This window comes from Convolutriloba macropyga, chromosome 10 (genome assembly GCF_964194025.1).
Source record: "Convolutriloba macropyga chromosome 10, txConMacr16.3, whole genome shotgun sequence".
Lineage (NCBI taxonomy): Eukaryota > Metazoa > Xenacoelomorpha > Acoela > Convolutidae > Convolutriloba > Convolutriloba macropyga.
Window position 1 is genome coordinate 50,305,567 of NC_134477.1, and position 72,089 is coordinate 50,377,655.

The following is a 72,089-nucleotide window of genomic DNA, read 5'->3' on the forward strand; positions in this document are numbered from 1 at the left end:
CGGTTGAATTTATTTCTAAATTAAGTTACATTTTCATGAGAAAATCATTGATAGTTTGCTAAGGATTTTTTGAAGTACATTTCTGTCAGTGAGAGAACTACATTGCAAACGTGATTGATAAGTAGACGCAATAAAAGATTGTGTCTGAACATAACTAGAAAATATTGAAGTTTATATTCTCAGCCACTTTTGTTCAGAAATCATCAGTTTTCCTTTTGCTCAATGAACCGTGAACAATTATAATTTCCATTTTTCTTGATGATTAACAAAAACCATATTCTCCCTGCGTTTTTGAAGTCTGTTTTGTCGACATTGGCTCCTCGCATTTTTGAGAATGTCTTCTGACTCTCGCTGAAGACCTCGAAGACTCTGTTGGTCCAGTTTGTCGTCGCCCTTGAACTGATACTGCAGCTTTTTCTCGTTGTTGTTGATGCTCTTCATATCTTTGATGCAACTTCACTTGATAATTGTGCTCCTTAGAAAAGTCGCAGATGAATTAAGTGCTGAACCCTAGTTGAAACATAAGGTGAAGATTGCAAAAAATTGCAAACGGTTTACAAACTGTGTAAATTAAAGTATTTTATTTGCAAATATTTGCAAACAGGTTTGCAAGTTCTCACATCAGTTTGCGACCAAAATTTCAACTTTAACATTAATTTGCAGCTAATTTGCAGCTCTCACATTAATTTACAATTTTCTTTTTACAAATTTGACCTCGGATTTGGCCCAAAAAATCTTTTTAACAATGTTTATTTTTTAAAGTAAAATTACCCTAAATTTATTTAGTGCGTGTCTTGAAGTATTACCGGTTGCTGCAATGGGTTGTTTTAATGTTTTTTTGCGAATTTGCAAAAATTTGCTTTTTTGCCTTGGTTTCCGAATAATTGGCAATTTTGACCTCCAGCAGTGAAAATTTGCAAAAATTTGCAAGCCTGACATCACAAGTTTGATATTTGCAAGTTTGGCATTACGTTTGGACTAGGGAAGGGAAGAGGCTTTCAAGCCCCTCCTAATGGAAAAAAAATAACTGATTTTTTTTGCTCTGTGATTCGATTCGAACAATAATTGTTTGTTTGACTCATATTCTCTAGTCCTCGACACAGTAAATGCTCAGTTGGGTTTCTCCTTCCTGTTTTCGACGTTTCGCGATGGTCCGTCATTAATATCTGGGATGTTTTCCGTTTTTGCACCCTTACCAGCTTAGTGGGCAAATATTATTTAAACCCCCCCCCCGACGCACGTGCCATAACTTTACATAATGATTTACTAGGTAATGGCACGTGCTCTGTAATTGCGGGCGCATAACGTACTGTGGGGCACAAACGGAAAATATCCGCCAATCATTTCACATGATCAAGAAAAATATGCAGTAATCTCTTCAGGAGAATCAATTGCAAAAAAAATGTGTAGCCCTATAATAGTAGAATGTTTCAATACACACTGATGTCTAATAAAATAAAGATCATGAAGAAAGTCATGTTAGAATACAGACCTTAAACTATCTGAACCCAGTTCTGGGTTCTGAACAATTGGTTCATAATAAAACAGAGTGCCAAGCAGAGATTTCCTTTTGAGATCGCTACAATTCGTAAGGTCTGAAAAAATTATAACTTCAAGATGAAGGCACTAAAAAGGGCTCAATGCAAAGCTGTTCTAAAGATTTTGACAAGTGCTACATTGTGCGATAAAGCGAGTTCATCATTAGACTGTTAATCTATCATATAAACACCATTTTCTGAAAACGAACAACTAGAATCTGAGTTTCTTTTCTCCCGAGTTGAGGTGGTCGAAATTTGATTCGACAATATTTTGTCTGTGGGGTACCCCCTCCCAGACGATAAGATAAATACACGGTCTGGGCCTAACTTTTTGGTCGCACTATTTCAACTCATGATCTGGCATCAATGAATCATAGTCGCGAAAAGTCAGATGTGCACGCCTTAATTCGAATCATAATCGGACTCAATCGAATCATAGTGTTGTGTAAACTTTGAAAGGAGGCAAATACATAAGGACCAAACCTCTATCAACTTCAAATACCGGCTCTTTACCTAATATGGTCCCACCATAACAATATTTTCATTGTATGTGAGGGTAGGAAAGCTGCATTCCCTCAAAGCTGGAGGAGCTATAATGGAAAAGATCCAATATCTGAATATTGACTCAGATCAGAAGATAAAAAGAGAATCCAAGCCGGCAGTCGCATCTGATATTGCAGTTACAGAATACTTATCCTGCTCGACTCGTGTGTTTTGTTTCCAGAACCAATATTCTAAATTTTGGCGGGATGCAAGAAACGCATTAACGAGGAAATCATTTCCAGAAAAGATTTCTGATCGGCTTGAAGAAAAATCAAGACGTATCTGAAAAAAGAAATTTGCCAAAACTCTCTTCGCTTTTCCATTCAATCCGGGTGAAATTGTCTCGCATTAGTAAAAAAAATGCTAGTGGTGCTAAGCAGGTGGTTTTTTTTGTTGCTTGCAAGGCCTTGCGATGTGGCAGTAGTAATCTCAGCACGATTGAACGCTTCAAAAAACACTCAGGTATAGATGTCCACGCTTAAGTTGATTTATTAAATCTTTGAAAGGTGCACTCAACTGTTTCATTGAGTCCTTGATGGGGAAGTCTATTGTGGCTCATGTCCAGAAAAGTGAATTACTCTCATAAAGCATTCAATAGAAAGCAATTAAAAGATCGCAATATATTAGAAATGCACAACCGGGATGACCCTTCCTGGATATCAAATCTAAAACCATATATGGTTCCATCCAAACAAGCAAAATTCCATGCATGATTTTGCTATGGTTTCTAAGAAGCCATATATAATCTTTGTTATGACTTTCAAGATTTAACATAAAGTTGGTAGTTTAGACAGACCAGCACGTTCCCACCGATAGAATAACTTATGGTCTTGGTTATGGTATCCAGGAAGCCGTTATGATATTAGCTATGAAAACTAAGACGGCATATATGGTCTTGGATCTGGTTCCTAAGATTCTGCAAGAACGTTAAACACTGCAGTCAAATGAAGGCTTTTCAATCTATTAAAACAAAAGTTAAGTTGTATGATTCGGGTTATGGAATCTAAGAAATCGTTATGGTCTTTGATATGGTATCTAAGACGCCATATATGAACTTGAATACAGTTACTAAGACTAAAATTTGTATAGCAACCCAAAACAAGTCTTTTCAGAGTTCTTTCATGTTTTTGCAGGGTCTTGGATATGGCATCTAAGAAAACAGACACTCAAAATAAGACTTTAATATGTTGTCTAAGATCGGCGTATGGTGGTCAGTCCGGGCAATTAGTGGAGTTACAAAAAATACTTAATTATATCTTATTTCTATAATTATTTTTCTCAATACAAAATATTAGGCTGTAAAAACTATAGTAGACACATATTTAACAAGTAAGTTTGGGTAGTGTCTCTTTGTGAATAGATAAAATCAATCTGAGGAAAAACTAATACCCTCGATTTGGCTAACAGTACATAACCCGAAACCTTCTGCAAGATCTTTGTTCTGAGCAATTTAAAAAGAATGTGGTGCGACTAAAAGCACCAGCAAAATTTTTCAAATAAAAAGAAAACTAAAAATCTCTGACATCTGTTCAAACATAAACTAGGGTTGAATTGCATCAAGTAAACCGGCATGCTGAATGCCCCCATTTCAAAAGGAAAAAACAGCGATTTCAAAGGCAACATACCAACACTAATCATAAGAAAGGGTTAAATTAGGTAAAGGTAATCATAGCAATTTCAAAACCTGAAAAAAGGTGAAAAACAGGCACTATTTCAATATTGTGCAAAGCTGTATATAGACTATATAAGTCGGGGACTCTAACATTAATCAATAGGATCCAACTACAGCAATACTTTTAAAAAACGTAGAACGGTACTTGTACAAGAATCGCCACTGTTTTCACTAATTAAATATGCAAGAATAACAGGAAATAATTTTTAATTTGAAAAACAATTTTTGCCTGATTCGCAAAGTAAGGGTCATCGTCTAGTCCGTGTGGACATGAATTCTGAACTGGGTTACCATTTCGTGGATAATTTCATAGACAGCTTGATAAGGAGATTTTGAAAACATTTTTCTTTGCGCGCGAGAATCTCAACTAACACCCGAATGTTAAGTCAAAAATAAGAGTCCACAAAGAACTAAGAATTATGAAAAACAAAAAAAAGTTATAAGATTAGCCTTGTAGCCAATTTCTTATCAACATGTTTGTTTTCTCAGTGAAATTTTATCACTCATAACTCAATTTATATCCAGAACAGTCGTATTTGCCGGTTCGTTCAAGGTCATTAATGGTGGCATTAGCCCCCATTATTTTAAATTATACCACAATTTCTCGCTGACCTATATAGCTCTGTTTGCCCGGTTGGTCATCGCAGAGCCGATAAGAATACTGCAGAAGCGTATTATTTTTCCTATAGTCCCCCTTCTGCTCCCCAGCTGTGGTTCCATTGGAACAGTTTCCTCCTCTTCCAATGGTTAAGTTCCTCTATGTGGTCCTTTCCATTTTGCCTCATTTAAGGTAGCCTCGGATGGGTTTCCGGGTAAATTGAAAACAGATATCAAGAATCTCCGATTTTTTTTTAAATCTGTCCGTTCCATATGTGCTCTAACCCGATCTTGGACACAGTATTTACCAGGCAGATGTTTTCCATTTTTAGGGGTATTGTTATGTGCTATTGGTAACGTTTTAATTTACTGCTCCCCGGGTCGAATGTCATCCCTGAAATCCTCCCATTTTGTTGTAAGAGTGGGGGTTTTTTGTCTAGGGGGGTAAATTGATGTAAGAGTGTGGGGATAACTTGTTCAGAAGGGGTAAAATTATGTAAGAGTCGGGCTGCAAGGGGTGGACTTTTGAGAAATTACCCCTGACTAAAATTGTCATGTAGGAGTGGGCTGCAATGGGCTGCAGTGAGAGGACTTTTGAGGAATTACCCCCTGACTAAAATTGCCATGTAAGAGCGGGCTGCAATGGGCTGCAATGGGAGGACTTGTGAGGAATTAACTCCCCTCCCCCTGACTAAAATTGCCATGTAATAATGTAATAGTGGGCTGCAATGGGCTCAAATGGGAGGACTTTTGAGGAATTACCCACTCCCCCTGACTAAAATTGCCATATAAGAGTGGGCTGGGTATTTTGTTAATTTGTCAGAGGTGGTAAAATGAAGCAATAGTTGAGCTGCCAAGGGGGGCAAAATGGTGTAAGGGTGAGGGGGTAGTTTGTTCAGAGGGGGTAAAATGAGGTAAGAGTTGAGCTGCCAAGGGGGAAAATAGTGTAAGTGTGAGGGTGTAATTTTTTCAGATGGGTTAAAATGAGGTAAGAGTTGAGGTGCCAAGAGGGGGTAAAATGGCGCAAGAGTGATGGGGTTTTTTGTACAGAAGAGTAAAACGATGTAAGAGTTGGGATGCAAGGGGAAGACTTTTGAAGAATTACCCCCTTTCCGAAATTGCCATATAAGATTGGGCTGCAATGGGCGGACTTTTGAAAAATTACGCCCAGATTAAAATTGCCATGCAATAGTCGGGCTACAATGGTCTGTAATGGGGGGACTTTTGCGGATTTACCCCCCCCCTGACTAAAATTTCCATGTAAGGGTGCGCTGAAATGAGAGGACTTTTCAGGAATTACCCCCCCTGACTGAAATTGCGATGTAAGAGTGGGCTGCAATCGAAGGACTTTTCAAGAATTACCCCCCCCGACTTAAATTGCCAAGCAAGAGTGGGCTTGAATGGGCTGCAATGGGAGGGATTTTTAGGGATTACCCCCTCCCCCTGACTAAATTGCCAAGCAAGAGTGGGCTGCAATGGGAAGAGTTTTGAAAAATTACCCCCAGAATAAAATTGACATTTAATAGTGGGCTGCAATGGTCTGCAATGGGGGGACTTTTGAGGATTTAACCCTTCCCCCCTGACTAAAATTGCCAAGCAAGTGTGGGATGCAACGAGCTGCAATTGGAAGACTTTAAAGGAATTACTCCCCCCGACTAAAAATTCCATGTAGACGTGAGTTGCAATTTTCTGCAATGGGAGGAGTTTTCAGGAAATAACCCCCTGAAAAAAATTGACATTTAAGAGGGGGCTGCAATGGGCTGCAATTGGGGAACTTTTGAGGATTTACCCCCCTGACTGAAAATGTCATATAAGATTGGGCTGCAATGGGAGGACTTTTGAAAAATTACCCCCCAGGCTTAAGTTGCCATGGAATAGTGGGCTGCAATGGTCTTCAATGGGGGGACTTTTGAGGATTTACCCCTTCCCCCTGACAGAAATATCCATGTAAGGGTGGGCTGCAATGGGAGGACTTTTGAGGAATTACCCCACTGACTACAATTGTCATGTAAGAGTGGGCTGCAATGGGCTGAAATGGGAGGACTTTTGAGGAATTCCCCTAATCCCCCTGACTAAATTTGCCATTTAAGAGTGGGCTGGGTATTTTGTTAGTTTGTCAGAGGTGGTAAAACGACGCAATAGTTGAGCTGCCAAGGGGGGTAAAATGGTGTATGAGTGAGGGGGTAGTTTGTTCGAAGGGGGTAAAATGAGGTAAGAGTTGAGCTGCTAAGAGGGATAAACTGGTGTAAGAGTGAGGGGCTAATTTGTTCAGATGGGGTAAAATGAGGTAAAAGATGAGCTGTCAAGAAGGGGAGGAAATGGCGCAAGAGTGAGGAGTTTTTTGTACACAGGAGTAAAATGATGTAAGAGTTGGGCTGCAATGGGAAGACTTTTGAGGAGTTATCCCCCTGACTGAAAATACCATATAAGATTGGGCTGCATTGGAGGACTTTTGAAAAATTACCCCCAGACTAAGATTGCCATGGAATTGTGGGCTTCAATGGTCTGCAAAGGGGAGACTTTTGAGGTTTTACCCCCTACCCCCTGACTGAAATTGCCATGTAAGAATGATCTGCAGTGGAGTGCAACGGGAAGACTTTTCTGGAATTACGCCCCTCCCTCTGACTAAAATTGCCAAGCAAGAGTGGGCTGCCATGGGCTGCAATGGGAGGACATTTGAGGAATTACCAGCCTCCTCCTGACTAAAATTGCCAAGCAAGAGTGGGCTGCAATGGGAAGAGTTTTGAAAAATTACCCCCAGAATAAAATTGACATTTAATAGTGGGCTGCAATGGTCTGCAATGGGGGGACTTTTGAGGATTTAACCCTTCCCCCCTGACTAAAATTGCCAAGCAAGTGTGGGATGCAACGAGCTGCAATTGGAAGACTTTAAAGGAATTACTCCCCCCGACTAAAAATTCCATGTAGACGTGAGTTGCAATTTTCTGCAATGGGAGGAGTTTTCAGGAAATAACCCCCTGAAAAAAATTGACATTTAAGAGGGGGCTGCAATGGGCTGCAATTGGGGAACTTTTGAGGATTTACCCCCCTGACTGAAAATGTCATATAAGATTGGGCTGCAATGGGAGGACTTTTGAAAAATTACCCCCCAGGCTTAAGTTGCCATGGAATAGTGGGCTGCAATGGTCTTCAATGGGGGGACTTTTGAGGATTTACCCCTTCCCCCTGACAGAAATATCCATGTAACGGTGGGCTTCAATGGGAGGAATTTTGAGGAATTACCCCACTGACTACAATTGTCATGTAAGAGTGGGCTGCAATGGGCTGAAATGGGAGGACTTTTGAGGAATTCCCCTAATCCCCCTGACTAATTTTGCCATTTAAGAGTGGGCTGGGTATTTTGTTAGTTTGTCAGAGGTGGTAAAACGACGCAATAGTTGAGCTGCCAAGGGGGGTAAAATGGTGTATGAGTGAGGGGTAGTTTGTTCGAAGGGGGTAAAATGAGGTAAGAGTTGAGCTGCTAAGGGGGATAAACTGGTGTAAGAGTGAGGGCCTAATTTGTTCAGATGGGGTAAAATGAGGTAAAAGATGAGCTGTCAAGAAGGGGAGGAAATGGCGCAAGAGTGAGGAGTTTTTTGTACACAGGAGTAAAATGATGTAAGAGTTGGGCTGCAATGGGAAGACTTTTGAGGAGTTATCCCCCTGACTGAAAATACCATATAAGATTGGGCTGCATTGGAGGACTTTTGAAAAATTACCCCCAGACTAAGATTGCCATGGAATTGTGGGCTTCAATGGTCTGCAAAGGGGAGACTTTTGAGGTTTTACCCCCTACCCCCTGACTGAAATTGCCATGTAAGAATGATCTGCAGTGGAGTGCAATGGGAGGACTTTTCTGGAATTACGCCCCTCCCTCTGACTAAAATTGCCAAGCAAGAGTGGGCTGCCATGGGCTGCAATGGGAGGACATTTGAGGAATTACCAGCCTCCTCCTGACTAAAATTGCCAAGCAAGAGTGGGCTCCAATGGGAGGACTTTCGAAAAATTACCCCACTGACTACAATTGCCATGTAAGAGTGGGCTGCAATGGGCAGCAATGGGAGGACTTTTCAGGAATTACCCCCCCCCCTGACTGAAATTGCGATGTAAGAGTGGGCTGCAATCGAAGAACTTTTCAAGAATTAACACCCCCCCCCCCCCCGACTTAAATTGCCAAGCAAGAGTGGGCATGAATGGGCTGCAATGGGAGGGCTTTTGAGGGATTAACCCCCCCCCCCGATAAAGTTGCTATTTAAGAGTGGGCTGCAATGGTCTGCAATGGGAGGACTTTTGAGGAATCCCCCCCACCGACTAAAATTGCCAAGCCAAGTAAAGAGTGGGCTGCAATGAGCTGCAGTGGGAAGACTTTAAAGGAATTACTCCCTCTGACTAAAAATTCCATGTAGACGTGAGTTGCAATTTTCTGCAATGGGAGGAGTTTTCAGGAAATAACCCCCTGAAAAAAATTGACATGTAAGAGGGGGCTGCAATGGGCTGCAATGGGGGAACTTTTGAGGATTTACCCCACTGAAGGAAAATGTCATATAAGATTGGGCTGCAATGGGAGGACTTTTGAAAAATTACCCCAGGCTAAAATTGCCATGGAATAGAGGGCTGCAATGGTCTGCAATGGGGGGACTTTTGAGGATTTAACCCCTTCACCCTGACAGAAATATCCATGTAAGGGTGGGCTGCAATGGGCTGAAATGGGAGGACTTTTGAGGAATTCCCCTCCTCCCCCTGACTAAAATTGCCATTTAAGAGTGGGCTGGGTATTTTGTTAGTTTGTCAGAGGTGGTAAAACGAGGCAATAGTTGAGCTGCCAAGGGGGATAAACTGGTGTGAGAGTGAGGGGCTAATTTGTTCAGATGGGGTAAAATAAGGTAAAAGATGAGCTGTCAAGAAGGGGAGGAAATGGCGCAAGAGTGAGGAGTTTTTTGTACACAGGAGTAAAATGATGTTAGAGTTGTGCTGCAATGGGAAGACTTTTGAGGAGTTATCCCCCTGACTGAAAATACCATATAAGATTGGGCTGCATTGGGAGGACTTTTGAAAAATTACCCCCAGATGAAGATTGCCATGGAATTGTGGGCTTCAATGGTCTGCAAAGGGGAGACTTTTGAGGTTTTACCCCCTCCCCCCTGACTGAAATTGCCATGTAAGAAAGAGCTGCAGTGGAGTGCAATGGGAAGACTTTTCTGGAATTACGCCCTCCCTGACTAAAATTGCCAAGCAAGAGTGGGCTGCCATGGGCTGCAATGGGAGGACATTTGAGGAATTACCAGCCTCCTCCTGACTAAAATTGCCAAGCAAGAGTGGGCTGCAATGGGAGGATTTCGAAAAATTAGCCACTGACTACAATTGCCATGTAAGAGTGGGCTGCAATGGGCAGCAATGGGAGGACATTTGAGGAATTACCAGCCTCCTCCTGACTAAAATTGCCAAGCAAGAGTGGGCTGCAATGGGAGGACCTTCGAAAAATTACCCCACTGACTACAATTGACATGTAAGAGGGGGCTTCAATGGGCTGCAATGGGATGACTTTTGAGGATTCTCCCCAGGACTAAAGCTGCCACGTGACAGCGGGCTGCAATGGGCTGCAATGGGGGAACTTTTGAGGAATTAACCCCTGACTAGAATTGCCATGTAAGAGTGGGCTGCAATGGGCTTAAATGGGAGGACTTTTGAGGAACTACCCCCTCCCCCCTGACAAAAATTGCCATTTAAAGGTGGGCTGGGTATTTTGTTAGTTTGTCAGAGGTGGTAAAAAGAGGCAATAGTTGAGCTGCCAAGGGGTGTAAAATGGTGTATGAGTGAGGGGTAGTTTGTTTAAAGGGGGTAAAATGAGGTAAGAGTTGAGCTGCCACGGGGGATAAACTGGTGTGAGAGTGAGGGGGTGATTTGTTCAGATGGGGTAAAATGAGGTAAGAGATGAGCTGTCAAGAGGGGTTAAAATGGCGCAAGAGTGAGGGGTTTTTTGTACAGAGGAGTAAAATGATGTAAGAGTTGGGCTTCAATGTGAAGACTTTTGAGGAATTACCCACAGACTAAAATTGCCATGGAATAGTGGGCTGCAATGGTCTGCAATGGGGGGACTTTTGAGGATTTACTCCCTCTTCCCTGACTGAAAATGCCATATAAGATTGGGCTGTAATGGGAGGACTTTTGAAAATTTACCCCCCGACTAAAATTGCCATGGAATAGAGGGCTGCAATGGTCTGCAATGGGGGGACTTTTGAGGATTTACCCCCTCCCCCCTGACTGAAATTGCCATGTAAGAGTGGGCTGCCTTGGGCTGCAATGGGAGGACATTTGAGGAATTACCCCCTGACTGAAATTGCCATGTAAGAGTTGGCTGCAATGGGAGAATTTTTGGAAAATTACACACAGAATAAAATTGCCATGTAATAGTGGGCTGCAATGGTCTGCAATTGGGGGACTTTTGAGGAATTACGCCCCTCCCCCTGACTAAAATTGCCAAGCAAGAGTGGGCTGCAATGGGCTGCAATGGTAGGACCTTTGAGGGATTACCCCCTCCTCCTGACTAAAATTGCCAAGCAAGAGTGGGCTGCAATGGGAGGGCTTTCGAAAAATTACACCACTGATTACAATTGCCATGTAAGAGTGGGCTGCAATGGGCAGCAATGGGAGGACTTTTGAGGAATTACCCCCTGACTGAAAATGTCCTATAAGATTGGGCTGCGATGGGAGGACTTTTGAAAAATTACCCCCAGGCTAAAATTGCCATGGTATAGTTGGCTGCAATGGTCTGCCATGGGGGGACTTTTGAGTATTTACCCCCTCCCTCCTGACAGAAATAGCCAGAATTACGCCCCTCCCCCCTGATTGAAATTGCCAAGCAAGAGTGGGCTGCAATAGGAGGACTTTTAGGGGATTACCCCCTTCCTTCTGACTAAAATTTCCAAGCAAGAGTGGGCTGCAACGGGAGGACCTTCGAAAAATTACCCCACTGACTACAATTGACATGTAAGAGGGGGCTTCAATGGGCTGCAATGGGATGACTTTTGAGGATTCTCCCCAGGACTAAAGCTGCCACGTGACAGCGGGCTGCAATGGGCTGCAATGGGGGAACTTTTGAGGAATTAACCCCTGACTAGAATTGCCATGTAAGAGTGGGCTGCAATGGGCTGAAATGGGAGGACTTTTGAGGAACTACCCCCTCCCCCCTGACAAAAATTGCCATTTAAGGGTGGGCTGGGTATTTTGTTAGTTTGTCAGAGGTGGTAAAAAGAGGCAATAGTTGAGCTGCCAAGGGGTGTAAAATGGTGTATGAGTGAGGGGTAGTTTGTTTAAAGGGGGTAAAATGAGGTAAGAGTTGAGCTGCCAAGGGGGATAAACTGGTGTGAGAGTGAGGGGGTGATTTGTTCAGATGGGGTAAAATGAGGTAAGAGATGAGCTGTCAAGAGGGGTTAAAATGGCGCAAGAGTGAGGGGTTTTTTGTACAGAGGAGTAAAATGATGTAAGAGTTGGGCTTCAATGTGAAGACTTTTGAGGAATTACCCACAGACTAAAATTGCCATGGAATAGTGGGCTGCAATGGTCTGCAATGGGGGGACTTTTGAGGATTTACTCCCTCTTCCCTGACTGAAAATACCATATAAGATTGGGCTGTAATGGGAGGACTTTTGAAAATTTACCCCCCGACTAAAATTGCCATGGAATAGAGGGCAGCAATGGTCTGCAATGGGGGGACTTTTGAGGATTTACCCCCTCCCCCTGACTGAAATTGCCATGTAAGAGTGGGCTGCCTTGGGCTGCAATGGGAGGACATTTGAGGAATTACCCCCTGACTGAAATTGCCATGTAAGAGTTGGCTGCAATGGGAGAATTTTTGAAAAATTACACACAGAATAAAATTGCCATGTAATAGTGGGCTGCAATGGTCTGCAATTGGGGGACTTTTGAGGAATTACGCCCCTCCCCCTGACTAAAATTGCCAAGCAAGAGTGGGCTGCAATGGGCTGCAATGGTAGGACCTTTGAGGGATTACCCCCTCCTCCTGACTAAAATTGCCAAGCAAGAGTGGGCTGCAATGGGAGGGCTTTCGAAAAATTACACCACTGATTACAATTGCCATGTAAGAGTGGGCTGCAATGGGCAGCAATGGGAGGACTTTTGAGGAATTACCCCCTGACTGAAAATGTCCTATAAGATTGGGCTGCGATGGGAGGACTTTTGAAAAATTTTCCCCAGGCTAAAATTGCCATGGTATAGTTGGCTGCAATGATCTGCCATGGGGGGACTTTTGAGTATTTACCCCCTCCCTCCTGACAGAAATAGCCAGAATTACGCCCCTCCCCCCTGATTGAAATTGCCAAGCAAGAGTGGGCTGCAATAGGAGGACTTTTATGGGATTACCCCCTTCCTTCTGACTAAAATTTCCAAGCAAGAGTGGGCTGCAACGGGAGGTTTTTCGAAAAATTACCCCACTGACTACAATTGCCATGTAAGAGTGGGCTGCAATGGGCAGCAATGGGAGGAAATTTGCGGAATTACCCCCTGACTGAAATTGGCATGTAAGAGTGGGCTGCAGTGGGCTGCAATGGGAGGACTTTTGAAAAATTACCTCCCTAATAAAAGTGCCATGTAATAGTTGGCTGCAATGGTCTGCAATAGGGGGACTTTTGAGGATTTATCCCCCGCCCCGATAAAGATGCCATGTAACAGTGAGCTGCAATGGTCTGCAATGGGAGGACTTTTGAGGAATTACCCCCCCTGACTAAAACGGCCAAGCAAGAGTGGGCTGCAATGAGCTTCAATTGGAGGACTTTTGAGGAATTACCCCCCCCCCTGACTAAAACTTCCATGTAGACGTAGGACTTGAAATTTTCTCCAACGAAAATAACCCCCTGAAAAAAATTGACATGTATGAGGGGGCTGACTGAAAATACCATATAAGATTGGGCTGCATTGGGAGGACTTTTGAAAAATTACCCCCAGACTAAGATTGCCATGGAATAATGGGCTGCAATGGTCTGCAAAGGGGGGACTTTTGAGGATTTACCCCCTCCCCCTGAATGAAACTGCCATGTAAGAAAGAGCTGCAGTGGATTGCAATGGGAGGACTTTTCCGGAATTACGTCCCCAACTGACTAAAATTGTCAAGCAAGAATGGGCTGCCATGGGCTGCAATGGGAGGACATTTGAGGCATTACCAGCATCCTCTTGACTTAAATTGCCAATCAAAAGTGGGCTGCAATGGGGGACTTTCGAAAAATTAACCCACTGACTACAATTGTCATGTAAGAGTGGGCTGCAATGAGAGGACTTTTGAAAAATTACCCCCCGAATAAATCTGCCATGAAATAGTGGGCTGCAAGGGACTGCAATTGGGGGACTTTTGAGGATTTAACCCCCCCCCCATAAAGTTGCCATGTATGTGTGGGCTGCAATGTGAGGACTTTTGAGGAATTACGCCCCTTCCCCCTGAATAAAAATGCCAAGCAGGAGTGGGCTGCAATGGGCTGCAATGGGAGGACTTTTGAGGGATTACCCCTCTTCCTGACTAAAATTGCCAAGCAAGAGTGGGCTGCAATTGGAGGACTACTGAGGGAATACTCCCCTCCTCCTGACAAAATGGCCAAGCAAGAGTGGGCTGCAATGGGAGGACTTTCAAAAAATTACCCCACTGACTACAATTGCCATGTAAGAGTGGGCTTCAATGGGCAGCAATGGGAGGACATTTGCGGAATTACCCCCTGACTGAAATTGCCATGTAAGAGTGGGCTGCAAAGGGCTGCAATGGGAGGACTTTGAAAAATTAACCCCCAGAATACAATTGCATTGTAATAGTTGGCTGCAATGGTCTGCAATTGGGGTCTTTCGAGGAGTTAACCCACCTCCCCCGATAAAGTTGCCATGTAAGAGTGGGCAACAATGATCTGCAATGGGAGGACTTTTGAGGAATTACCCCCCGCCCTGACTAAAATTTCCATGTAGAAGTGAGCTGCAATTTTCTGCAATGGGAGGAGTTTTCAGGAAATAACCCCCTGACAAAAATTGACATGTAAGAGAGGGCTTCAATGGGCTGCAATGGGATGACCCCCCCCCCCCCCGCCCCCCCTCCCGACTAAAACTGCCACGTAACAGTTGGCTAGTGGGCTGCAATGGGAAGACTTTTCAGCAATTACCCCCCATGATTAGAATTGCCTGTAAGAGTATCACTTGATACAACAAATGACTGTAGAGCATACGTAACAACAATGAAAGCGATGAATTTTAACGAGGAAATTCCAGCATTACCGAATCATCAATTTCAGAACCACAACATACTGGTAGTTGATCTCACTTCAATTCAAGATGCTGGAGAAAATATTCACTATCGTGAACTCAGCGGTGAAAGTATTCGATTGGAAATGTTTTGCGATCGTCCGCTAAGAAACGTGACAAAAACAATTATTCTATGAGAAAGAATGTTTACTGTTAAAATTGATCAGTTTGGAACGGTTGCTAAAAACGTCTGAGATTTTTTTATTATTTTTGCGACTTTATGTACTTGCTTACTTGTTTTCATTGTTGGAACATTCGTAGGTTTAACCTCTTCATCTAGCTGTCGTTCTATACATATCAAAATAACTAACTAATGGATGTCATCTGGGCTAGATTAACTTAAAAAATATTTTTTCATATTCATTTTCTAATTTACCTTGGTTTTTTTATAATTATTGTTTTGTTTTATCCCAGCACCTAGGAAGAAACGGTCGACAAAATCACAAAATCTAATAGATTGTTGCTGCTCTCAACAAAACGAAAGTTTTTAACTTGATTGCTCTGTCAGGAATCCTTGTACAATAAGTGATTGCGAGATAAAGAAAAGAAAACTTATTTGGCATTGAAAGCATTCCGGAGCTCACAATCCGGTATATTGGATCCTTTCCAGCAGATTTTGTGCCAAATTCACCCAAAATCTGTTTTGCAATCATCAACATTTCCCCAAGCAGTGAGGTTGGCGAACAATGGATAATAATTGATCGCCTCAATAGGAACTATTACTACGCAGATTCTCTAGAACGATAAGTCACGCCATAAAAATTTTTGAAAAAAAAGTATCAGAAAAAGATACGCAGACCACTCCAGAAAATGCAAAACTTGTGTGGTTTCTACACTATTTATGCTGCATTTCATCTTTTTAAATTTTTACTCGAACAGTATTCATGATGCGCATGTACTAAATTTTAGAAGTAATTTTATGTAAATTTGATTACTGCGTTATACACTAAGCTGGTGGCTAATAAAGTCAATTTTAGTTTTTAACAATTGTAACTTTTACTCAGTTAGCTACGCAACGTTTTCATTTATATCGACTTTATTAACCCACTCGGCTAAATGTACCTCGGTTTTCATTTATTTGGATAATAAATTATACCTATTTAAGGCAAATGGTCGAGTGATTTTGTAGTTTGATGAGCATAATTAATACTGTGTCCATTATTTATAACTTTTCCAATTCAATTTCCCTGAAATCTGTCATTTTTAACCAATCAAAAAAGAGGAGTATTTAGAACACTTTAGAAAAAACAGCGTAAAATTGTATAAAAATCTCTAAATCGCTATAACTAATCTTAATACATGTCGGCGGCTATAACTAATCTTAATACATGTCGGCGGCTATAACTAATCCTATTAAATGTCGGCGGAAATAACTAATCTTAATACATTTCGGCGGCTATAACTAATGTTAATACATGTCGGCTGCTATAACTAATCCTAATACATGGCGGCTATAACTAATCTTAATAAATGTAGATTCTATTCCTAATCTTTATACATGGAGATTCTATTCCTAATCTTAAACATGGAGCCTAATCCTAATGCATGCAACCTAATCTTTATACATGTAGCCCATACCAAATCTTAGTAATTTGCGCCGGCTATACGTAATCTTAACACATTAAGGAAGACCCTAATCGGAAAAAGCCGCTATACCTAATCTTATTACATGGGGTCTTCCCCCCGGGGAGGATGCCGCACCCCATTATTACTAGTGTTTGTAGCATCAAAACAAAAACTTTGGCAAAAAACATCCTAAAGCCTACCCCAACAGAACGATGGTTTTCTTCAACATGTGAGGAAGATCTCAAAACATTTTTAAACGAATCGATCAAGGTCTTCGCCAGGACTGCAAGCAGAGTTATCTACAGCGACTGGATAAGTGAGGACCCATGCCCTACAGTAGTAGAGGATGGCCACAAAATCATTATTGGAAGGGATCTATTCAGTAGTCTTGGCTTGGTAGTGGTTCAACAACATGCAAAAAAGTGTAAATGTTTTAAAAATATTGATAACCCTACATGAAAAGTAAAACAGCCTATTGCGTTGAACTTTCCAGAACTTGTTTGAAGAATTGGCCCATCAAAGAAACATGATTAAATCGAAGTTCTATCAAAAGTTTACAACAAAGCATCAAAAACGTTGTCGCGTTCCCAATAATTTACAACTTATAGTTACTGCTGAATTAGACCGAATAAAAAAAGAAGGTCATATTGAAAAGCTGTCTAGATGTTCGGACAAAAAAAACTAATTTTGCCTATAGTAGTTACAGTAAAAAATGATCAATCTCTGAATTTAGCACTAGATTCTATAGTCCCCAAAAGAAACAATTCATAAAAAAATATGAAAAGCTTAACATAGAAATGTTAGTAGACTGCATTTCACAGCATTTAACAAAAACACAAAAACGGGCAACAAGCATATTTTTCAAACATAGATCTCAAAGATGCATACAGTCATTTACAATTTTTAAAAAATTCACCTCAAAACGCTGTAATTTCAATTTCATTTTTGGTGAATCTACAGGTACATATAGACTTAAGACTGGTTTATACGCCCTCAATCACATGCCAGCCAAATTTCAAAAAGCAATGGACTACAAACTTATAGGACATCAATACACATACTGTTTCTTAGACGACATTATAATAGTTAGTACCGGATCAGAATCCGACCACACTAATTACGTTATCAAATGTCACAAAAAATGAAGATAATTTGTGCATCTCCAAAACTGACATTGTGCAAAAACAGAAATTGAATGGCTTGGTTCTAAACTTACTCAAACAGGTATTTCGCTTCTTGAAATCAGAACTGCAGCCATTCTAGCAATACCACCACCAAATACACTTAAACGTTTAAGATCATTTCTTGGCTCAGTACACTATATTAGCAAATTCATAACACATCTAGCTCAACATTGTCTCCCTCTCAAACCATTATTTAAAAAGTCTGCCAATTACGTTTGGAGTGATTTACATACCAAACACTTCAATATAATTAAAGATAGCAAATAGTACTGAAAAGTGCTATATTAACCCCAAATTAGATATTAGAGTAAAATGCAACACTTCGCCTTCTGGGCATGGTAAAGCACTAGAAAAAACACCCCTGACAGATGCAGACCTATTGCATTTGCATCGCGTTTACTTAATCCAACAGAAGAGCGATAGAGCGTAAATGAATTGGAATTAATGGGATTTGTATGGTCAATAGACTTTTTCAAATATTACCTTTATGTTAATGATTTTACAGTAATTACAGACCGCAGAGCCCTACTATCAATATTTAAAGAACATCGTTCAGGCAAATCGTACAATAGTCGACTTTCCCGACCGATTGATTGGCTACTCCCCTACAATTTTGCCATAGAACACATGCCAGGAGCAAAAATGGGTCTTGTAGACTACATCTCCAGAAATCTATTTGCAACAGCCAAGAAAGTTTTATCATAAGATGAATCTTTTGTGGGGGCAACTTTTTCTAAAATCCATGAGTCCCTCAATAAACTTATTGATCATATACCATTAGCGTTACAGAAAATACATAGCATTCTAAAACAAAATTCACCCAATTCAAAACTGTTTTCCTCATTTGCTCCGCAAATGCCCATATCAAAAAGCAAAAAACTACATTTAAATAACAAGTTAATTGCATCGCTTTTGCCACATTGTAATACTTCACCGCCAATTGCTTCGCTCATTACACTTTCACATGAATCAAAAAATTCGAACTTTAAAAAAGTCAAGTGCGGCGCAAATGCCCTATTCACGTTCAGAACCACAATTTGCGCTAAATAACTTGCTACTAAATAACTAAAACTCCATTAAAAAATTCGCCGCAAAATTTGCACAAGTCAGACAGTAGGGAATGTGAAAAATCTGAACAAAAATGCCCAATAAGCCCCATATTTAATACCAAATCAACTAATCAACATATATTCTCTTGAATAAGCCCGAAACTCAAAATTTCCACATCTGAATAGCAAGCATCCAAAAAAATTTCTCTTTCTGTCCGAAACTTCATTATAAACAAGTTCACTGATATGAATTCAATTTTCTCAACTTCAAAAATGCCTTGAGGAAAAACTTCCAAAACAACACCAACAAAAACTCGAGTTACCTTCTCGGATAAATCGCCCACAAATCTAACATCAGGTAATAACAATTCAACCACAACAGAAACGTTTTCTTCTACAAGTGCACTGGATACAGCTGACGACATCAGGCTATCAGAGACGATCAACAAATTTTTCAGTGTAGAATTCTTGGCCATCCTAATGTGGAAGGAGGCCATCCTAAAAGAAGTAGGTGATTGTGTCCTAAGAAACTACGAGGAGAGGTTAAAGGACATCGGTCCCTGAATACACTCATACTGCAAAATTTGAGTGTCAGGCATGGGTGCCTGTGTCTAGATGAGAGGATAGCATTCCCAAAGCAATACAAGACGCCGCATTAGAAGACATTCACTCAACGCATCCAGGGAGCTTCGCGATGCTATCGCTCGCTCAGAATATATGGAGGCCATATGTTCATCGTGACATCCTATTAAAAACTAGTGAGTGCAAAGCTTGAACGGATATTAGTAAGAACTTAAAACCAGTGATTCCGCATAGCAACCGGTCACCATTGTCTAATTGTTTTGAACCGAAGGAAGAACTCCCACTAGATTTTAGCGGTCCAATTAGAACAAAAAGGGAATAGAAAAATATTTACTAACAAGAGTTGATAGATGTTCCAAAAAATATCCTACAAAAAACAGTAAATAATTCTTCCAGTCCAAATGTAATTATACTTTTAAATAAAAACACAGATATGATCACGGGGTACCCAGAACAATTAGATTAGATCAGGTTAGATGTTTAACAGATAAAAAAAATGAACTTTTTTCTGAAAAAAATATGAACCAATATATGCTCTTTTGCACTATCATGGAGCAATAGGCCTCGTCGAACGTCTTATTCAAACAATAAAAGGACTACTATCATGTATGAAGGAACGATTAAAAAAATTAATTTACAACATGCAATACATGCGATTGTTCATAGATTAAGAATAACCGAACAAAAAACAACTAATATTACACCATTTGACGCTCATTTTGGCAGAAAGTGTATTACACCAGCATCCAACATAGCAACTAAATCAAATACTAAAAATCTTAAATGTAACAGAAAATTTAATTATTATTTAGACGAAGAAACAATCCCAGGCCGATCGTTTTCAACAGACGAACAGTGGGCTGATAAGGGAATGTGTTGAGATGTAGAGAGCAAAAAGGTTGTTTATACCTCGATTGCTCAAACCCATGAACAACAACAAAAGATGCTAGATGAGGAAGCCAATGTGCTCTTTTACACTATCATAGAGCAATAGGCCTCGTCGAACGTCTTATTCAAACAATAAAAGGACAACTATCATGTATGTGCGAATGTGCTCAGAGGGCAAAGTGATTCCACCGACAAGTGTAATCAAACAATCAAACAAAGTAAAAGTGATGTTGCGCAACTAAGATATTGGGAAATTCGGAAATAAGAAAGAGTGAGACACTTTCCGGGCCTTAATGCGCAGATAGAAGGCCGCCTAAAACCAACGAGAAAATGCTCGAACAAAAAATCCAAAATCACAAAAAGGATCTACACTGAAAAACTTTTGGAAGCAAGAAAATAAAACGTTCAAAGAAACAATCTGATGATGTTAGTGTGGTCTCCTCGGGCCGGTCTTGCATTTCAACAGCGATTAAAGTGGCAAAAGGCCTAAAAATGCGTATTCCTGAGAGAAACACGAAGCATTCAAGAACAGACCCGACCACACACAAATACTACAATTTAGTCAAATTCAACCAATTGCAGTTCCACAGACCCAACGATCTTCATCAGGACCATCCGTGCCGCGATTAACCGAATTTCTTAGAAAAAAAAACGCACACGGCAAAACAGTAAAAAATCTGACTCGGAAACATCTTCAGTCGGAAAAAGTAAGAGACAATTGAAAAAGCAACGAAAAAAAAACTAATCAACAAACGCAGACAATAATCTAAGACATTCGATAAACACTCGGTTATTCAACCAAATAACCTATCTCTGACATGGCGTTCATCGGAAAACCATCCCCGGAAATCCAAACAAACGTTGGACAGTTGATCCAGATCCCAATATCCCAGCAGAAAGAAAAATGACCGTACTGAAAGCCGGACAACAACAAGATAATTCAGACTAAAACTGTATTAAAACTCAGCAAACTTCATGTAATTGTTTAATACCTTAATATTTTTTACTACTTAACCGGTGAAAAAGTAATAATTTTCTGATTTTTTTATTACAATTTTTTTCTCAACAAGGGGAAATGTCATAGGGCTGGATATTTATTCTAAAAATATCCATTGCCGTAGTTCGTTTAAACCTATTTTCTTTATCTTCAAGGGCAGTTAACTAGTTCAATTTCCTAATTGTTAGTTCATTCATTCATCATTTTTGCAATCTCCAGTTTGTTCATTTGCCAGACCGGAAACTGTCTATTCGGATTCAAACTGTCTAATAAAGACAGATATTTTCCTGTCAATTAACTGTAATGTTATTGTTTTTCATATTTAAAAGACATATTTTGATATCGTATAATTTTACACGGGTTGTTGCATCGTTGATTTCTTTCAAGGATGATAACAGATTTCAAATTTACGATTTTTGACTTCTCGGTGCAGTCCCATATCAAGCTGAATTCTTACACGATCTCTGTTTGAAGCTCAAGATTTCAAATAGGAACAACCTGCTGATAAAGTTTTTTTTTATTGTTGTCGCGATATTTTTCTACAAAAAAACTAAAATTAGTTTTATAGAAATAAAAATACTTATTTGTTCAAACAGCAAAAACGAGAAGAAAGTTGTTTTGTCGACTGGGCCTACCTCTCAAATTTTTGGAAGAGATAAAAAACTAATATAAAAATCACCTTTTGAATCTTATATTAATCACGAAATGACACCAAAATGTCGCATTGCGTATAGATACTACGGATAACATAACGACGAAGTAAAGAGAGACCTTAAGAGACTCCTCCATAAACCAAAGATCGTTTGGAGATCGATTGAGTCAGCAGACAAGCGAGAATTAAAGCGGTAAAAAATTATTTTGAGATTTCGAAGAGAATTTGTACTCTTTTTGTTTTTTTTTAAACTGTCCAGATTTTGTTTTTAGGTTCAATAGCAGGAAATGTCAAAGCATTTTAATCAGAAACAGAATTTTTTCAATAAATGCAATCAGCTTTTTTAATCGATATCATAATGTTATTTTTACTATACATTCACGATTCTTCAATCCTGAATCTCGTCTAAAGACAAATGTACTGTTTTAATTGGATTGCATACTGCATATTAAGGCGTCACTAAGACTACATCGAAGACATCATTTTCTCATTTCACAGTCCCTAACTCAATTAGATTCCATAGTAAAATCCTCCTCTATTGGCAAAAGAGAGTATTGATTAACTTACACAATTCAATTCGTGAAATCTTCTTTAAGAATGTCGTCAAAATTTTGCTGCTTGTTAAAAGCATCAGTTCAAAAATAATTGACGTACTAACAAAAAAATATCTCGATTCTAACCGTGCAAACGTGTTTTTTGACAAAACTGAAGGGCCGAGGGTCGTAGTTAAAGTTGAGGCAAAAGCTTTTCAACAGTAGCAAACGTTCTTACACGGAAGTTTCGTTAACGTTCGTAGGACGGAAGTTTCATTTTCAAAATCTGTTAAATAATAATTGTCTATCTGCGGCCTCGATTTGGAGAAAACGCTTGGATAATGTAAGCAGAGGAACAAAGCGATTTCCTATTGAAAGAGTTCAACCATAGAAAAACCTGAAGGTTCTGAACATAAAATTAACTTTCATTCAATATTTTACTTTTTCACGAAAGCTTTTATAGTAGCGCGGAAATAAACCTTAACTTACACACTATTAACTTTGCGTAAAAGAATAAAGTAGATAAGTTTTTTCTAGTAAAGACTCTTTAAAGCGGCGTCGCTATAGATTGAATTCAGTTTTCCTATGAATTTTCCAATACTGTTTTTCGAGATTCTGCATCCGAAATTCTTGAGCTCAGGGTACTTAATCTGCTAACCAAAAACCCTATATTGTCTTCGTTGCTTCCCTTTTTCACCTTCAGCAGCCGTCAGGCGAACTTCGAGTGAGGGCAAAGCATCGTACAGTAAGAAGTCATGGTTAGTAGTCAGTTGAGTCTGATCAATGTAGGAATTCGTGTAATTTGTTTTAACATTCCACATCGTTGTGTTCAGATGGAATATAACAAAATTTAGCACCCAGTGAGCTAAAACAAATTTTTATTATTGACTCTATTTCAATAATTGACGTTATTTTTTCTTGAGTTTTAAAACTCAAAATAACGTCGATTATTGAAATAAAAAAATTACAAACGCATTATTTTACATGTCGGCAATTAAAAACCAATGTGTTCGGAGCAAATTTTCTGAATGTTCCTCCTTCTGTACTGACTTCAAATTCGTTCAAATGAAAATAGCAAAAAAACATTAATGAGTTACAACGTTCACTGGTTTCACAATAAGTACAAATAGTGTCACTTCCGTTTACAATTTTTGGTGTTATTTTTCTCTGTTACAGTTGTTAATTAGAGTAGTCAGTAGTCATTAGTTATTTTGCAATAGTTATGGAACACTTAAATCTGAGATTCACAGGTGGTACAAGCTTTTACGCACCTTAGTTCACAAGTTTACTTTATCCGTTGATCTTCACTTTTACATCACCTGATTTTCATTTTCTATTCAGCTTTAATGGAAGGAAAAAGATATAAATACTTGCACATTCTTCAAAGGAGCTGAAATTTGGGGAGTATTTAGTGTTGCAAGTGACGGCTTTGTCTGTAAATTTTAGCAGTTCATGTTCAGAAACATTCACCTGTCTGAAAGTCGACGCCCTCACCTGACAAGCTGATTTCTTTTCATGTAACGCCTGGACGATTTAATATAAGTCGAGACAATTTTTCCACAAGGAAGTCACACATTAAGCATTTTGTCACCGGTTCTCTTTTTTAGAAAAATTACATGGGCAACCTTGCCTCCTCTTTCTTTACTAATTAATAGGCTTGAATAATCTGCAGTCCACATTTTGCTGTCTTGGTCGTCAAACTTCTTAGTTACCACAACCAATTGATTTCCGAATTAGGCGATTTTTAACTGTGGAAATCTGACAGGGTTCTCACCAATAAACATAAACCGACAAATGTCGGAAGAATTGCTCTTAAACGACAGGCGAGGCAATTTAATTCATCACGGTCTGCTGTCTAGATCAATTTTTCCTTATGGGTGCAAAAAACCTTGCCCCCACTGGGATTCGCACCACTGACCTCCCGATCCATGGCCACATGCACCAACCTCTGCGCTACAAGTTACTTAATTTTGCGTAGCTGCAACCGGTTTCATATTAGCAACAAGCTTTACTTCGGAGCACTAGAGATCACTCAAAATTGATGAACGTGAAAAAGTCACTTGAGAAGTCAAAGAATGTTCTAGAAGAAAAGTGCAAAATTTTCAAGCGAAAAATTTGCATAAAAAAGACACACACGTTTACAACAATTGCTATGATTTGCGTTCAAGAGCAATTAATAAAACGAAAATATATTAGCTTGTGATCTGACACAAACTTAAAGTTTAAACAGATTCAAAAACTTTATCAGTGTGTCTTAGATTAGATTTATAACAGTGAAATCCTTTTCGATTGTCAGATGAGATCAATTGTGACTTCATTACTTCAAAGCGTATATAAAAAAAGTAAATTCGATAGTTAACTGATATTCAACCTTGATACACAGGTATCACTTCTCATAATAACTGTATCTGTTTAGCTAGTCTGCTTCCGAATACCCATTACAATGGTATTCGGAACAAATCCACCATTTTTACGGATAATATTTTTTGCAACCAAGGCCCATTTATATCCCTTAGCTAAAAAAACATTGTTTTGGCAAATATCCTTCCAAATCAATTATTCTCGGCAGATTTTTTGAAATAATTATTAGCAATTTTTTTCATAATTTGATCAACAAATCTAACTTTCCTTTTTAAGAAAGATCATTAAGATGACTGTTTTCTTGCAGCGCAGTGAAATTTTAAATTATTAATTTGTCAGCATATTCGTTACTTGGTAGGTACGGAAAGTTTTGTTAATCAGTAATTTCTCTTGTAAACAAACCATAAAAATAATCACTAACCTATTGCTAGTTCATTAATGAAAAGAACAATGTGTTATCTAGAGAAGAGCAATTGTATCTAAATGTTGAGAGGTGGAATTCTGGAAAGAAACTTTTAACCGAGTTTTCAAAACAAGATTATAACCTAGGCGAGATACAGTCAGTAGCGGTACAAAACTAATTATTACACGCGGAAGTATTTATCACCAGCCGTTACAAGAGTAGTCCGTCTTCTCCAAGAATATATCGAAAATGACTGTAAATCGGGGTCGATAACGTTCAAAACTTTAATTAAAAATTTGGAAATTTTAGAAGAAGCCGTGCAACCAGTAATGTTAACACTAAGGCACAATTGCCGTGGACTTTTAAATTTTCCTCATTTTTAATTCAATTTGAAAACTTAACCCGTGACATATTGGTGGAAACTAATTGAAAGTGTTACCAACTCTCACGGAAATTAATAGAGGTCAAACGATTAATTGAAGGACCTCATCAGCTTTACCGACGCACTTATTAGGGGTAGGTACGTGTTTGAAGAAGACAATTGTTGTAGCTTCATGAGCAGAAAAACAAAACTAGGTGGAAATGCTTATGAAACCTAAAATGCCTGTTCAAAAAATAGAATTCCCCCAAAAAGCTACCTCATCTTTCATTTAAAACTCTATGATCGGCTTGTCCAAGCTAACCACTTTCTTCGATTTTTCATAAGAATCAACAGTTGTAATCTGACGTTTTTGAAGCAAAGATTATATTAACATTTCCAGTACCCTAATCGAGGAAATATTTCTCTTGTAGACGATTTGTGTGATAACGAGGAAAAGCATATCTCACAGGAGCGCAAATTCGGCATAGCCCAGAAAAAATCGGAAAAAATTGGAAATTGAATTTAAATCGAATTTGAGAATGCGGATGAGCGAGAAGGAACAGCAATAGAGCATTTAGTTTTGCCGACGAAGCAATTCAAATGCAGAAACATGTCCAAAACGCTTGAGTAATTTGTTAAAAATACATAGACTTGTGAAGAGAAAACCACTAGCGAGAATAGTAAATTTGATTCTAACAAAAAAACTAGGCCTAGAATGAACTATGAACGGATTGGAAAAACCATTTAGAAAAAAATCCGATCCAAAAACCGAAAAAAAAACAGTAAACATCAAAGCGAAATTGCCGCATGTGAACAAAAAACCAATAGCGAGAAAGCAAATTTTTGTTCGAACACCGTTTTCTCACTCTACTTTAAAATTAGAGCGAAAAAAATTCACGCCGCAAAACCACTTGCTTTTTCGCTCCATTTCCTGTTTCGGCGTGACCAAAATCACTACTCCAATTTGACTTCAAAAATCATGAATATTGTGTGAACAGATCTTAAAAAAAGACAGCGCCCCAATACAATTCCAATTCTTTGAATTGTAATAAAAAACCAAGAGAAGGCCAATAATAGCCTCAACTATCGCTTCGCGGCTATTAATAAATATTTTCTTTTAAAACAATACGAGTGAAAACTTGAATTGCAAACTTGAATAAAACCCAATTTACAAAATATACCCAGAAACAGCTAATTAAAATTTTACTACACATTTATATATTTAGTGAACTGAAAGTCCACCACCGATCTAAAAATTCAACTCAAAAGCACCAAATACAACTGAATAAATCATTTACAAAGAACAACACAGTTGTAACACGAGCAATTGAATTCCTTTTATAATTGATTAGAACCCGATCTGTTAACAATACTCCAATACAATAGTCGATTTGCTCTCTCCACAAAAGAGAACGCCAAAAAACATCTGATGGCAAAAAATTGAAAAGTTCCATATTATTCTACACCATACTTGTACCCGATGACAAGTTCAACTTATGGCTAATTTTACAAAAAAAACATTATGGTTAATTTCACTAAGAGTCTTATGGTTATTTTCACGAAAAGAAGAAACCACATTTTAGAAGAATACCAAAAGTTCTATTCAACCCATTTTCGTTCGTACTATTTTGTTAGAGTTCGATCATATGAGCTGCTTATGGAGCCCTAATTCAAATTTGAGCTTGAAATTATAGCTTCTTAGCCCAGCTCTAAATAGCTCCTTAAAGTTTATCCAGATGCACTCGACAATAGTCACCTTTTGAAACGAGTTCATTTTTCTCGTCTCCGCCACCTTTTAACGAACTTGCTATTATCTGACCTTTAACCACTAAAACCTCGAAAATTACAACCTAAGGTTTGCTGTAAAAGTTTTACAGAAGGGCCCAATAGTTTCATCCCCTTACGTAAAAGACATCCGGATATATCTGGTGGGGTTTGCCAGAATTTTTTTGCATGAAGGTTTTTGGCAATAGGGAAAGTAGTAATCTGTAATCATATGATATGTGTTAAAATATCACCTGCGCATCATATTTTACAAAATCAAAACTATCCTTATTCATTTATTCACCATCCTTACGGTAGAACAAGAAATCTGCCATTATTCAGGGAGTTGTTTTTATCGCCAATGTTACAACTGTCGGCTCTTTCCCATTATAGCCCCTCTTAGATTCGTGAGACCTATTTACACAAAGTTATTCTTTTTTTTTTGGGGGGGGGGGGGGGCTGGAATGGGAAAAAGCCCAACTGTCTTAAAATTCACAATGAAAACAGTCTGAGACAACAAACCACCATTTAAATATTTTACAAGTCTTTTCGCAAAGAGGCACTGAATGTTTTCACAAAAACAGTAATTGACCCATGATATTTCTGATGAACGAAAACAAACATCTAAACAATATGGATGATTACGCCATCGATGATGACTTCTGACTTTTGGACGAAGACTGCTGTTGCATCTCGGCTACACCTGCATTGATGACCTGTCTACCCAGGAACTGAGCAGCTGCGCCAGAAATGGTTCTCTTGGAACCCAGCCTGCAACGTGTATATCCGTATAAGTTCGATGCCGTCACCTGTAACAGAGCCACAAAGCTGTAGCTTTTGTCCAGAAATATGCGAGAAAAAGCAGTCAATAACAAAAAACCAGAAAGATTTCGAAGCTTGTCATTAAAGTCAGTTTACCTTGATTTCGTTTAATGATTTCAAGGATTAATGATAACTTAATAAATTACAACAAGAACGCCCTTCATCACGAGTACAGAGTAAAAATCAACCTTTTTTACTAGATAGTAAAGGCTAAACTGCGTTAAAATTGTAAACTGTTTTCTTAATTGCCGGCATAAATGTAATTTCATTTTGCCATTTTGTAATTATTGAGCTGTATGGAGTCAGCGGGGTCCAAATAAGCATCTCACATACTGAGTCGAGTTTGATAAGCACGAAAGAAAAATAGGTGACTAACTGTTGATTTCTCCTTTTTCTGCAGCGCAGTCAAAAGTTCTTCCTTAGCGTCAAGGTATAGTGAAAAGGTTTGTCGGGCCATAGTAAAAAAAACTATTTGTCGGTGGTCGGGCAATTTTATCTAAGGATTAAGCAAATTCTAATAAGAAACTTTTTGCAGGATTAAAATATAGACAGTTAGTGAATACAATAATAGGCTTAGTAAGTCCCTAACCGGGGTTGAATTTGATTTCTCTCAAACACTGTCCTTCCATATGGGTATGATTTGTACTTAAACTTCTTCTTAGCCAAACAAAGATATTCTCTGACCACTCATTTGAATTTGGGGGGAGTCGAAAACGAATCATAATTGGGAAAATCACGCATCAGTGATATCGAATTGTTTTAGCGTGTAACTTGGTAGAAAAAAAAACTATCAAACACTGACAATAACCTTTTTCTGAGTATATAACTATTTTCTCGTCATATCATTTTCTGAGATGCCCATTTCTCATTTCCAAAAAATTGATTTTCCAGAAGTGGAAGTTAACCTGTCAATTTTGTTTTAAATCACAGAATCCATGAAGACAAGTTGACATGAGATTGATAAAACATTTACAGATCGAAGAAAATCATTGTAATCTTTATCAGTAAAATGACTGCTTGAACGTATCCATAATAGACTATTTCTCTGAAGCGTTTCCATTTGCATGAGGATAGTTTTACTGGCACACCAAAAATTTCATCCATATTAAAGGCTGTTATCACTAACAATCGACTGTTTGCTTCACATGGAATTAATCTATTTAGATGTGAAAACGTTTGATTAACTTCTTCTTATAGAACAATACTAAAGTGATAGTCCCACGATAAATGTACTGAAAACCATAGGCCCAGGTATTTGAAGTGCTTTTTCTGTGCGACGGTTTATTGATGTGAAGAAGCAAAATTTGCTGTTTTTGATTTATTTGTAGAGGAAATTGCACGCTTTTAAACTTATCGAAATTGAATTTTCGCTTTGCTCGATAACCTGTTCTCATTGCTCCAAACAATAGCATTTCCAATATATTTTTACAGCTGCGCTTTCTTGCCTGCACACAAAGAAAACAGACAGACTGCAAAAATTGACCCTTGAGGCTCTCCGCAGCTGATTCGTCGACAATCAATCAATAGATATTGAAACTTGCTGTTTGTCAGTCGAATGAGAAAAAACCTAAAGACCTGTGGTGTTTTCGTTCTCATTCTTAAGTTTTGAAACTTCGGTCGACCCATTCAAGTAAACGAGCACAGTTGACAAAAAATTGTGGGACAGAATCCTTAGGCATGCAGCACTGCTACCAGAGGACAATGCTGCAGTTTCAATCAGCGAAATTGCCGCAGATGTCAATGGAGCACGTGGCCGCCCTGGGAAAAATGCAAAAACATATTTTGGCAACCAAGTTGAAAACCAACTAGAGGCAGTATCTCGAGAAACGACCATTTCACAAGTCTTGTAGACTACTCTGCATCACGATTGCACACGCTAGCAACAAAAATAACTCAATGGAGAGGGTGACTAACCAGGATTCTCACTTCGTTTTTGTCTGGTTCAGGTGCCTTGTTTGCATTAATTGAATAGCTTTGCCGCTCTCAATGCATGACGATTCTTTTCTTCTGGTTTAAATGTTTTTGCCGGATTTTAATAATCTTTTGTAATGCATGCCCTATTGTGAAAGATAACTAGGAATGAAGAGAGAATTCTTAATTTAATTTCCTGGTGTGATAGCCAGGTTTTCAAAACATCTGGACATTGATAAAACCGCTTCAAAACTTTAAAAAAACGATATTGCCGAAAGATCTCCACGTTTTTCCGATCAAGTTGAAAAATGAACACAGAAAGCTTAAAAATGATTCAAAAATGGCCTTCAAAAATTCAGAAAAGAACGACAAAATGAGAAAAACTTCAACTTTTCAGGTTTCTTGAGAAGCGAAAAAAGAACATGAACATTAAAATGCAGTTTACATCGTGTATGTATAACGATCAAGCGATTTAGTTACCATTACCTAACATCACAAATAAAAAGTTAGCTCTCCAGAAAGGGATAAAAAAAACCACAGGTAAACAGATAAAAATCACTTAGGTTTCCATCATATAAGTATCCTATTGTGATCATTCAACGATACTGAGGAATCACATTTGACCTTCAAAAGATAGAAATGTGCGGCTAAATCATAGGGAAGCTAGCCCTACTGGGTGGGCAAAACATTTTAATGTGGAACAAAAACGAGGCTACGGGGAGTCCACCACCACCGAAAATAAACCCAAACCAACATGAAATTTTAGCTTAGGACTTTCGGTGAAACTTACCCATAGATACCGTCAGAGCTCTACGAACGCAGCATATAGACTTGGCACCCTCGCGATTTACCATTGATCTCATTTTTCAGGCCGATCAGTTAACTGGTCAGAAAAAAGATACAATGACAAATATTTAATGTAGGTCAAATATCTATACGGGAAAAGGGACACTGCCAACCTTGGGGTCCAATGCTAGTGATCCCTTGAAAGTCAAATTTTCGCCAAGGTATTACAAATCCCCGATGTTTGTCAGTCAAATATGACAAGAAAACTCTTAAGACCTAAAGTGTTTTCGTTCTCATTCTAAGTTTTGAAATTTCGGCAATCCATTCAAGGAAACGAGCAAAGTGAACAAAACGTTGTCGGACAGAACTCAGTAGCATGCAGCACTTCTACCATAAAGGCTGCAATTTCAATCAGTTAATTTGACGCAGATGTCAATACAACAAGTGACCGCCCTCGAAAAAATGTGATAGCGACATATATTTTAGAGAAAATTGACCTCCAACTAGAGGCAGCATCTCGAGAAACGACCAAAAACAGGTATCGAAGAGTACTTAGCACTACGATTGCATACGCTAGCGTATGACGCTAACACAATGGAGAAGGCGACTGATTTTTGTCTGGTTTATGTGCTTCGTTTGCATTAATTTAAAATCTTTGCCGCCAGTAATGCATGCCGATTCTTTTCTTCTGGTTTAACTGTTTTTACCGGACTTTAAAAATATCTTGTAATGCATGCCTCCTATTGTGAAAGATAACCATGATTGTAGAGATAATTCTTAATTTAATTTCCTGGTTTGATAGCCAGGTTCTCAAAACATCTGGACATTGATAAAAAAAACGCTTCAATACTTCAAAAAAACGATATCGCCGAATGATCTCCACGTTTTTCCGATCAAGTTGAAATATGAACACAGAAAGCATAAAAATGATTTTAAAATGGCCTTCAAAAATTCAGTAAAGAAGAACCTTGGGGTCCAACGCTAGTGATCCCTTGAAAGTCAAATTTTCGCCAAGGTATTACAAATCCCCGATGATTGTCAGTCAAATATGACAAGAAAACTCTTAAGACCTAAAGTGTTTTCGTTCTCATTCTAAGTTTTGAAATTTCGGCAATCCGTTCAAGGAAACGAGCAAAGTGAACAAAACGTTGTCGGACAGAACTCAGAAGCATGCAGCACTTCTACCATAAAGGCTGCAATTTCAATCAGTTAATTTGACGCAGATGTCAATACAACAAGTGACCGCCCTCGAAAAAATGTGATAGCGACATATATTTTAGAGAAAATTGACCTTCAACTAGAGGCAGCATCTCGAGAAACGACCAAAAACAGGTATCGAAGAGTACTTAGCACTACGATTGCATACGCTAGCGTATGACGCTAACACAATGGAGAAGGCGACTATGATTTTTATCTGGTTTATGTGCTTCGTTTGCATTAATTTAAAATCTTTGCCGCCTGTAATGCATGCCGATTCTTTTCTTCTGGTTTAACTGTTTTTACCGGATTTTAAAAATATCTTGTAATGCATGCCTCCTATTGTGAAAAATAACCAGGAATGTAGAGATAATTCTTAATTTAATTTCCTGGTTTGATAGCCAGGTTTTCAAAACATCTGGACATTGATAAAAAAAACGCTTCAATACTTCAAAAAAATGATATCGCCGAATGATCTCCACGTTTTTCCGATCAAGTTAAAATATGAACACAGAAAGCTTAAAAATGATTTAAAAATGGCCTTCAAAAATTCAGTAAAGAAGAACGACAAAAAGAGAAAAACTTCAACTTTTCACGTTTCTTGAGAAGCGGAAAAAGAACATGAACACTAAAATGCAGTTTCCTTCGAGTATGTATAAAGTTCAAGTTATTTAGTTACCAATACGTCACATCACAAGATAAAAGTTAGCTCTCCAAAAAGGGATAAAAAATAACCCCCACAGGTAAATAGATAAAAATCACTTAGGTTTCCATCATATAAGTATCCTATTATGATGATTCAACGATAATGAGGAATCACATTTGACCTTTCAAAGATAAAACTGTGTGGCTAAATCATAGGACCACTAGGCCTGCTGGGTGGGCAAAACATTTTAATGTGGGACAAAAACGAGGCTATTGGGAGTCCACCTCCACCGAAAATAACCGCAGCCCAACAGGAAAATATAGCTTAGCACTTTCGGTGAAACATACCCATAGACACCTTCAGAGCTCTACGAACGCAGCATATAGACTTGGCACCCTCTTGATTTACCATTGATCTCATTTTTCAGGCCGATCAGTCAACTGGTCAGAACAAAGATACAATGACAAATAATTAATGTAGGTGATATATCTATTTGGAAAAAGGAACACTGCCACCCTTGGGGTCCAACGCTAGTGATCCCTTGAAACTCAAATTTTCGCCAAGGTATTACAAATCCCCGATGTTTGTCAGTCAAATATGACAAAAAAACTAAAGTGTTTTTGTTCTCATTCTAAGTTTTGAAATTTCGGCAATCCATTCAAGGAAACGAGCAGAGTGAACAAAATATTTTCGGACAGAACCCAGAAGCATGCAGCACTTCTACCAGAAAAAAGGCTGCAATTTCAATCAGTTATTTGACACATATATCAACAAAACACGTGAACGCCCTCGCAGAAATGTGATAGCGACATATATTTTAGCGAAAAATGACGTCCAACTAGAGGCAGCATCTCGAGAAACGACCAAAAACAGGTATCGAAGAGTACTTAGCACTACGATTGCATACGCTGGCGTAGGAAGCTAACACAATGGAGAAGACGACTGTGATTTTTGTCTGGTTATGATCTTCGTTTGCATTAATTTAAAATCTTTGCCGCTTGTAATGCATGCCGATTCTTTTGTTCTGGTTCAACTGTTTTTGCCGGATTTTAATAATCTATTGTAATGCATGCCTACTATTGTGAAATGTAAACATAAATGTAGACATACTTCTTTTTTAATTTCCTGGCTTGATAGCCAGGTTTTAAAAGATCTGGACGTTGATAAAAACGCTTCAACACTTCAAAAAAAGGTATCGCCGAATGATCTCCACATTTTTCTGATCAAGTTGAAATATGGACAAAGAAAGCTCAAAAATTATTTGAAAATGGCCTTCAAAAATTCAGTAAAGAAGATCGACAAAATGGTCGGCCCATTCAAGGAAACGAGCAGGGCGGACAGATCATTGTCCTAAAGAACCCGGAGGCATGCACCACTGCAACCAGAGAACAATGCTGCAATTTCAATCAGCGAAATTGATGCACATATCAATGGAACAAGTGACCACCCTCGGAGAAATGTGATAACGACCTATATTTTGGCGACTAAATAGAGTCATTATCTCGAGAAACGAACAATCACAGGTCTGGAAGAGTACTTAGCACGAAAATTGAACGCTTAAGCGAAGGAAGCTAACACAATGGAGAGGGCGACTATCGAGGCTCACTTTGTTTTCGTCTGGTTTAGGTGCTTGTCTGTCTGGTTTAAGAGCTTGTTTAGGTGCTTCGTCTGGTACAGGTCTTGTTTGCATTAATTTAATTTCTTTGCCGCTTGTAATGCATTTGGCGGGTTTTCCGGTTTATATGCTTTTGCCGAATTTTAATATCCCATTACATATCTGGACAACATCTGGACGATGATAAAAACGCATCAACATATTTGACAAAACGAGATCAACGAAAGATTTTCACATTTTTCTGATAGAGTTGAATTAAAAATACAGAAAGCTTCAACTATGAACACGAAAGATTTGAAAATGATTTACAAATGTAAGTTTCTGGCGGCCTTCAAAATTCTTAAGAAATCCACAGGTAAACAGATAAAAATCACATAGGGTACGGTACCATCATATAAATATCCTATATGACGTTGCAATGATAGTTAAGAATCACATTTGACCTTTGCAAAGATAATTATCTGTGGCTAAATCATAGGGAAGCTAGCGCCACTGGGTGGGCAAAACAGTTTAATGTGGGACAACAAAAACGAGGGGGAGTCACCTCCACCGAAAATAACCCCAGCCCAACAAGAAATTTTAGCTCCGCACTTTCGGTGAAACATACCCATAGACACCGTCAGAGCTTTAAGAATACAGCATATAGACTTGCACCCTCGTGATTTACCATTGATCTCGTTTTTTTCAGGCCAAGAAGTCACTGATCAGAAAAAAGATTCATTGACAAATATGTCGGGTAGGTCATTCATCTATACGGAAAACATACCCGGCAGATTGCCGGAAAATAGCCGCCGTTGATTCCAATAAGCATGATTGGGATTGAAAGAATAGAAGATATTGAAAAAAAAAAAGATTTTTGTACAAAAACATTTTTTAAGTCCTATTTATTTTGATGGCATTTCGTAGTTGAAGATAACGTACTTCTGTTTCTTAGAGAGAGGCTACAGGGGCTACTATCAATACCAATAAGCATTAGAGATCGTAACTAAGACTTATAGGAACGACGTTCAAATAGCGGGCATCTAAAATTGGGCTTTATGGGTTTATCCCATTTCTACTTCTGACTTCAATTTTTTATACTGACTCTGTTCATTTTGAATTGCTTTGCTGAGCAACTGATGTTCAAAATCACTTTTAGCAGAATGAGAGAAGAGAGAAACTAGCCTAGAGAAGTCAAAAAGATATCACGCAAAATGTTGAAAAAGCGGCAAAATGAGGTAAAGCGAAAAATTTTTTTATTCGACGAAGTAAAAAACATAGCAGGACAAGTCCTGACGTACAATTCAAAGAATTTTCATTGACTTAACAAACAACTAGACCTAGAACGGACAATGAGTGAATTGGGAAAACCATTTCTAAAAAATCAGATGAAAAAAAAACAAAAAAAACAGAAAATCAATTTCAAAATGCTGCTAGGGAGAACAAAAAACCACTAGTGAGACATGTAATTTTGATTCTAACAAAAAACTAGGTCCAGAATGGGCTGTGAATGGATTGGGAAAACTAGTTAGAAAAAAAAGCGATCCAAAAAATCGAAAAAACAGTAAAAATCGGAGTGAAATTGCCGCATGTGAACAAAAAACCACTACCGAGAAACCGAATTTTTGTTCAAACACCGTTTTCTCACTCTACTTTAAATTTAGAGCGAAAAAAATTTCACGCCGCAAAACCACTCGCTTTTTCGCTCCACTTCCTGTTTCGGCGTGGCCAAAATCACTACTCCAATTTGACTTCAAAAATCATGAAAATGTATGAACAGATCTTAAAAAAAAAACATAGCCGGAAGAATTCCGGAAACGACTCGAAGTGAAAATCTATTTAACCGCCATCCAACTACTCATCAGAAAAAATTTGCCTCCACTAATTTACGATTATCTCCAAACCAAACCGTAAAACAAAAAAGTAAAAACAAAAAAAATCAAATCTGTTAAACTCTGAAAAAAAAATCTGATCAAATTTTGTTATAAATGAAGATCCCGAAATAACTATTTTTGCCAAAATTACTTCATCAAAACAACTAGCGTTTACTAAAACCAATTAAGTGAATGTTTTAAAAATACTTGAGGCCAAATTATTAAAAAAAGCTCTTAAAAACAACTTGCACTAAAAAACTGGAAAAAGTAAATTTTTTAATATTAAAAAATCATATAAATCCAAACAAAAATTCTTTTCAGCAAATAGGGTATATAGATGCTCGCAAAACAATAGGCAAGTCATAATAGGCTAAGAAACTTGTCTAAAAAACAGAAACAAAAACGAAAAACTGCAAAAGAAATTTGAAAAAATAGTTCCAATTTTCGCCATTCTTTTGTCATATTTCCAAAAAGATTCATATCCAAAATTGCCCATACTTATTACTAAACAACTAGAACAACTATTGTGAACCCTAAACCTCCACAAATGCCATAAAAAATTAAGGATGAATAGAAATGGCATTCAAAAAATTGAACAAATAAACTATAAAAAATAAATGAATTTTTTTAATAGTAGAAGGAAACATAAAGCCGAATAAGGTTCTTTTGCAATTAGAGCAATGAAAAACTCGCAATAAAATGGGCAAGTTATAATAGGGTGTGTAAGACACTCGTGTAAGATTTAAAAAAAGAAAAACTGCAAAAAATGAGAAAAATGGTTTAAAATTCTCTCAATTTTTCTGTCATTTTTCCTTAAAAAAATGATTTATTCCAACAAAACGTTAATCAATTGGTATCTAACAATTCCTTAAGTAACAAGCTTCTATTCGAATCCCACTTAAAGCAGTAAAACAAAAAAAAACAGGTAACAAATCATTAAATTTCATCTAAAAATCAGCAAAACCGATCAAAAACCTCCAAATTAGCATTAAAAATCAAATTAACTACATGAAACCTTCAATTCTTATCAAAACAAACCTAAAACTAATGCAAAATTATAATAAAACCTCATAACCATCAAAAGTTGCAAAAAACTGCTTTTAAAAGCCGCACGTAAACAAAAAAATTTCGCTCGCTTAGAGAAAATTTTTTCACACATCAATTTCTCGCTCTCTCAAAAACAGCGGTATGAATAAAAACCACTCTCTTTTCGCTCCGCTCTTCACTTTTGTTCAGCACCAAAATCACTCCAAATTTTTTCACGAGTTTTATTTCCCGCTTCAAAAATCACTCCAATAAATTGATTAAAAAAAAAAGGACTTCTCCAATACTCCTCTTCGAGTCGTAAAAAGACAGCGCCCCAATACAATTCAAATTCTTTGAATTGTAAAAAAAAATAGGAGCGCTATAATAGCCGGCTGAGAAGATGAGGCGGCTATTAATAAGGAACACTGTCAAAATTTACCCTTGAGGTTCACCGCAGTCAAAAGATTTTGAAACTTGGTATTGTTTGTCAGTCGATGTGACGAAAAAATTTCAAGGCCTGTGGTGTCATTCTAATTTTTGAAACTTCGGCTGACTCATTCAAGGAAACGAGCAGAGTAGACAAAACATTGTGGGACAGAATCCTTAGGCATGCAGTACTGCAACCAGGAGAAAATGGCACAATTTCAATCAGCGAAATTGCTCCAGATGTCAATGGAACAAGTGGCCGCGCTTGGAGAGATGTGATAACATATCTTGGCAACCAAGTTGAAAACCATCTACAGGCAACATCTCGAGAAATGACCAATCACAAGTCTCTAAGAGTACTTAGCACTACGATTGCATACGCTAGCGACGAAAGACAACACAATGGAGAGGGCATCTATCGAGGCTCCTCGTTTCGTTTTGTCTGCTTTAGGTGCTTTGTTTGCGTTGATTTTATTGCTTTGCACCAAATAATTGTTACAAAATTCTTTTGAGCACAACTTAAAATTTAACACATACACTGAGGTGAATCTCATGTTTAGTCCGCATTGCTTGCACTTGTTTCGTGGAAATCTGACTTACCGATAGTCCAAGCAGCACGATCATCATCCAGGCAAACTTCATTGAGAAGAGAGTTGTGAGGAATAGGAAGAACCATATGGAGGGAGCCGCAATCAAGGCTACCTGAAATCAAATAAACAGTAATCAACATAGTACAACTTTTTCACAACATTGAATAAATTGACAATTGACTCAGATAAATAGAATGAATAAACAGAATCTGTACTCTACTATTAGGCGTTAATAAAAAACTCTTGCTATTGAAAGAAGTATTTAGTTCAACATAGAAAATTAACTGCTACAATTTCGGGGACACAAACGATTGCGTGCACAACCTGTACGCATACAAATTTCAAAAAACCATTCAGCAGAGCAGAAAAGCAGCGTAAAACAGGCTGTGTTTACAATACTTGATGTACAATTTCAACCTTCTCATTATACCAAGCTTAAGCCCCATATTTCTGCGTGAGGCTGTAATGGCAATGAGCCCAATGCTGCTCTTCTGGAAGTAAACAAGCTCTCACATTATAAAAAACTAACCCAGAATACAGTAGACTCTGATGCAGATATGAGATGTCTCTCGTTCTTCGGTCTGCTTTCAAAGTACCACTCACTCGCGCCACTCTCAGTAACTTCATTCCACCACCTAAGACCTGCAATAACAACAGGGCACCTTAATTTGCAAACAAATCAAATTAAAAACCGTCATGAGAGAATGGAAAAGCGCGCATTTGTTCGCAATTTGGTCATTAAAAAGCAATGTAAAACAAAATATCGAACTAACTAAAAAATCGAAATAGAGAAATGAACTAAAAATATTGAATCTAACTAATACTGATCATTTAAAACGTCACAAATTTAAGAGAATTTTTGATAAATCACAAATTTTTGAGAGTCGAGAACTTCATAGCATTCTACTCGTGTCTTAGAAAATGATCAAACGAATACTTTCATTATTTTACCCACAAAGTGATAAAAATCAGTATTTAACGATCACATTGAAGATACATATAAGCAAAATGAAGAAAAAATTGTACATGAATTAAGAAATTTGATTGTCTTCCAAGTTCAAAAAATATGTTTAATTATCTTTTATTGGCTATTCGGAGGGGTTGTGAAGTAAAGGAGGGTGAACTGGCAGGTCAAACTAAGAACCGCACGAAACCAGCAGGATTAATGTATTCGCTACGAACTTTGTTTGAGAGAAATTAGCAATCTTACAAACCCGAAGAGCACTGATGGAGACCATTTGACGATTGAGAAAAAATGAGTAAACAAAAATAGCTGTTGGATTTCCAGTCGCTGTTTATGTAAACACGTAGTGTTAAAAACAAGGAAAGTAAAAAATCCGGTTTTTTAAACTGCTCTTGAAGGCAACCCCCCCAAAAAAACAACACCTTTTATTAGAATTAGATATCCTCAGCTGACCTAACCGAAAAAAAACAACACCTTTCTATTAGAATTAGATATCCTCAGCTGACCTAAAAAAACTTTAATAAAAGTACGAAGGAGTCATTTTTAGCTTAAGAGAAGTCTTTTGAACAAGAAAAATCCACTTCGCTGAATTCATGGTCGCAATTCATGATTACATGAATGAATGATCAAAAAGCTTCCTGGGAGCTAAACATTGCATAGAAAAAAAACCGAGAACACAAATATTTTTGAGACATCAAAATATAATAGAGGGTATGCAAACATCAATACTACAAACGGTTTAGAATGGAGAAAACGTGGTTAAAAAACGTGATCAGAAACTGTTCAAACAAAAGCTAAAACATTTCTACTGTTCGACTTATAGTAAAAATTGTCGAACACCCATATTAAGCCCCCAAAGGTTTATCAAGATATTCTCTCGCAAAATAAGAACCACTTTCCGACCTTTTTCTCACAAAAAGAGCAGTTTTTTGGCGTTTTTAATTAATATCCGCGAACTTACTCTTGAAAATGAAACGAAATCTATTTCTCTATTACCATTAACTAACTTACCCACTAGTAGTCGACCAGTGACGTTCTTCACTGTCCAAAAGTCCATTGAGTGTAGAAGAGCGATGACCACAAAAGCAATCACGAAGCTACTTGTGAACCATTGACAGAATATGTACACAAGCACAGCAAGAGTTCTGAACAGGACATGGAACAAACACGTGACCGGATGATGGATGCTCTTTTGTCGGCCACCGCCTCCCGATCCTAAAGAGAACTTCAGTGAAATTGCAGAGTACAGGACGTGAAACATTTTGCATGATCAAGAAAAAATATTAGTATATCTCGAGGGAATCAATTGTCAAAAAAGAAATTGTATACCTGTATAATAGTAGAATGCTACAGACTAAAAATTGGTTGGTGATATAACAAAGTACCAAGCAGAGATTTTCGAGATTCCTACAATTAAGAAGGTCTTAAAAAATTATAACTTCAAGATGAGGGCACTAATAAGGGCTGCAATGCAGAACTTTTCAAAACATTTTATGACAAGTGCTGCATTGTGCGTTAAAGCGAGTTCATCATGTGACTATTAATCAATCATATAGATGCCCTTTTCTGAAAAGGAACAACTGGAATCTGAGAACTTCTTTTCTAGTGTTCTGTAAATTTTGAAAGGAGGCAAATACATAAGGACAAAACCTCGACCAACTTCAAATACCGGCTCTTTCCCTAATATAGTCCCACCATAATAGTATTTTCATGGTGAGTGGGGGATGGAAGCTTCATTCCCTCAAAGCTGGCGCAGCTATAATGGAAAAGAGCCCACAACCCAAGCAAGGATAACAGGTAAAACATCTTGACCTTTCTAGGGACAAAAGGGATGAATTAAAAACGCTTCCATTTGCTATTCAAGACACCCCAAAAGCATGTTCGACTGTAAGTAAGCAAAGAAACTCATTCCATACCGATTATGTACTCCCAGCCTAGCTCTAAATAGCTATATAGTTTCAATATCGATTACCATGGCAGCTATTTCATTTCATAAGAGAGAAATAAAATGTTCAGCGATACGGCATGGGGTCATGGGTTAAGTCCTGGGACATGGGGTCTACTCAGAAACTATTTTTAAAAAAATAATAATCAGTTCAATTAACAAATCGAAGCTCTCTTAATCAAGGCCGCATAGCCTAACGGATAAGGCGTCTGACTTCGAATCAGAAGATTGGGGGTTCGAATCCCTCTGTGGTCGCTCTTTTTAATTCCAGCTACATTCATTGAAACTTGAATTCAATTCTGTTATCAACTTGTAAGCCGTGTTTTGTAAGCCCAATCGAGAACTAAAGGGGTCTATTTTGCTTAGGACTAATTCTATTTAATGATCACCCCAATTAAAATTATCTGACCCTCAAGATCGCAACGTTATTTTTTTCCTGGGCGAAAGACGCTACCTGTTATTAGAAATGAAGTGATCTTTTCCCCCACTTCTGAGATATCCAATAAGCACGTAAAGGATTTACTTATAATCTGCTACCGGTGTGCATGGGAGTACCAAGATTCCGACTTTCAACCTCCATGAATTCAACCTGTAGGAGTATACAAAAAAATCAATTCTTTCCCGTCAATGCTGCCCCGCCTCCGTAACACCCCATCGAAAGAACATCAATTCATATCAAATTATTTTTTATAAAATTGCACGCACTCTTGCGGTTGACAGATAATGTTCCCGCGAAAATAACGAGAGGGGCACTAAGGGAGAAATCCAAAATCTTACCAGATGGTGTCATGAAATCTGTGTTGTCTTCATCCTCGCTAAGAGCAGTAAAACGGGCATTGGAGCCACTCATTTTGAGACAGTCGTGTTCAGCAAAAAGGTTGATAAGTGAACAATTGATCTGAAAAAAGCAGTGACATTTTTACTAATAAAGTGATATGGTGTCACAAAATTGAACTTTTCAGGAGCTATTCATCATATGACGGAAAGATTAAGTATCTGTAACGTAGAACTTCTTGACCTCCTCTAAAGTATAACCCTAAAAAAACACCTCAAATATAAACATAACCGGCTAGCGTCGGGCGAAATGCTCTCAAACGACCGGTTGGCTTCGTCGTTATAGTTAGCTACGATTTAAGGAGGCTAGCTTTAGCTTTATTAATGGGCCGTGAGGTGCGCGCAGCGAGTGAGATGGTGTACAAGGGGGGGGGGGCAATTTTGGGACTGAATGGGGCGCCGTCTTTACGGTCTGAACGATGTGCAGAGGTGGGGATTGGGGGGGGGGGGGGGTGAAGTGAGGGGTGGGGTGTGGGTCTGGGGGACGTAAGGAACCGTCCTTCACACCATGAGTATAATACGTCTCCAAAACAGCTTCTGTGAATCGCAAACTTGGAGACTAGTGAGCTAAAAGGCTCAAAAATATTTTGGATCTATTCTGTTTTGCATCCCCCAGCTAAGTGGGCTCGTATCTTTTAATCAACACCTGTTGCGATAATAGCAGTTAAATAAACTGCCAATGTAATAAATTTTAATGCCCGATCGACACTGGAAAAACACTTGAGCATTAGACTACGAGTTTATCACACTTTTATCGCCAATATTACTAAGTAAACGGTTGCGATAAAAGAGTGGTGATAAACTCGTAGTCTAATGATGGAAACAGTTTGATAAACTTGTAGTATAAAAATCATAGCCGGTAGAATACCGGAAACGACTCGAATCGTCGGGCATTATAATCTCTAACCTAACCTTACCGAAATCAGACCATCAAAACAGACAAGAGAAAAAAACAAAAGTAGCCCAACAAACCACATTAAAGTTTTAAAAATGCCGACAATCTTTTAGGTACGGGGGGAGCTAGTTGGGGTGGGTGGGTAGATAGGTTGGGGATGTGGGTAGTGCTGGGGTACTTGGGGGGGGGGTAGTTAGGTGAAGGGAGGGGGTAATTTTGGGGGTATGTGGGGGGGGGGGTTAGTTGGGGCGGGGGGGGGGAGGTAGGTGGTGGGTGGGTAGGTAGGTGGATAGATAGGTTGGCGAGGTGGGAAGTGCTGGGGTAGTTGGAGGGGGGGTAGGTGGGGGGTAGCTAGGTGAAGGGAGGGGGTAGGGGTAGGTGGTGGTAAGTTGGGGGGGGGGGTGCGGGGCGGTGGGGGGGGGTAGGTAGGTGTTGGAAGGGGGGTTGTTCGGTGTAGTTTAAATAATCAGGGGTGACTTATATAGGAACAAAAAATCTCACCATGACCTCTTAAACTTGAACATTTCCAGCATTTCCTAATTACTATACCTTACAAACGAAGCTACTGTTAAAGTCCAATGTTCGGAAACAAGTCAACAATCAAAAACGGAGCTAAATGCTCGAACAGAAGGAAGTTAAAATTCAAGTCATGAACAAACTTGCTTTCTACTAAAAAACCTGTAGAATCTCAATACTCCTCTTCGAGTCGTAAAAACAAACAGGATCGCAACAGGTGTTGATTAAAAAATTACCACACGGTTGTTATTGCACTCGAAGTTATCATAAAACCTCGGCTTCACCTCGGAGTTTGATAACTTTTCGGTGGCCACAACAACCGTGTGGTAATATTCATTACGCCCCCAGGCGCGCATGCTATGTTTTACATAGTAACGTGCTACATAGCAACATATACTTTGTACCTGGGGGAGATGTAGGGAGGAGGAAGAGGATAAGGAGGAGGAAGATGAAGATAAGGATGAGGAGCAGGATAAGGAGGAGGAGGAGGATAAGGAGGGAGGAGCGAGGAGGATAAGGAGGGAGGAGCGAGGAGGAGGAGGGGGAGGAGGAGGAGGAGGAGGAGGAGGAGGAGGAGGAGGAGGAGGAGGAGGAGGAGGAGGAGGAGGAGCTTGGAGTAGAGAGATAAACATAAGCTTACCAAGGTTCGTACGATGACTTTATTAGAAGTTATTATAGGCCACTATTCAGATTTAAAGTGAAAATCGAATTCAATTTTGACACTGCTTTTAACCAGCTCTCGTTACAATAGCAACAGTTGCATAACTTCCCGGCGAAAACACGTTAACGCCAAATTAGCAATAAATCTGCTTCGTCATTTGACTACGAGTTTATTACCACTCTTACCCTTCAAACTACATATAATATTTAGGATGTTTTCGGTTTGTGCCCCCCCCCAGTTTAGTGGGTGCATATTTGCACCCCCAAACGCACGTGCCATATTTTTACATAGTGATTTACAATGTAATGGCACGTGCTATGTAAATGGGGAGCACAAACGGAAAAGATCCAAAATATAAATATCAGATCTTTCAAGATACTTACTCTTTGAGACCACTTTTTTCTTAATTAAATTTTAGAAGTTTAGCTGACAAATCTGCACAAAATGTAGACTCCAACTTACAACCACGTGAACTGCAGTAGTGCGGTAACAAGCAGACTGCGTGGTGTAATGATCCAATCTAAAAATTACTATAGACCATGATCGTGCATCCATTTGTTTAAGGCTTCCAATGGCGCAGAGAGGGACCATCAGTTCATCAATTTTGCGAAACCGTTTGCCACAAATTTTTTGATTTCAAATTATTTTTCTCTGCAGAAGATATGGAGTTATGGAGTTGCAAAACATTGCCATACATTTAACAATTTTTTTTTTGAATATAGATAACACTTCCGCTATATTTTTCCTTTTTCTTACAAAGATCTTCACCAGCAAATTATTGAATAGTTAGCCATTTTGGTTGTCGAAAAAAACAATGAGAGAGCATGAGACTTTTCGAAACAGCGTTGGAAAGAGCGTTTCAAAGTGAGTAATACTTTAACAAGCATGACAATGTTGCCGATTCTTAAAGAGAAAACATAGCTGGCAGATTCGCAGAAAATAGCCGCAAAATCTTCGTAGATCCGCAGTCTCAAAAAGACGCGTTACCAAAAACTTAATCAAAAGAATGAACCAAAGCAATTGCTACATTAAGAATGAAAAAGACATGGCGAGCAAAATTCATTTCAGTCAAATTTCATAAACGAATTAAAAGCAGATTTGAAATGATTGACTACAAATGCTCGTAACGAAAAATTTGGCGCAATAAAAAACATAGGACAAGTCTTGAAACAATTCAAAGAATTTTTATTGACTAAAAACATAGACCAAAAATTGACTATGAATGTATTGGTAAAATCATTGACAATCGGGAAAATCAAACACAAGGGAAAGTCAAATTGTCGTAAGCGAACGTAAAACCACAAGCGACTAAGCGATTTTCTTTCCAACGCTAGTTTCTCACTACTTCAAAATTAGAGTGAAAAAAATTTGCGCCGCAAAAATACTCATTTTTTTGTTCCTGTTTCGGCATGACCAAAATCATCACTTCAATGTGACTTGAACCCCAATACAATTCAAATTCTTGGAATTGAAAAAACCAACAGACGTATAATAATAGCCTCAGCTATCGCTTTGCGGCTATTAACAAAAAGACAGTAGTTTTCAAAAGTTTCTCTAGGCGGAGATTAGAAACTAGGAAGACACATCTTTTGCAAGCTGACATAATTATGTATAGAATAGCATGGCCATCTTTGAGAACTGCGACAAAAATTTTTCTGCAACAAGTCGTACAGGCTAGAATTCTATTGATCAAAAATAAACTTCCAGTGAAAAAGTATCGTGAAACAAAGACAAAACAGGCGAAAAATTACAGAGATAGCACTAACTATATGAAATCGAACTATATATCAATAAATTACGCATCCGACCAGCAACTCGGAGACATTATCTCAGCATAAAAAAATTTTGTAGCTTATTAACTTCATATATTAGAGACAAATCACCGAACAAACAAAATGCCCACTGAAATATCTAATGTATTGTTCAACAAAAGCGGAGAAGTTGCAAAACTGAGCTCTAAATTCCGGAACAGATTGTCGCAGACAACAATTTATAAGTTTTTATCGAATTGCCATTTGAAACGTCTTTTCTAACCCAAACCATTACTGAAAACACAAAACCGCAATAAACATTACATTTTCAACCAGTAGAAAGACGACGCGAACTGTCTTTGCTGACCTCAAGCTACAAGTTGACCCAAAAAGTGAGGAAAAAGTGGCAAAGCTCAATAATCCATTTTTATTTCGAAAGTTCGAAAGTCAAAAGACCATAACCTTCTGACAACAATTGAATAGGTTTCCTTGGAAATCCTTATGAAGCCAATCGGACCTGTCATTACTAAGCCTTGAGTTGTTCCGTTCTGTAAATAACATAAGCAAAAAAAGTCAGAAAGCAAGTCTGGGAAGACGTGCTCACTTGCGTTTTAAACGAGCGAGAAATGGTCCAAAAATGTTAAAGCAAGCATTTGACGAGCTGTTTTGTGAATGAAAGCATTTCTGAAAACGAGGAAAAATCGAGATTTGTGATCCTAATTTAAAATTCTGGTTACAGTTCATGCTGACGAGCAACCAATTTAAAAAATTTTGAGTATTCCTCGGCAAAACAGCTCGTCATTTGATAACCATAGAAAAGTAATCAGATATCAATTCATCAAAACGACATTGTTGCGCGACAGTGGGCAAAAATTAGTTTTGTTACACTGTACGGATGATAGTCCGCTAAAAATATTTAATCTCAAAATCACCAAATTTTTGGCAAACAAGCATTTTGAAGACTCGCATTTTTTTTCTGACGAAGACAGATCTGCATTGGTTAGAAAAAGATCAATGAAAGAAAAGCGTTGTATTGGAAACTAGTTGTATTTGAAATCATTGCAAAGTCTCGTGATTGCAATTAAATTCTGGCTAAAATTGATTATGCCGAATCAAACAGTCAATATGCAAAAAGTCTAAGCAACGCAAAATGATATCATCAAACAATGATGAGAGATGTTAATATTCTGCACCTTTCTACAGGATCACTTCATCCTATTTTACTACATGGCTATCTTTTGTTTCCATCTCAGACGTCTCAAGTTTTTTCTTTTGCAGTGTTAACGCAGTTTTTCTGTATTCTACACTGCCGGTGATTGCTGGAAAGGATACCAAGATCCGAGAGTTTGAATTTCTCGACATCAAATATGCGCGTGCATGTGTGTATCTCTGCTGTATGTGTGCTGTAGTGGTGGTGGGGGCGAAGACACTGCTGTTTATGAAAAAAGCGTTACGTATGCATTTAATGTGTGTACGGTACCGCGGGAACAGAGGGTCCAAATGAACATCTTGCAAAAATATTGCAATAAAATTATTGGTTACTCATTATTGGTTTCACTATGGTTACATCTCTAATCTTAAACCAAAAAACTTTACTGAAAAAAGGTCACACATACTGCCACAGTTCCTTGAAGACCTGGAACAACAAAATACACATCACTAAAACTGCTGTCCTCAGCTTTCACCAATTTTCCTTACCAATTTATCATACATGGCCATGGCCAGCACTTACTCAGCTGTCCGACATTATGATTTCTAGAACTAAGCCTAGTATTTGATCAGACGGAGTTGTGAGAAAACAATTCCGTTATTTTTTTAATTTTTGAAGCAAATACAAAAAAACCTCTTCCGAAGAAATATGAGGAAACATACTGTAATCAAAAACTGTAAAAAAATTGAAGCTTTCAAACCAGAATTTATAAAACACAGCTGGCAGATTGCCAGAAAATTGACGCTTCGATCTGCATTCTAAAATATTGTAAGAAACGGACCAGAAAAGAGACTTCCATTTATTAACTTCCATTTAAATGCTGTTATATTTCAATTAAGAATCTGTTTAACTTATTGCTGCTTTTATTAGCTAGTGACACACACTCACTTGATCTTATCTCTTTTAATTGAAGTCAATTTATGAGAGTGAGGTAAAAGTCACGTGCGACCAAAAACTTATTTATGCGAATAAACAAAAAACTCGCTCCACTAGGACTGCAAAATGACGGTCACGCATGCAATTCAGTAGAAATTGCATGCACGAATGAACAAAAATTGTCACAAAAACCCTGACGAAATAAAAAACCAAAAGATGCTATTAAAAATGACTTCATATACTATTATTCCGAGTTTACGGTCTTTCAACTTCACGGTTGCATAAGGATGCCTCTGCTAAAAGATGGTTAAGTTGAATTGAAAACGCCTTTAGTTCGCATGTTTATTGCACTTTGTTCATCAGGTATAGTGATCATACAAACATGAAATCAACTTACTACACTGCAACTTTAAAATGTCCATCTGTTCTTGAGACGTTTAAAAACATCGTTATTGCACAATCTCGGCCAACAGTTTAAACACGAAGTAGGTATTTAAGCTAGTTAGCAAGCATGCTTCAAGATTCAACAATAAATATCTGCATAGAGAAACCGTTGTTACGAACCATTACAGTACTTGTACATTCGTATTTTGTTTTAAAATAGTGACCAAGTATACAAATTATCGTTGGGAAATTAAGTTGATTAGGTAAGATTCATTCAGCGCTATTACGTAATTAGGCAACTTAATACTCCTCGCCTTCCTCTTCGCCTTCAGCTTCGACCGAGTCAACTCCGACTTCTTCGTAGTCCTTTTCCAGAGCAGCCAAATCCTCTCTGGCTTCGGAGAATTCTCCCTCTTCCATTCCCTCTCCCACGTACCAGTGGACGAATGCTCGCTTAGCGTACATCAGATCGAACTTGTGGTCTAACCTAGCCCAAGCTTCCGCGATAGCTGTGGTGTTGCTCAACATGCACACAGCTCTTTGTACCTTGGCCAGATCACCACCTGGAACCACAGTAGGGGGCTGGTAGTTGATTCCGACTTTGAATCCGGTAGGACACCAGTCTACAAACTGGATGGTCCTTTTGGTCTTGATGGTCGCAATCGCAGCGTTGACATCTTTCGGAACCACATCACCTCTGTACAGCAAACAACATGCCATATATTTTCCATGTCTGGGATCGCATTTCACCATCTGATTCGCGGGTTCGAAGCAAGAGTTGGTAATCTCGGCAACTGTCAGTTGCTCGTGATAAGCTTTCTCAGCCGAAATCACAGGAGCGTACGTTGCAAGCGGGAAATGGATTCGAGGGTACGGTACCAGATTGGTCTGGAACTCAGTCAAGTCCACGTTCAAGGCACCGTCAAACCTCAAAGAAGCAGTGATCGAGGACACGATTTGTCCGATCAATCGGTTCAAATTGGTGTATGTCGGTCGCTCGATATCTAAGTTCCTTCGGCAGATATCGTAAATGGCTTCATTGTCAACCATGAAAGCACAGTCCGAGTGTTCCAACGTAGTATGTGTGGTTAAGATAGAGTTGTAGGGTTCCACAACGGCAGTCGAGATCTGCGGTGCCGGGTAGACAGAGAATTCCAACTTAGATTTCTTTCCGTAGTCGACCGAGAGACGTTCCATCAAGAGAGAAGTGAATCCAGATCCAGTTCCGCCTCCAAATGAATGAAAGACAAGGAATCCTTGCAACCCTGGAAACAAGCGACAGCTGAATTATCAACGAATTGAATGAACTCTTTAATCGGATTCAAATCCTACCTCAACCATCAACTATTGGGCTACTTTCATTATTTGACCGACTGACTTTTCGTGACCAACCTGTGCACTGGTCAGCCAGCTTTCTGATCCTGTCCAACACAATATCGATCAGCTCTTTTCCCACAGTGTAGTGTCCTCTGGCGTAGTTGTTGGCAGCATCCTCTTTGCCAGTGATGAGTTGTTCTGGATGGAACAATTGTCTGTATGTGCCAGTTCTCACTTCGTCAACTACAGTTGGTTCCAAGTCCACGAACACCTGAAAAGACATCAGCTGTTAGATATCTCTGCCACTAGGCGACAGTTAACTCTCCCTATCAAAACCAGGCTTCGTACACCTTCAGCGCACCTTGACAGGTGTGTGCCCCATGCACTTAGGAAATATTTTTAACTACCTGCCTTAAGCAACCCCTTGTATAGTAACCTGTCCGAGCAACTAGTGCAATATCTTCCAAAGTAAAAATGTCGGATACAACATTATACACTTTCTCAATACAGTTGTTTAACTTTAGCCCAAATTTGTTACAAGCCCGACCTTGTTAACTTTAGCCGACTCACCGCTCTAGGTACGTGTTTGCCTGCCCCGGTCTCACTGAAGAAGGTGTTGAAGGAATCGTCGCCTCCCCCAATCGTCTTATCACTCGGCATCTGTCCATCTGGTTGAATTCCATGTTCCAGACAGTACAACTCCCAACACGCATTCCCCATCTGGACTCCGGCTTGTCCAACGTGTACTGAGATACATTCACGCTAGAGCAAACAATTGCATACAATTCTATTGTTATTGAATTTACAAAATTAGTCCAAGAGAACATTGACAGTCCTAGGGTACTTTTTCTGCACACATGCGAAATTTTAGCCGTGTTAGCAAACAATTTTGATGTCCTGAAAATCTTGAATTACCTAATTCTGGGTTGATCATTTATTGATTCCAGTTATCACTATTACTTTAAAATTGCAACTGAAGACGCTCAAGCGCTTATGGTGTGCCGAGTGTTTTTGCTAGGCTTTTATTAAAAGCAATGATTGTTTGCTCAGCAAGAAGAGCCATCTAATACTTCTGCCAACCCAAACTTGGCCCACTATTTTATTTACTGCCACATATAACAGACTGAGCTCTTCAACCTATCATAAATCATTCTTTGATGTTTTTGTTAACACCATCAACAAAATATTTCACTCACCATTTTGATTTGGTTCGAAGATTGATTTAAAGCTGTTTATGTAGACAGAAAAGATGGCGATAGAAAGATAGACAAATTTCAATTGGCAACTTGTTCGTCTCAATAGAAGATTCAAAACACAAGGACTCAATCTGAAACGAATTAACAACAGAGTGCTTCAAGAGAATATCCAAAATTTTCCTTTTGCTTACGAGCAGCTGAATTAAGTCAACTGGTTTAGTCACGCGAAAAATTGAAGAATAAATACAAATCGCACATCGTAACAAAAATATAACTAGGTAACCCCCAAATACAATATATAGTTGCTGTGGAATCAGGTTGCTATATTCCCGAATATAAACAACATTCGCAAACAACAAAGGCCGACAGAATTCCTTCGCTTATTTATACAATTTCCAATCTTAATCATCTCTAGTCATAACAAAAAGCAAAAAAATACTAGTTAATCCTGTTATAACGCACGTGTGTAGAAATACTTTCAACATTACAGTTTAAACCGAAATGCTCAAAAATTGAGCACAAATTGCTAAAGGAGAAATAACTGAGCCAGTATTTTTTACTCACGTTTTATGTAACATGGAAAATATTTCCCAACTTAATCGCAGCGACACAAATCGGCCCGTGTATAATTGTAATACACGGTCAATTCAGCCTGTTATTTTCATGGATTTTTTGTAATCCCCTACCTAGCAACCAGTTAAAATATCTCAAGGCAGGAATGCAAAAATCAAAAGTGGAACCGTCCGCCTTTTGTAATTTCCCCCATTATAACCAAAATCCAAAACCTGGCTTGAATAAATAACAATGTAATCCAGCTTCCAATATAAAAGCTTAATTGTTGTTCTTTTGTCTGCCTTTCTTCATAAATTCCAACTCAATTTTGCATCTCTAGAAAAATTGCGATTAAATCGTTTGTTTAGACGACCGTTGCTATAACAAAAACACGCCATCATACAGCATTGCAATAAGAGCTATTTTTGGAGTCGATTTAACAGAAAATAAATGATCGTTCAGCTGTGAAACTTCCTTAATGAAATTAAAATCCTTGAAGGACAATTGGAATAAGTGTCCGGGCAACCTGCACTTCATCAAAAACAAAGAATTAACTGCGATCAGATATTGTTACTTGCCCTCTAATAGCCCAAAGCGTAAAGCAAACACCTCCCCTCCCCCCTACCTATTGAAAATAAAGCCGAAAATACATCCGTCCTCAGTTAACATATCCTGGAGAACACGGAAGTTTTCGTAAGCATGAGCCCAGAAGTTGACGCAAGTTGAATCTAAAGCAAACGTTCGAAAAACTAAGCATCCATAGTTTTGTCCCATAAAGTTGCAGCAACGCAATTGAACGTTTGAAAAACTCCAGACATTCAAATGAACAATGAAGCGCTGATGTATGCATGTTTTAAATGTGAACTCTGACCTTTGAATATCGCTAGATAGCGTTGCAACTCTATGGTACTATAGCGTGTTGAAATAAGCGAACGTTTCAAAAGCCTTAGGTTAGAGTTCAAAGGTCAAAATTCAAATTTAAAACATGTAGAAAAAAATGATAAAAAGAAAACTAAATGGAGAAAACGTTGACATTCAAATGAGCACATTGATGCTCAATTGCACGTTTTTGGCATTTTTCGAACGTTCGCTTATTTCAACTTTATGGGACAGACTATAACTAGTCCGCCCATAAAGTTGGATAATCGAACGTCTGAAAAACGCCAAAACATGAAATTGAATATTATATGAGCAATATGAACAGCGTTTTTTGAAACGTTCTATTATAGCGTGTCCCATAAAGTTGCAATATAGTCAGTCTCATAAAGTTTCAACGCTATCGAACGTTTCAAAGGTCAAAGTTCAAATTTAAAACATGCGGATATATAGCAAAACACTGCCAATTTGCATGCCCGGAGTTTTTCGAACGTTCGCTTGCGTTGTTGCATCTTTATGGGACTTACTATAAGCGAACGTTTCAAAAACACTGTCTACATTGCTCATTTGCATGCTAAATTGCACGTTTTGGCGTTTTCGGTTGTTTCAACTTTATGGGACAGACTATATTTCAACTTTTTGGGACACGCTATATATAGTCTGTCTCATAAAGTTGAAATAAGCGAACGTTCGAAAAACGCCAAAAACGTGCAATTGAGCATCAATGTGCTCATTTGAATGTCCACGTTTTTCAGCAATAAGCTTTCATTCGTCAATTTTTTCTACATGTTTTAAACTTGAACTTTGACCTTTGAACTCTAACCTGTGGCTTTTGAAACGTTCGCTTATTTCAACTTTATGGGACACGCTATATAAAAATTAATATGCCGATATCGCATCCTTTGACATCGAACTTTTGACCTTCAAAACTTTCGAAAGCGTTTCAACTTGATGCTATGGACTATAAACACGTAAACACGTAAAGGTCAGACAAACGGTCTACGAGCAGCAAATACGGTCCGGTCCGCTCCTACAAAAATGCAAAGTCAACGAACATTTCAGAGACCAAAGTTCCCATTTATAGTTAGTCCCATAAAGTTGCAACGCAATTGAACGTTTCAACGGTCAAAGTTCAAGTTTAAAACATGCATGCATCAGCATTTCATTGTTCATTTGTTTTTCGAACGTTCGATTGCGTTGCTTTATGGGAATACCTATAATATGAAGTTTTGAAAAACGCCAAAACGTGCCAGTGGGCAAAGGAGCAATATGAACAGTGCTTTTTGAAGCGTTCGATTGTTTCCACTTCATGAACACATTATAGTCCGTGTTATATGAAGTTGAAACGCTGGCGAACGTTTCAAAGGTCAAAGTTCAAGGTTTTTAAAAAAAATAAAGATATCTGCATTAATGATGTTCATTTGGATTGAATGGAAGTTTTTCCAACATTCGCTTGCGTTGGAACTTTCTGGGGCTAACTATAGTTTCCATAAAGTTGCAACGCTATCGAACATTTCAAAGGTCAAATCGAAAACATGCAGATAAACATTTTGATTGCCGTTGCATGTCAGAAGTTTTCGAACGTTCGCTTGCATTGCAGCTTGCTTGGGATTACCTATAAATAAATAATCAACAAGATGGCTCGCGCGAGACTGTGCAGCACAGAATGTTCCAACATGCGTCGACTTTGACAAAAACTTTATTCTGAGTCGAAGAGACCTTCAACAAAATCAAGCACTTCGAACGTCCGCTCAGCAGCCTTGATCCGGGCTTTTTTTTGAAAAAATGACTTATTCAGAACCCTCATGTTGATTTAATTTAACAGTAGCGTTGTCCAATTATTTTGCAATGAAAAAGTGGAATTTTTGCAATTCATTTAGTTTGCAATTTTCACAAAAGTGCAATTTTGCAATTTTTGCAAAATTTATTTTGCAATTTTCACAAAGTTCAAAGACCAACAACAAAGGATTTTTAGTTAACGAAAAAATGAAATCTAAAATTGGACTCAAATAATGTGCAAAGTTGTCGTTTTGGCAAGATGTTAATTTATAATTTGTGTGTCCTATATTAGCACAACTTCGAATCAAAGTAAAACAAGCCGAGATTTTTTCTCTTTGTAAGGTTAAAATTGCACAAAGTACTTTTTCAAAAAACATTTTCCTACATGAAAAAAATTAACTTTTCGTTTATCAATTAACTCACACTCGTGGATTGTGGTGTATGTGATGTATGTGTATGGTGGCTCCATGATTCAATCAATTTTTGATCAATTGAAAGTCATCAGATAAGAAACACGGTGAAGTGTTTAAAAAAATAAAGTTGAATAACTCCTTGGTTTTTACTATGTTGTTAAAAAATTTCGATATGTGATAAATTAAAATAACTCTGAAATGGAACTTAAATACGCGGAGAACATGATTCATGAAAGTAATTTGCAACAAAAAAGAAAATTTAGACTAACAAAGATAGAATTTGCTGAAGTCAAAACATGAAATAGAAAAGTTTCTTTCACCAAGTTATTGTTCCTGTTAAAATGGTTTCCAATGACACCTAAAAAACTTCACTAATTTTGATTTCAAACGAAGGATTGCAAAAAGTGGTTAGTTACTAAGAAAATTAGGATTTAATTAAAAAAAACCCTGATTGGAGCAATTTATACGCCTTCACAAAAAACAATTTTGTCAAACAAGGTCATATATTCAATTTTGTCAACAATGTCATGCAAATTTAGAAAATCACCCAGACACAAACGCAAATCTTTAATCGTACAAAAACAACTGACGAATATCAGACTCTCAATTTTCTTGCAGCCCTCTTCTGCACAGGGGAGTAAACGTATCGGCAAATAAGCTCACTAAAGGGTTTCGAACAAAGTGCTTTAAGGTTATAAAGGTCACCCGAAGGACTTGTTGCGGATGCAACTTCAAGATGGCTAAATATGGAAGTTAAGATGATTTGCCGCAAAAAACTTGACTTTATGTCCCACATTGCTGGCTGTCAGTTACCAAAAAAAACATGGAAACAAAACACCTGAATTTGACTTTTTCAATGCTAGAAATATGTTTTTACTACATATTAATGGTAACTAACCGACATTCAACCTTCTGATGTTACAATTACATACGCTAACGATTACTTGGTTGTGACAAGAGCAGACAATGATGCATGGATTTTTTACTGGAATCAGATGTCATCAAGGACAATTTTTTTTGGAAGTTGGGTTTCAGACGTCACCCCTACAAGATGTTCTAGTTTTTTTACTGGTTTCAGACGTCACCAGCAGAAGTCCGCCCGAGGTCTCAGACGCCACCTCTGATGTCCTGTTCCCCGGTTAGATCGAGCCAAAAATCTTTAATTTTTTCGACAAAAAGCCACCAAAAAATTGAAATTTGTCCCCCAAAAACCTGTTTTCTGTTAATATAGCACCTCGATGGATAAACTGTGACTAATTTTATTATTTTAATAGCAAGTAAAAACAATTTAACTACTTTGAAAGAAAAATTTGGTGAGAAAAAGGCCAAAAGTCAGAAAAATGGTCGCAAAATCAGAAAAATAAAAAAACCCATTTCGATTTTCTGATTGCATTTTCTAATGAAATACCAAAAAAGCCTTCGAACTATTTTTTTTGAGCTAGTTTTCAAATAGCGAGAAGGCCATTCTAGTCGATATATCATACTGGAGTCTCAAAAACGAGAATTGTCAGAAAGTTTTTTCTGAAACCAGAAAAATCAAAAAACCCATTTTGATTTTCTGACCCCCTATCTTATTGATTCACAAAATAAACTCTTAAACTATCTTTGTGAGTTAGTTTAGCAGTAGCCAGAAAGCTATTTTGGTCGATATAGCATACTGAGTCATCAAAAACGAGAATTGTCAGAAAATTTTTACTGAAATCAGAAAAATCAAAAAACCCATTTTGATTTTCTGACCCCCTATCTTATTGATTCACAAAATAAACTCTTAAACTATCTTTGTGAGTTAGTTTAGCAGTAGCCAGAAAGCTATTTTGGTCGATATAGCATACTGAGTCATCAAAAACGAGAATTGTCAGAAAATTTTTACTGAAATCAGAAAAATCAAAAAACCCATTTTGATTTTCTGACCCCCTATCTTATTGATTCACAAAATAAACTCTTAAACTATCTTTGTGAGTTAGTTTAGAAGTAGCCAGAAAGCTATTTTGGTCGATATAGCATACTGAGTCATCAAAAACGAGAATTGTCAGAAAATTTTTATTGAAATCAGAAAAATCAAAAAACCCATTTTGATTTTCTGACCCCCCTATCTTATTGATTCACAAAATAAACTCTTAAACTATCTTTGTGAGTTAGTTTAGCAGTGGCCAGAAAGCTATTTTGTTCGATATAGCATACTGAGTCATCAAAAACGAGAACTGTCAGAAAATTTTTACTGAAATCAGAAAAATCAAAAAACCCATTTTGACTTTCTGACCCCCTATCTTATTGATTCACAAAATAAACACTTAAACTATCTTTGTGAGTTAGTTTAGCAGTAGCCAGAAAGCTATTTTGGTCGATATAGCAAACTGAGTCATCAAAAACGAGAATTGTCAGAAAATTTCTGAAATCAGAAAAATCAAAAAACCCATTTTGATTTTCTGACCCCCTATCTTATTGATTCACAAAATAAACTCTTAAACTATTTTTGTGAGTTATTTTTACAGTAGCCAGAAAGCTATTTTGGTCGATATAGTATACTGAGTCATCAAAAACGAGAATTGTCAGAAAATTTTTCTGAAATCAGAAAAATCAAAGAACCCATTTCAATTTTCTGACCCCCATACCCTATTAATTCACAAAATAAGCTCTTAAACTATCTTTGTGAGATAGTTTTGCAGTAGCCAGAAAGTTAATTTAGTCGATATAGTACACTGGGATCTCATAAAAAAAAAACAAGAAAGATCAGGAATTTTTAAAATTTTTTCTGAAGCCAAAAAAAAAAACCTAAATTGTAAATCAAACAGTCTAACTCATTTTTTGAGTAAGATTTTGAAACTGTCTAAATTTTTCTTTTCGAATATATTATATTCGGAGTCTGGAATCAATAATAGTTACAGAAAAAAGTTCGAAACAGGTTTCTTCAAAAATAGAAAACTCTTATTACAAAATCCCAAGAACACCTCCGATAAAGAAAGCAAAAAACACATAAAACAATTTCCCAGCTAGAACAAAGTGCTGATTTTTCGAAAGATTTGCAAAACGATATATATAAAATATAGCCTTCAGCAAAAAAAAAGAAAAAAAAAGAAACAAACTCAAAAAGTTTTCCCCTGTTAACTTTAAGAACCGTTTATTTTTTTTCCTTGTCCGCGGTCACAAACGTCACCGAGAAGAAGTCCCTATTCCCCTGCTGGTCTCAGTAGTCACCAATCAAAAGAACAAATTTTCCACGCTTCCAGTAGTTACCGAGAAGAAATCGATAATTTTTACTGGTTTCAGAAGTCACCATTGTAAAATGAGAAGCCTTTTCTCTTTGGTATCAGTAGTCACCCCATTTAGAAGATTTCTATTATTTCAAGAAGAGCAAAACATCTCTCAAGAACCTCAAGCAGTTCTACACAGTAAAGTCCTTAGTGGGTTTTCCTAAATCAACACAGAGACAACTCAACAACCAACGTTTTTTCTTGTAACCCTCATTGCCTAGTCGCTCCGCAAAAAAAAAAAAAGAAAAAAAAATTATATATATTTTTTTTCAGCAACCTCCTTTTGGATTTCTCGTAAAAGTAAAACAGTAGAACTAATTGTTTTTGCTTACATTCAGGGAGAAAGCACAAACTAAAGTTTACAGTCATTGTCCGAAGAAAAAAAAACTATTTGAAAACAAAAAAGAAAATCTATTCGTAGCAGTTATTTGGTCCTGAAAAAAAAGACGATAAACGATCGAACGACTTTTTTTTCTTTTTTAGCAAATAAAATCTAATATAATTAGCATCACCACAACCTTAAGATTCTTGTTTTTGAAAAAATTTGCGTCGCTGAACTTTCATAGGAAATTTTTGGCTGATTAGCCAAATTAGATTTTGAAATCAAAAGTTCGTCGCTTCGGTTTTTCGCCGTTTTCATTTTAACCTGAAAGACAACCATAAGAACAACAACAACAGAGATCAAAGATGTCGCAAAGGAACAACGACGAGTGTCAGTTTGCAGTAAACATGTTTAAATCAACGGAAAGTTCTTTGAAAAGCCAGCTTGATTTGTTACAGAAGGCAATAGACGATAGAAAGAGCTTCCGATCATTAAATCTAGTGATAAGCAGAGACAAAACGCTGCAAACAGAATTGGACAAGAAGACAGAAGCAGTGTTGAGGGCGAAGCCTCACCAGAGTACAGCAACTTCGATTCTCGACAGACAGAAAGCCTTAACATCCAGACTGCAGCAATACGAACTGGAAGTTGACACATTGGACGATGATGGTCTGTTAAGCCAGTCCTCAACAAGATTTCGCGAAGACGTCACAATTCCCTCTCGCCCAAGCAGCCGACGTCTGGATTCAGAACGATCAACACCAACACGCAATGTTATCACTGAAGAAAGATTTGTCGAGCAAGCAGCCAGTTCACAACCGAACGACACAACAGTCATCCTTAATCCACCGCCCATTCCTCCAAGACCAGTCAAGCCATCACTATTCCTGGACAACCAGCAAATCCAGGATCCTCTTATTAGCCATTTGATAAATCAACAACAAAATTTCCATCAACAGAACAGAAACCAGTTTGTTGACTCCAACTCAACACATCATGCTAGTCATTATCATCCAACGGCATCAAACACCCTAGAACAACCCAATGCTAATCATCAGCAAGAAACCTTAATTTTGCCGCCTCTCAACATGTCAAACTTGGATCATCAGTTGAACCAAGAACCCAATTTCCTAACGGCAAAGGATTTAGAATTCAGCGGTTCTCAATCCAAACAAAAGCAGTTTGTTAACCGTTTCAGTTTATCTTTGACCCCTGAAAGTCAGAGAGGCTTCCGAAGCGTCAACGTACCTTGTCCAACCCTTCAAGATGAAGGCGGAAACCCATTCCTTGGCAAAGCAATTATTGACAAGCCTCTTAATCATGGACCTGAATACGTGACAATAGATCATAACCCTCACTCATCTAAACAAAACTACGTTCAGCCTATGCATTATTGTTTCACAAACAATCTACAACCAACAACAGCTGCAAACGTAGTTTCGGATGTCCAGAGCTATTGTTTTTCAAAAGAACAAGATGTTCAACTCAAACCTCAAAAGCCTGAAAACAGTTTTGTGCAACGTGTCAGTTCTTTCAACATCGGTCCCAATGATCCTGTAAAAAACACAACCTTGACAAACAGCTTCCCAATTCAGGGTTTAGCAGTTCAAAGGCCTCCTGTTTACCCATCTACTACCCCAGCGCAAGCAAACATCCAGTCAGTGCAGAGCGATCTACAACTTCTTACAACGCATTCCACAACCTCTCAAGAAGCGAACAAACCAGTCCATAGCTTCAATCCGGCTACTCAAACCAGTATGGTGGACATTGGTCAGAACAACGCAAACGCTTATTTATCATATCCTTTACCCATCAAGAACATGGCAGCTGAACCCGCTGTAAATCAAAGTCATTCAAACGACGAAATTTCGCAGTTGCGGCCTCCCCCTCTACCTAATCTTTATCCAACTAACACCTTGCCAACTTCAAGCGTAAGGCAACATCAGGCTCCAGTGTTTGCTACAGCTGGACAATTTGTCCCCTCAATGACCAATAGTGAACTTCAGCCAACATCTGTCGACCTAAAATGCTCGATCAAATTGCCGCCATTAAAACTGCAAAATTTTAATGGTAACCCCATGCACTATCACGAGTGGATAAATAATTTTTTCTCAATGGTTCACAATAACATTTCAATTACTGACACTCACAGAATAACCTACCTACAGAATTCAGTGTCGGGTAAGGCAAAGGATCTGATACATGCTTACTCTTGTGATCCATCCTATTATAATACAGCCCTCAACGAGATAATGAGCCGCTTTGGCGACCCTTCAGTTGTTGTCAACGCTTTTATCAACCAATTAGAGAGCTGGAAATGTAACAGTTCTTACAACAAGCAATCCTTCATAGCATTCTCTTCATTTCTAAAGAGACTTGTCCAGGCTTTTCAGAACCTAGGTTTTCAAGCCGACCTTCAATCGTCTACATTAATGAGGAAAGCGAAGGAAAAAATTCCCCACAACTTGCTTCTTAAATGGTCTGAATACACCCTGACAGAGAATGTTACAACAACTACCCTTGTTGAGTTTCAAAAATGGCTTGATGTTCAAGCAAGGGTTTATGACAAAGTAAACCAGGAAAATAGAACCAGTACCTTCACTCACAACAAAAACGGTAATTATCCTGCTGTGACAGCACAACAATCGGTTCAAGAACAGTTTAAGCAAACAACTGCAAAACAGTCTCAAAGGAACGATTTAGATCAAGGAAAGGTTAATCACAACGGCTCGAAAAATGAGCAACAGTTTGCAAACAAGCACACAAATTGTGTTCAATGTCACAAACCGCATTTTGTTGCAACTTGTTCAGACTACCATAAATTGTCCCCTGAAGGTCGATTTCAAACTATCCAGAAAAATAGCTTGTGTACAAACTGTTTAAGTAATCAACATCGCAGAGACACTTGTCCCTCCTCGAAGCGTTGTCAAGTGTGTAATGGTTTTCACCATACAACACTACATAATCCAGCTAAACAATTCAGCAGAACACATGCCGCTTTTACTACCAGCAACGTTCAACAGCAAACTAAAACCTCAGGTCAACAAAATTGGTCATCGAAAGACGACAACAACTCACAAACGCAAAAAAGTATTGAAGCAACTCAGAATAAAATAACACAATTCAAACCCAAAAGCAATCTCAGGTATGGAAAAAATTTTGGAAATAATAATAATCAACAGTTATCGAAACGTGCGAATTTGAATGGACCTTCTACCAGCCAAAATTTCAATGTCAACAAATTATCCAGTACACCGAAATATTGGTTTGAGCAGTTACAGCTGCTGCCAGTATCCTTTATCAAAGAAGATAAAGTATTCGACACGTATGCTCTCATTGACCCCGGCAGTCAGTTTACGCTTTTATTAGATGCTGTCTCTGACTACCTGGAACTCCCACGCGAATATCAATCTTCAACTACTGTTCAATATCTAAGCGTTGATTACGAAACGCCCCTATCAAAAATAAAGCAACCAATAACAGTTTGCCCTTTCAATCAGTTTGATGAAAAGTTCCAAATATCCAGAGCCTACAGCACCCCTACATTAAACGTTAATGCAGCCAATGTCACTGAGCTAAACTATGTTTGCGATGCATTCAATGAACTTCGACACATATATTTCCCAGACATTGCCGAAGGTAAGATTGGAGCACTCCTTGGTGTCAATGCTTTTGCCTTTACGCATCCTACTGAAGTAATTCAAGGCACCGAAATCCGCCCCTTCGGAGTAAAGACAAAGCTTGGATGGACACTTGCAGGAGAGTACCTGAACACACTAGGAAACCGCTCTTCAAAATCTTCTAATAAATCGAAAGTATTTGTATACCATGTCTGTCGGAAAAGTCCAGAACAACCCTTGGACAATTTGATACAAGAATTTTGGTCAATAGAGAACGATGGTACCAGAAAACAAGATAATACTATCACTGAAGATGAAAAGTCTGCCATTCGAATACTTGAGAGTACTATCAACCACACAGGGGAAAGGTATGAAATAGGTCTTCCATGGAAAGTACCTGCCAATCTTCAAAATAACTATTTTTCTGCCCTCAATCAGCTAAACAGTTTGAACAAACGACTTAAAAATGATCCAAAACTAAGTGATATGTACCAACAGACTCTTGTCACAGATCTCGAGAAAAGTTACGTCAAGCCAGTGGAAATGACAGACCCACCCCCTGAGAAAATATGGTACTTGCCGCATCACCCTGTTCAAAGCGCAAACAAACCAAACAAAGTGCGTCGTGTCGCCAATGCAGCGTCAAAATTCAAAGGCGAGTCACTAAATTCCAATCTTCTAACAGGACCAGACCTCTTAAACAGTCTAATAGGAATTTTGGTCAGATTTCGTGAAAAACCTATTGCTATTTTGGCAGACATTGAAGGAATGTTCATGCAAATCGGCATCCGAAATGAAGATCAATCTGCGCTACGTTTCCTATGGTCTATTGACAACGATGTGCGACAGTTTCAATTCACCAGATTGATTTTCGGTGCAACTTGCTCACCATCTTGTGCAATTTTTGTCTTAAACAGATGCGCAGAGGACAACGTCGAGACATATCCAAAAGCACAGAGCGCTATAAAGTCTTATTTTTATATGGATGATTACATCCAGTCCTTCGACTCTCCTGAAAATGCCAACGCGACTGCATTTGAAGTAAAGAACTGCCTGCGAGCCGGTGGTTTCCGCCTCACAAAATTCCTGTCAAATCATCAACAGGCTCTTCAGTGTATTACTCCAGAAGACCTCGAGGAGCCCAAGAGTGAAACAAGAGTCCTCGGACAAAAATGGAACCTTGAAAAAGATACATTTTTCATGAAATCCCTAGGAGAACTCCCTAAAGAAGCTGAACAATAAACTCAACGGAAACTTTTCAGTCTGGTGTCATCGATTTTTGACCCAATTGGGTTTCTTGGCCCAATGACAATAAAGTTCAAAATTCTTCTTCAGCAGCTTTGGAAGTTAGGTAGAAAATGGGACGAGCCACTCCCAATTGAACTTCTACATCCCTTACAAAAGCTCCTTAACAGTTATCACTCTATGCCTCAACTTGAAATTCCACGACAGATGACAACACAGAATCTACTGGAGACAGAGAACCAGTTGCATGTTTTTGTTGATGCATCGATTGTTGCAACGTGTGCTGTTGTCTACCTCAGGAGCTTGAATAAGACCAGCAACGAAGTACAAACTGCATTCGTGATCGGGAAATGCAAAGTAGCGCCCGTAAAACAGTTGAGCGTTCCAAAGTTGGAACTAGAGGCATCTGTCACAGGTGTTCGACTCCTGAATTTTGTTAGACATGAACTCTCTGTTGAAATCAGCAATGTTTTTTATTGGACGGATAGTCAAGTTGTCCTTGACTGGATTGGTTCTTCCAAGAAGCAACCAGTTTTTGTTGCTAATCGCATTGCAGAAATAAAATTAAAAAGCAAACCTGACAATTGGAATCATATTGCGACAAACTTAAACCCAGCTGATCATGGTACTCGTGGATTAGAACCCAAGGAAATTGAAGCAAAATGGTTTAAGCTACCAGATTTTCTCTCCACAACTGATGTCTTTTGTAGATCTACAAAGCAAATGCCAATTTGTGCTGCAACAACACGATCCGCCTTAAGAACCAAGAAACCAGTACTCGACCCTAAACAGTTTTCAACATGGACAAAGATTTTGCTAACGATAGCTACTGTTTTCAATCTGATCTACAGAGCGAAAAAACACGGCTGATCCAGAGTGTCAAGCGGACGCTCCTGATCATTCTAGGGTCAAGAAAGTTTACTTTTGACGTTTTCCACACAATCATGGTTGAAGCAGAAGCTATGATGAACTCCAGACCACTTACAAACGTGTCGGACGCCATGAAAAACGAAGAACCATTGACGCCAAACCATTTTCTAATTCAGCGTCCTTTCAACTCTCTTCCCCCTGGTATCTTCCCGTCAACCAAGCCAGCTAACATGAAGTCTTGGAAGAATGTTCAACAATTCCTCAACCACATCTGGAGGAGACTGGTCCGGGAATACCTACCGACCTTGATAAAGCGACCAAAATGGACCGAAAACGCCGGGACTTCACTCAAAGTCAACGATGTGGTGTGGATCCTGAAACACTTCACCCCACGTGGTATTTGGCCTCTGGGAAGAGTAGAAGAAGTGTTTCCTGGACGAGATGGTAACAACAGAGTAGTTAAAGTGAAAACGGCTTACGGCACCTTCGTCCGCCCCGTGTCCGGTCTCGCCCGTGTTTTCGCTGATTAGCTTTTTTGTTGATATTTTTCGCGCTCCGGTTTTAGGCAAAGGGGGTTGCATATAATTTTATTCAATTTAAGTTGGGTTTATGGATTCTAACTGGAATTGGAAACATGTTTATTTGGTGGATTTATTCGTGTTTTACCCTCTTATTCCTGTTGCCCCCGTGGAGCATGTTGCGGATGCAACTTCAAGATGGCTAAATATGGAAGTTAAGATGATTTGCCGCAAAAAACTTGACTTTATGTCCCACATTGCTGGCTGTCAGTTACCAAAAAAAACATGGAAACAAAACACCTGAATTTGACTTTTTCAATGCTAGAAATATGTTTTTACTACAGGACATTAAATAAATTTAGATTACGCAGAAATCAAGAGAGGTCAGGTCTGACAAAACCAACTGAAAAGCTAAAACGCTCTAGCCAAAATTGTACACAATAATTGAAACGTCCTTCAACAATAATGGTTGCAAACTTTGTTCAAGAGCAACAAGTAACCAAAAACACAAACGAACTGGCAGAAAATGATCTTTTTACGAACCTATCTGACACGCTGAAATTTGTTTTCTTTTTCTCGAACTTCAAATTTGTCAACCCGCAGTTGTCTAGAACATTTGAAAATTTTCAAACTATCAAAATAGTCAAAGAAAACTAATTCCAATGGAAACGCCCCCCACTGCTCCGCAGAGACATTAAGGAAAAATTATGAAAAGACGTCATCTAGAAATACCTTACATAATGTTCAACTTGAAGAAAAAAGAATACAAAAGATCAATAGCAAAAAAAAACATTTAAAAATTGACAACTTGTTTAAGTTGAACGATTCCAGCAAAATGAATTCAGTTCAACAAACCCAAAACTACTATCTAGAATGAAGTTCAGAAAGCTCAAATTATTCAGGAAGCAGACTAAGACTTATTGAAAAGCAACAATAATTGACAAATACCATTAAATAAATTAAGTACAACGTTAAGTTTCTTTATCCTAATGAAACCAAAACCCTTAAAATGTAATTAAAATTAAATGATTGCTTTTTAAGTGGAAAAACAAACTAAACAAATACTTGAAAACTTTTTGTAGCAAAAGAGCAGCAGAAAGAAATTTTTTTCAAAAATCCGTCTCGTTTTCATTTAAACTCTAAACGGAGAAGTTTATAACTGATACCATAAACAATAGTAGGCATATTTTTTAGGCGTATTTAAAACTTTATACACAAAAAGCTAAGCAAAAGTTCAATTGTCAGTAATTGGATAGATCAATCAATTTGCTTGTATTGTATCAATTGCCACACAAATGTAATCAGCTGGGTTTATATTAATTCAACGTCACTATCGTCAGTTACGAAGCTTCAAAATTTTCTGACTTACAGGCTTTCAAGCCCTTGCAGATGCAAAGAAAAATTCTCTCAAAAAAGCAGAAGCAGTTAAGGATCAAATGATAATTCAATAGGAAAATTTTATGTCGCAATAAATTTTAAGAAGAATTTATCTTAAATTTCACTTCCAGAGACAGATCTTCAAGTTGATATTACACACACCTTGGACTATGTTGCTCACAAAAAGTTCAATATCCTTTTTAAAACTGTTTACAAATAGCGTAAATTAGAAATATGAAAACGTTTCGAAAATAAGTACTGCAGTGACTTCAAATGATAAAATTAAAAATTGAAATTTGCATGATTACTTGTTAAGAACATTTAAAATGGAGCCAAAGGAAAAACATTACTGACAAAGCGGACAAATTTCTCTCAATCGACAGGTTACGCTTAGTTCGCATCAACAAGTGGGTTGCACAAGTCAAATTAAATTGAAATTATTAGAGTTCATTATAGACCTTATGAAAAATGTGAATTGCCGAAACGAAACCAATGTCGCGCAGCACTATTCATTTGACTTGTATTAGTAAACTGCTGCCTATTTATTGCACCTCCTAAAATGTGAATGAGAGGGAAATTAAGATCACGCAAAAATCAGTATTAACTCATTCGAAAAGACAAAACGTTCAAATCAAATATTTGCAAAGATAAAGAAGTCATAAATTTCGTTTGGGAGAAACTAAAAATAGTTCGGATGAATAATGGCTTCACATGCGATGCGCAATCGCATGTTTCACCTTTTTCGAACGTTCCCTTTTTCCAATTTAATTCGACAGACGAAAAAAGCCGGTAGAATACAGAAATAGCTGCAAAATACAGCTAAGTGCCATACTAAATAGATAACAACAGGTTCTGCATTAAATGATGGAGCACTTACCACTCGACTATCAGACCCTTATGACCTCTATCATGACCTCTTATGACCAGCTAACAATCGCTTTTGGATTAGCAAAGCAGACTTAATTTTTCAATCAGAGCAATGTAGGTCAAGCAATCAAGCGTGAAAGTGACTCCAGAAATGAAATTAAAAAATGTTCTAGAAAGCAGTCAAGCAAAAATTCTGCATACAAAAGGCTCGGCTATCAGGGCCTTGTCATCTACTCTCTAACAAACGGTTTTCTCTAACAAACATCTACTCTCTACAACAAACTAGTTTGGAGAAAGAGTAATTGAAACCACTCAAAAAATCAAGAGTGAAAAAGTCACTTGAGAGGTCAAAGATTATTCAAGAAAAGCGCATAACGGTCAATCAAACAATTTGTATAAAAATACACACACGTTTACAATAATTACTTCTCATTCGAGTGCAATTAAAAAAAAGATCACCGCAATATAACTATGTTCAGCTTAAAGGTACATTAACTAAACAAGTAGGAACAATAAAAATACCCCTGGACGAAATAAATATATTGAGGTAAAATGATGAATTTGACTACTCTCAGTTTGATTTCTGATATTTTTCAAATGTTCGCTTCAATCTCATGGCACATACTATAGATTGTGAACTTCACCAGGAGAAAAACATTGAAAAAATCAAGACCTGCAAAGACAACGCCGGTTTTCAAAGTTCTAGTTTAAAATTTTGCTTCTTTTTCTAGGCGTACTTAAAAATTTATACACAACAGAAAGTTGTGCAGAAGTTTACACGTTAGAAATTGGGTGCGATAGATCAATCAATTTGCCTGTATTGTTTCAATTGCTATACAAGGCAGACAAAACTCGGTTTCAGCTCGGTTTCTATTAATTAAACAGTTCCGAAGCTTTAAAATTTTGAACTTAAAGGCTTTCAAGCCCTTGCAGATAACCAGCAAAGTTCTCTCAAAAAAGCAGAAGCATTCAAGAATCAAATGATAACTCGATAGGTAACAGAGTTTCTTTCAAATAACAAATTTTCATCATATCACATCAGAAATCTTTAATTCTTCTGTGTCTTGGCTTCGGTCTGTCAATCTGGACTTGCTTGTATGTCATTTCTATTAGAGTTTGCCAGTATTCCATTGTCTTCGGATCCAACTCTTCCAGTTTCGGGGGTCCATTTTTCCTGGTAGGGGTGCTAGAGAAGTGTTTCAGATTCACTAAATTTGTTCAGTTCGTTATTGAACTAAAATCCTGTTCTATGTAGACTAAATATGGGTCTGGGCCAATCATAAAGCTGGCAGTTAAAAATTAACTGATCAGGACGACAAAAAATCCAGTGCCTACAAATCGCGGACCAGATGCCTGGTTAACCAGACATTTTTAGAGACCAGTGTTATAAGTTAGTACCAGATTTTCTACGCATCGAGTTATTAACGCGAGATGGTGCCTTTAGAACTGAAATTATTAATAACGGGTTCGGCGATTTAAAATTGTAAACGACAGCAAATTATATCACGGAAAATAAGGGAAAAAGACAATCGAAAAGTCAAATAGGTCAGGCAAAAAGTTTTCTTAAAAAGACAGGGATCATTTCTGCTTGCCCCCCCCCCCACCCCTCCCAGCTTAGTGGGCTTATATCTTTAGCGCCACCCAGGCGCACGTGATTTTTTTTTTACATAGTAACGTGCTATATGACAACATATAATTTGTGACTGGAGGGCGTAAACCACTGTGAGCCAGCACAGAATAGAGAACTTAATGCCCTCTGGGCGATACATGTCTCCCGTTTTTGATGACAAAATGTTCTTGGGTCAGACGAAAAAAGGGTCAAGCGAAAAATCGCAAAGAACACAGGACTAATATAATTACTACAAACTTTGTTTGAGAGCAATTAACCAGTATAACCACCTCATAATATAACCATTAACATCTCAAAACTGCTCTCAAACTATCGGAGGGCGCTCAATTTCTATTGTAGCCTGCTTCACAGATAGATGTAGGGATGAGGAGGAAGAGGGGGGGGAGGAGGAGGAGGAGGAGGAGGAGGAGGAGGAGGAGGAGGAGGAGGAGGAGGAGGAGGAGGAGGAGGAGGAGGAGGAGCTTGGAGTAGAGAGATAGGCTTAAGATTACCAAGGTTCGTAAGATGACTTAATTAGAAGTTATAGGCCACTATTCAGATTTAAAGTGAAAAATTGAATCCAATTTTGGCACTGATTTGATTTAATCAGCTCTCGTTGCAATAGCAACAGTTGCATAACTTCCAGGCAAAATTAAACGTTAACGCCAAATTAACAAAAAATCGGCTTCGTCATTTGACTACGAGTTTATTACTACTCTTACCTTTTAAACTACATATAAAATTTGGGATCTTTTCAGTTTGTGCCCCCCATGTTTGGAAGAAAACAGCAATAAAATAAAAAGGCGGGGAACATTCTTCGAGCTAATTATTCCTGTTTTTAGATAACGTGTTGAAAAAATTTAAGTCCGGTAACAGCAGAATTTTGCAAAAATTGTCAACTGACCTAAAAATGGAACTGAAAACTCAAAAGAAACTTTAATAGGTAAAATAATTCTAAGAAAATGAATAGAATTTCAGCTACCACAACATACGCATGAAGCTGAAAAAAGCCACATTTAAAAAAACACCGAGACGGTTATCTTAGCGATTCATTCAGATTAATCATTTTTGAAAAAAAAAACAGATAAGTCCGCTACAAACAATAACATTTAAAAAATCGGATCTTGGTCGCCCACAAATATGAGAAACTACACAAATTGAGTTTCAATTAGATTTAGAGTCACAAATCCATAAAGTGTGTGAAGAAGTTATTTCTTAGACTGAGGTAAGCTCAGCTTTGATTTAAAAACAGAAACCAACTAACTTCGGAAAAATTGCTCTCGAATGACAGGCAGCGCAATTAAATTCAGGGGCTGTAGCCTAGATAAATTTTTCTTTATGAGTGCAAAAACATCAGCCGAAGGTACAATTCGAACCCCGACATCTTGAGTCTGATTCCGTAACCTCGATGGATGGATTAACCAATCGGCTATCAGGGCCTTGTCATCTACTCTCCAACAGTCGGTTTTGTTTGATCAAAAAACTTTATTTCGGAGTGAGAGCAATTGGAACCACTCAAAAATCAAGAAGTGCGTGAAAAAGTTACTTGAGAAGTCAAAGATTATTCTAGAACAAAACGGTCAAGCGAAAAATCACATCTGGCCTGAAAACTCGAGCGAAAATAAATTTGGAAAACATTTAAATAAAAAATCACTGCGTAATCAAGAAACGTCCAAATTCCACACAAAAGCTATTTCTTGCAATGAAGCGCTCTCTACGTCATAACACACTCTTGAACTTTCCGCTCAATAGTCGACACATTCTGAAAGTGCTTCCGCAAAAACCGTAAAACTTTACTCTTATTGTGCAATTACAATAGGTGAAAGCACCCCTTTTGAAAGCTGTTTTTTCAACAACTAGGTGAGACACTTCCCTTATTTGCCATAACCACTCAGGATATTCCGAATCATCCTGTAAAATGGGAGCGTCTTCTTTGTCTTTGTAGACTTGTGATCCAACACACATTTTGGTCAGTGTGCCTGGATCTTGAGGAAGGGTGATATTAGCACCAGTCGAAGTAGCTCCCCCTTTGGAACCTAAAATTATTATAATTTATCTAGCAAGAGATTTACCATCGGATCTACAATCAGCCAGTTGTTTCCGACATCGGCTCCATAATATTCAAACATGAGGAAACGAGGTGATAAGTTGGTTCTTTCCATTTGAGCCCCCTTATGGTGATTACCAGCTGTACGTTACATGACCACTACTTACCTCCTGTGCCACCTATGACCACCAAGATACCAACTACATGTGTATTGAATCTTTCTAGCTATTACCCCCCCCCCCCCCCCACCACCGTACGCTATCCGCATCCACTTATAGAACATGTGCCATTACATTGAACAATGTGTTAATATACAACGAGTTCCTAGGGATTCAGAAAATGTGCAGCAACTACGCCGTGGGTCACAAAATTACTGCTGATTAGGTAAAATTCTTGCTGATTAAAAGTGCGGTATAGATAGCCGTAACGTACCTATTCGAACAGCTCCTGGACGTGCTTTAGCAAAGAGAGGTCTGCACGTGCAGCTAAAACAACGCACAGCTGTCAAGGCAACAACAGCTGTAGTCATTGACATCCCTCACATCTGAAAAGATTCAAAATATTACAGCTTCCTTATGGAAGAAGACCTATTAGTTCTCCAATTTAGTATCAAAAATTTACTGACGAGAAAACCTGATCGGTGAAAAGCTGTATGGCAATATATGCAGAACGGGATGGTATATTATCATTTGTGACATATTAGACAAACATCGAACGAAACGAATTAATCTTAACGATAAGCGGGGAAATCGATTGTAACTTATTTGAAGGGGCGGGAAAAGTATCAAATTGCTGTGTGCCTGTCGTATAAAATTCATGGCCCAAAACTACACATGCAAATTAAAATTGAGAGAAAAAACAGCAACTCGGAGTGGCCACGAAAACGGTGCATCACACCCAATATACCAAGCATCTCCCCGTTACGGCTTGCATTAGCAAGAGCCCAAAACCTCTGCTGAGAAATTATTAGCAACTGCTGAGAAAATTGATTTTATACTATATTATTACCTGTGCAATGTACAAAATTGATCAAATCAGTGCAGATCAAACGGCACACAACAAGCATATTTGAATTTAAAAGAGACATTTAAAAATAATCAATATAACAGTGATTTCCAAAAATAACTAGGTCTTTCTTTAAACGCTTCTTTAAACGCTAATAACATTCTTTAAACGCTCTATGACGAAAACTAGAGGCGGTAGAGGGGTCAAACTTTCTATACATTCATAGTACTCCACCAACTGATGACCTGACACGTAATAATTCAATTTTGAAAATTTTCCTTAGTTTCTTCTTTTGACTAATATTTTAAATGATTTTGTTGCGAAGTACCTGCGAGATGAAAAAGTAAACATGGCATTATCATTTACGAAGTCCAGAAAATAAAGTCCATGCACTGCTTCTAATATTCATTTAAACCGCTTCCGTGCAATTTGTTTGTTTGTATTCAACCAGTTTTTTAAGCAATATAAAGCGATCAACTAACGCCGGAAGAACTGCGTTAAACACAAATAAACAGTTCGTTAGAGCTGATAACACCTGCTCAACTATAGAACTCTTACTAGCGGTGTACCTTAGTGGTCCCTACTGGGGCCTTTTTGTCCCGGATCTTCAATAATGATCTCCCTCGCGCTGTAGTTTTCCCCGAAATGTATTCAACATAAAAGTATCGTCTTCAGGGAACTTAGAAGAGAAGTTCGAATCGATCTTGCAGGAATCGAGGAGTGGGTCACCGATCACAAAATGGAAGTGGCAGCAAGCAAAAGCTCCAAATTTTTTCTTCAGAAGCGTCCAGAAGTACTCTCAGCTCTTCGGTGAAAAACTGATGTCATCAACAATAGTCCAAGACCTCGGAATTCTTGTTTCCAATTACCTAAACTGGACCAATCATGTTAAAAAGACCAATTTTCGACATGGCGCGAAATGTCGCGGCCAAAGTACGATGGTGAGTGATACTGGCTCTTTACAAATCAGTAATTCTACCAGTTCTCCTGTTTGGCTTTTCCTGTTCTCAGTTGTCAGGTGATGATCTCGAGAGATTTCAGAAAGCATTTTGAAGGATATGTGGAGCAAGTAGCGAATACCTTACCTAACACACCTGAGGGTTTTAATCTTTACCCTTGTACATCCAGCTGAGTAAACTGATTCTTCACTCAGAAAAGTCAGAAGAGAAAAAGGAGAGGAAAATTTAGCTTCAAGCTGCAATCCCGAGAGGGAACTACTCAAGGCGACCCACTTGCAATGGCAATGTATGGACTAGCTATTTTTCCCCTCATCGAAAAGGTTTCCGACGACAACCTGATTCAAAAATGGTACGCGGATGACGGAAACGCCGCCGGAT

The 72,089-nt window shown here is 38.2% G+C and overlaps 3 protein-coding genes and 1 non-coding gene across 5 annotated transcripts in view; 1 reads left to right on the forward strand and 3 right to left on the reverse strand.

The window, feature by feature from the left end:
• Positions 1 to 27,158: 27,158 nt before the first annotated feature.
• LOC142348651 (Golgi apparatus membrane protein TVP23 homolog B-like) lies at positions 27,159 to 41,687 on the reverse strand. Its single transcript, XM_075400080.1, has 5 exons — positions 41,539 to 41,687; positions 39,828 to 40,031; positions 38,382 to 38,494; positions 37,863 to 37,964; positions 27,159 to 27,789 (listed from the first exon to the last, which is right to left on the reverse strand). Exons 1-5 carry the CDS (start codon positions 41,609 to 41,611, stop codon positions 27,622 to 27,624), a joined length of 660 nt encoding a protein of 219 aa, XP_075256195.1. The 5' UTR covers positions 41,612 to 41,687; the 3' UTR covers positions 27,159 to 27,621.
• Positions 40,944 to 41,016, forward strand: Trnar-ucg (transfer RNA arginine (anticodon UCG)). Its single transcript has one exon. It is a non-coding gene; the product is annotated as a tRNA-Arg (tRNA).
• A 6,145-nt stretch (positions 41,688 to 47,832) lies between the features above and the next one.
• Positions 47,833 to 50,637, reverse strand: LOC142348185 (tubulin alpha-1A chain-like). The gene is made up of 4 exons (XM_075399428.1): positions 50,402 to 50,637; positions 49,776 to 49,967; positions 49,281 to 49,476; positions 47,833 to 49,153 (listed from the first exon to the last, which is right to left on the reverse strand). Exons 1-4 carry the CDS (start codon positions 50,402 to 50,404, stop codon positions 48,189 to 48,191), a joined length of 1,356 nt encoding a protein of 451 aa, XP_075255543.1. The 5' UTR covers positions 50,405 to 50,637; the 3' UTR covers positions 47,833 to 48,188.
• A 16,416-nt stretch (positions 50,638 to 67,053) lies between these two features.
• Positions 67,054 to 72,089, reverse strand: part of LOC142348656 (large ribosomal subunit protein mL54-like) — a 285,508-nt gene continuing 280,472 nt past the window's right edge. The window contains exons 2-4 of one of the 2 annotated variants that reach the window (XM_075400085.1): positions 70,180 to 70,293; positions 69,574 to 69,736; positions 67,054 to 67,277 (exon numbers count right to left, since the gene is read on the reverse strand). In XM_075400085.1, the coding sequence (XP_075256200.1) occupies positions 67,130 to 67,277; positions 69,574 to 69,736; positions 70,180 to 70,282 (414 nt within the window). In that variant the 5' untranslated portion in view covers positions 70,283 to 70,293 and the 3' untranslated portion in view covers positions 67,054 to 67,129. Of the gene's footprint in view, positions 67,278 to 69,572; positions 69,737 to 70,179; positions 70,294 to 72,089 lie in introns of both variants that reach the window. The other variant, XM_075400087.1, reaches the window with a different exon arrangement.

Excerpts from the sequence above, each read along its gene's own strand:
- LOC142348651 (XM_075400080.1), bottom strand. The coding sequence starts at position 41,611 with ATGAGTGGCTCCAATGCCCGTTTTACTGCTCTTAGCGAGGATGAAGAC. Across the intron at positions 40,032-41,538 it reads AGATTTCATGACACCATCTG|GATCGGGAGGCGGTGGCCGA; the intron begins GTAAGATTTTGG and ends AGTTCTCTTTAG. Across the intron at positions 27,790-37,862 it reads TCGTGCTGCTTGGACTATCG|GTGACGGCATCGAACTTATA; the intron begins GTAAGTCAGATT and ends GCTCTGTTACAG.
- LOC142348185 (XM_075399428.1), bottom strand. Across the intron at positions 49,477-49,775 it reads GCAAACACGTACCTAGAGCG|GTGTTCGTGGACTTGGAACC; the intron begins GTGAGTCGGCTA and ends ATGTCTTTTCAG. Across the intron at positions 49,154-49,280 it reads GCTGGCTGACCAGTGCACAG|GGTTGCAAGGATTCCTTGTC; the intron begins GTTGGTCACGAA and ends GCTTGTTTCCAG.